Raw genomic sequence first — 72,089 nt, 5'->3', positions numbered from 1 at the left:
CTAAGACTAAAAGTAGGAAGAACTGAAATTCAATTTATACATCCTAGGATATACTCCTACATGTGCAAAAAACACCGTGGGTAATCTTTTTTAAAAACAGTTTTATTGGCACTTAATCCACATATCATGCAATTCAATAGTTCAATCGTAACAATGAGAATTATATAATCATTATCATAATCAATTTCAGGACATTTCTCCCTCTACCCCCCACCCCCACCCATGATTAAATCAACTTTAAATGAGTTGTGTGTCAGAGGAAACCAGCCTCCGGCAACCGAAGGGCCCAAAGGTGTAAATATACATCAATAATATATTAAGATTATAGTATAGTCATAGAGGATAAGCAAGATAGGAGAGCGAATGTAATAAAGGAGTCCGACACATTGCAGGGTAACATGCTCACCTCCGTTCCTCTTGATGGACCACGTGGAACTGAGCGGGTTGGGGAACTGGGAGAAGTGAGAGCGAGGCTTTATTGTCTTGGGATCTTTATAAGTAAGCCCAAGACATGCACATTCCATAGTTACATACATCACAAGGTGTGCGGCATCTACATTAATGGTCCCTGAGCTCACAGGTGAGGAAAAGTAACCCTACATTGGGGAAGGTACAAGGCGGTTTGGGTGGGAAGAGAGAGCCAAAGGATAAGGTCTGCTTCTGTCGGGAGATATAATCAACCAAGTGCTCACTGTAAGGCAGCATAACGGTTAAGGGGAGAGTCTGTGGGGATGATTTTTGAAGCAGGATAATGTTCCTGGGCTTTGCCGCTAACTTACCAAAGTGGAGGTTTCCCTACCGTGGAATACCAGCTTCCCAGATTCTCTCTGTAATAAGTTAGGGAACATAGTTCCCATCATATTTCCCTCAGTTTTAGTTACCCACAGCTGTGTAATTTAGTGCTCACCGCCCCCCACTTCATTGTTTACTACTGAAATCCCCTCACCCTCCTCATCACCCTCCACACCCTGCCCCACCTCTACATCCCCTACAAAGCCTTCCATCAGTTATGATCGCTGTGCATCCACTCCTTCTGTGCTTCACAAGCTTGTAAACCTAACAGAAACAATAAAAAGTCATAATAATAAAGAACAGAAAGATATCAAAGTGGTAATGACGAAACAATAGCAATATAAACACAAATTGCAAATAACGAGTAAGGAAAAAGGATCACCTACAATATTTACAAAGTCAGAAGAGAAACTTTTGTCACGGAATAATCAACAGATCCTTGCGCCGAGAACAAATTCAGGGCGGGTCTAGAGGGAGATCAACTGACCCAGTGTGAAGCTTGATCCAGCGTAATCCGGATTACAATGACCTATGTTTGACCTTTGCCCATGGCTAGAGGGGCTCTGCCATCGCTGTAATCTTTACAGAAGTAGAATGCCAGGACTTTCATCCATGTTCCTGCTAGGTGAGTTCTGACCCCAACCTTTAGGGTAGGCTTAGCCATCAAGGGCAAACCACGTAGAGTGTCTTTAGGAAGATACTAAAAATGTAGCTCTCATCCTGAAATTGGTCCTCAAGCATGAGGACTTGATGGTGGGATTTCTGGACTAGGAAGGTGACATTCTTCCACCTGCCGGGGGATTTCAGGGGGTTTGTTTTTCAGGGAGTATGCCCAAGGCAAACGTGATGATGAACCTCCCGCATTAACGGGGAGTCTCTGTGCCAGCTTCTAATCCTTTTAAATGAGGGTGGTGGAGGTGAACTTCTTCGGGTGAGTCCTGTCTGAGGTGTCTAAGGTGGGGCCTGCATGAGTCATCTTAGGAGCTTCTTAACGTCTTAACTTCTCTGTCTTACTCTCCACCTCCCAGGGGTACTGTGGTGGAGTCTAATGGGCTCCCTAATCTGTGTTCTGTTCAGACTTCCCACCATGTAGTTGCTTCCAACACATACCAGTTCATAGGACAGAATGAAACCTGCCCTTTGGGTTTCTGAGGCTTTGGATTGTTATGTAAGCAGACTGCCTCAACTTCCTCCCGTAGCGTGCTTGGGCAGGTTAGAACTGCTCACTCACCTTGCTTGTAGGCCACTATGCCACTCACTCACTGCCATCGAGTCAATTCTGATTTCTAGAGAGCTACAGGACAGAGTAGAACTCCCCCTTGGAGTTTCAGAGACTGTAACTCTTTAAGGGAGTAGAAAGCTTCATCTTCCTTCCTCGGAGCAGCTGGAGGGTTTGAACCGCTGATCTTGTAGTTAGCAGTGCAGTGTGTAGCCCACTAAGTCATCAGGCCTCTTTTTGTGCGTGTGTGGGAGGTGGGGTTAGTAGCTTAGTGCTTAACCATTTGTACTATCCAGGGTTGGTGGTTTCGAACTGCTGACCTTGTGAGTAATTGCTACAACACCAGGGCTCCCCCGTTAGTAATTAATAGTGACCTATTAACAATAGTGAAATAGAACTTGTGTGATACTTCTGCTTTGTATGACTAGAGTATTTTATTTAACTTTAATATTAGTTTTGAGATTAATGTCTTCTTTTCCTACTACTGCTGTTCCATTGTTACATTCCACAATGCTTATTGAGATGTGGTAAATTTGAAGAGCAAAAAAAATCATACTAAATCAATAAATGGATGGCTAAACAAAACAAAACAAACCCCCAAGGCCAAACTGACTATCATTCTTACTCATGGCTATCGAATAGGGCAAAGTGCGACTGGCCCTGTGGGTTTCTGAGCATGTAACTCTTTATGGGCGTAGTAAGCCTGTCTCCTGACGATCGGCTGGTGGTTTCAAACTGCTGAACTCATGTTCGTACTCCAGCTCATAGCCATGACGCCGTCACCAGGGCTCCTCTAATGGGCGGCCAGACAGCAGTTAAGCAGCAACAGGATGAGTTAGCAGCCTCAACAGGGAGAGAGATTATAGTACTGGTGACAACCAAAGCAAGATGCAGAATTCATGTACATTTTATAACACGCGAGACCAACTTCTACCCTTTTGTTATATATCGGCGTGGATATGCATACCTCAAAGCGAACCAGCTGTCATTCTGACTCCCGGCCCCAGGTGGGTCAGAGTAGAACTAGTCTCGGTTTTCAAGGCTGCAAGTAGGTGGCTAATTCTTTCTTCTGAGTTGCCCCTGTCAACCTTTTGGTTAATAATCCAACCAAAACCAAACCCACTGCCATTAAGTTGATTCTGATGCATATCAACCCTATACAATAGGACATGGTAGAACTGCCCCTTTGAGTTCCCCCGATTTTAACCCTTTATAGGAGCAGATCGCTTCATCTTTCTCCATGGAGCGTTCGAACTGCTGACCTTGTAGTTAGCATCTAAGTGCGTAGCCCACCATACCATCAAGAAGTCTCTCTCTCTCTCTCTCTCTCTCTCTCTCTCTCTCTCTCTCTCTCTCTCTCTCTCTTATTACTCTAGTAGTTTACCATTTGCACCACCCAGGGACCCCATAGCTATACATAAATTCAAACCAAACTCACTGCCATTGAGTTCATTCTGACTCATGGTGACTCTACAGGACAGAGTAGAACTGGCCCTTTGAGTTTCCAAGGCTGTCCATCTTTACAGGAGCATAACGCCTCATCTTTCTCTCTTGGAGAAGCTGGTGGTTTTGAACCGCCCACCTTGTGATTAGTAGCTGAATGCATAACCCACCACACCACCAGGACTCCTTATACTTATATGTACACATTATAAAATTATATTTAGAAGTGAGAAAGATGCAATCACTGTTGTATTAAGCCCCAGAAGGAATAAATTAATTTTGTTTGTGGGGAGGTGCCTCTTAAATCTTTTGTGAAATGAGGCAGAATAGAAATAAACAAGCAAGCAAATAATCAAAATTAATTGAGACTTCAGCCAAGACTACTGTTTGTCATCACTCCTCTGCGAAGAAGGTTGCCACAGTACATCCTCTCTGGTTGGTTCCTATTGGTCCACCTGAGCCTGTTTCTTCCTGGGGAAAGAACATTCAGCTGGGATCACCCTTTTCTCTACAATAGTCCCTACTGGGCAGTCCTCATTCCCATCTGCTGGATTTTGATGTACACTGAGAAAGGAAACCAATGGTTTCTCAACATAGTCACTGGCATCATTCCAAAAGGGGTAGGGGGGGGGTGAGATAAGATGGTAGAGATAAACTTCATTTGTACAGGTAGTGGAAATTTTGAAAAGATGTGCATTAAGATGATTCTTGTTCACTCTTCTTCACTGTCAACATCTTTTTCATGGATTAGATGAGTCGCATCCGAAATTACCAGCCTCGAGGCTGTTTCTGCTAACTGAAGCAGTTGATGGTACATTACCTACACGGTTAAATGCTTGAATGCTCATTGACCAGTTGGCAATGCAGGTCCATACGGAGAGAAAGAAAGGCCTGGAGATCTCTGGGCTGGCAATCTCCTTCTGAAAAACCTTACTCCTGAGGACTCAATGGAATATGGTTCTCTTCTGACATACATGAGGTCGCTGTGAGTCATAGTCGACTTGATGGGGTCAGCCTAACAAGGTAAGCAAAAACTCATGATTCCCAAATCATGAGGCCCTTTATTAAACAATATCAAAATCGGAAGCGGTTGTTTCTTGATATGTCCTCCATCTAGGTCTTTAGTATCTGAGACCCTGGGTCACCTCTGTAGCTCTTCCCACAAGAGTCCTGCCCCTTTCCATTTACACCATCTCAAAACAGAAGCCTTGCCTTCCTACAGGGGCTTGAAACATGAACTGTTCTTTGAGTTCGAAGAACAAAAAGAAGCCTGAATGGGGCAAGGGTGGGACTGTAGGGCAGAGGGAGTAAGGTTTACAAGAGAAATTCTTGCAAACTAGCCCTTCCTCTCCTCAAGAAGGTGCTCTTTGTGATGGAAGAAAAGAAAGAAAGAAAGAAAGAAAGAAAGTTCTAAGCATCCCTTTTCTGGATGTTCCCTCACCAAAGCAGCTCTCAGTCTTCTGGAAACTTCCCCGTAAGCCCTGTGTCCTTGGAGAAATCTATCAGAATGACCTCTTTGGAATGAAAAAGAAAACAAAACCCCAAACAGCCCCCCCAATCTGCTGAGCTGACCTCGCTGTTGCGAGTGCATTTGGTCCAGCAGATTCTTTGGGAAGCCACTGTGGGATTGAACTCGGTCCTATTTACGATGAGAAGACAGAGAACTGTAGAGTAAATCATTAATTGCATAGACATATTTAAACGTGTTTTGCTTGGCATACATCTGTGTGTGTGTGTGTGAACTGGAACCCCACTTCCAATACTGTTCGGCTTCGTCTTGTACAGGGGAGAACAACAGCTTGAGTTCCTTTGAGACCTACCCCAACACTCTTTGTCTCCCTCAAAAAGACAGTCACACTTCTGTCCTGACTGTGTACTTATTTCTGGGAGTAATGCGCCGGATCATTTGAAACGCTAATCTCAAGATTTCTGCCCCCCATCTTTTTTGTGTGTGAAAGTCATGTCCGATGTCCCCCTATCTTTTTTTTCATTGTTATTCTTTCATTCCTATATGTGTTCTCGGGGGGGAAACTCTTGCTTACAGCTCAGGTGTGTGGAAGAAAGTGGTTCATGACTAGTAGGTAAGAGGACCATATGTTAGAAAATGTGTTTTTCTTCTCCTTTACTTTGAGACTAAGCCAGAAACAAGTTTTCAGTTGGGAATAGCTTGGTAAAGAAAAGAGAGCATCATTGATTGTTATTTATCTTTTAAATCACTTGTGACTATTTGCATCCCTTCATAAGTACACTGTTAGTTCATAATCTTCATTCAAAGGCAACTTCCTTTTCCTAAGACTTATTTTTATAAAAATCATTTTATTAGGGGCCCAGACAACTCTTATCACAATCCATACAGACATCAGTTGTGTAAAGCACATTTGTACATTCATTGCCCTCTAAGACTTATTTTTGGTGGGCAAAAGAGGACGGCTCTCAAAGAGAGGGCCTGGCATGGAGGCTTCCACAATGGACTCAAACATCCACTACCATGAGGAGGATGCACACCTGGCCTTGTTCTGGTCCGTTCTTCACAGGGATTCACATGAGTTGGAACCAACTTGATGGCTTCTCACACAATAACTTAACTGTCATCACAATCCTAGTCATTTCTTGACACATATGGACTCCAGTGAACGCAACCCAAGACTCAAACAGTTCGCAAAGGAAGATGATGAGCAAACCACATCAGGTTCCTGTGAGCCCTCCTTGTTCCACATGAACTCCAGTGTGGTCGTTGGGTGATTTTTTAAAAATCTTTTTATTGGGGCTCATAAGGCTCTTATCACAATCTGTACATACATTAATTGAGCAAAGCACCCTTATACATTCGTTGTACTCGTCACTCTCATAATTCACCTTCCACTTGGGTTCCTGGAATCAGCTCGGTTTCCCTTTTTTCCCCCATCCCCCTCCCTCCCCGATCCCACCCCTGGTCCCTTGATAGTTTATAAATAATTATTATATCTTATCTTACACTCCCCGGCGTCTCGCCTCACCCGCCTCCCCATTGCCCATCTCCCAGAGAGGAGGTTACACATAGATCTCCGAGATCGGTTCTTATGTCAACCAGTCACTCTGTAGGAGAAAGACAAAGCTTTCTACTCCCATAAAGAGATACAGGCTCTGAAACTCAGAGGAACAACTCTATTCTGTCCTATAGGGTCACTATGAGTTGGCATGGACTTGAAGGCAGTGAGAGTCACTCATCGCTAGAGGTGGAGGCGAACCTGTCAAACAAATCAAGTAGTAGGTTGGTAACACGTCCTTGGGGGTGTGGCCTTTTGTTTGAGAGTGGGGTACTCTGGGAACTGCTTCTCTCCCTGTCTTTCCACCTTTCTGTATGCAGGAAACTCTGCTTGTCTCCCCTGGCCCACATGGGCCACCTAACCCTGGGAGCTTTGGCAATCTGCAGTGTTTCCAAGATCCACATGACTCTGTACCCACTGCCCTATGATCTTTCTGCTTGTCAGTTCCCCATTCTGCATCAGTGGCATGTGCCAACATGAGTCTCATGGACTAGCATCGGACTTAGGGACTTTGGTTGGACTGGGCTGGACTGCCTTCTTGTGTTTAATTACTTCTTGATGTAAAGCTCTTTCTTATGCATAGATGAGTATCATTAGATTTGTTTCTCTCGCCCACCGGGCCTCACACACACAGTGAGGCTGATTTACGTGGGGCAACTAGCATGGTTAGTCTGGAGCAATGTGCGAAGGAAGAACAGTTTGCCCTTTGTCTGCTTGCCATTCTCCTCACTCATTATTTTGGGGCTGTTGGTGTTGGTAAAAGTTTGTATAGCAAATTGGTTTTCCATTCAACAATTCATACACATTTTGTTTTGTGACATTGATTGCAATCCCCATAATGTGACAGCATTCGGCCCACACGCTCTGTGTTCCTTTTTCTATTCATCTGCTGTTCCTATCTTGCCTTCTGAGCCTTCTCTCTGGGCATGTGCTGACTTTGGTCTTATGTAGTCGGTGGTTCCTAAGACTAGGTACCACCTGGTGTTAATGGTCACCTTAACAGGCCTGTCTACTGTTTGGCTGACCTAAGGGTCATTGTCTCCATTCTCAGACTTTGATGGGGGTGGAGGCAGCCTTACATGTCTACCTGACTTCGTGTGTTTTGCCTTTTACAAAATCTCCTCCCAGGAAATATCTGGTCGCAGGGAACAGTGGTTCAGAGCTGTGAGGTGAGAGATTGCAGACTGCCTTTCTCTTAACTCCTATGCTTGACTGGGACTCATTCGCCTTCGATGGTGTCTCTGGGTGTCACACACAGTAAAAGGCTGGAGGCTTGGTCTCACCCTTGGGAACCTGGGAAGAAAGACCTGGTAATCAACTTCCAAAAGGCCCCCAAGCCAAAACCAAATTCACTGCCCTCAAGTTGATGCTGACACATAGCAACCTCTAGGACAGGGTAGAACTCCCTCTGTGGATTTCCAAGACTGGAACTCTTTATGGGAGTTGAAAGCCCCATCTTTCTCCCATGAGTGGCTGGTGGTTTGAACTGCTGACTTGGTAGTAGCAGCCCAATATGTAGCCACTATACCACCAGGACTCCTTCCAAAAGGTGTCAGCCATGGGAAACCCTATGTCCAGTTCTATCCTGCACCGCTTGGGGTTAGCATAAATTGGAATCAACTTAACGCCAACTGGTTGGTTGGTTGTCTGCCTCGGTTGCTAGTTCAGGCTGGAGATGTGTTTGTTTGGACTCAGTTCTGGTTCCTAGAGGAAAGCTGTTGCATGACTAGTCCAGGGAACATTAATTCAAATAATAATTAAGCAAATAAGGGCTAATGGTTCACTTGGTGCTCACTTAGCATATCTGTGCCGACTCTGGGTCTTAGAGCACAAGAGAGCAAAGTACATCAGGTCTGGATAAGGGCCAGGCATAATAATTGGCTCTCATACATACCTATTTATGGCCACACCTGGCCCTAAAAGACTCTGCTTTTCCAGTTGCTTTTTCTATAGTTCACAGCTGACAGCCACCGCTCTGAAACCTAGGAAGGGCACAAGGTTTTTCTGCTGAGTATGCCCTGTGAGCATTAATTGACCATGAACAGAGGCCATACAAGGGTCCCTAGTCTTCTTCTGAGCTCTTAGCACCCACCTCATTGTTTCTGGGCTACATCGCTGTCCTGTCTCACATTTATTCAACGATGCATCTCATCCTTCTCATGGCCTGGAGCCACATGCATCTATACGTTGTTCCATACAAGATGGTGTTTACATGGATACACACTATGCAAGCGTATACATATGCACACTCTCTCAAGACAACTACCCTATGAAACGCTCCACACCAAACTCACTGCCATGTGGTTGTTGCTGAGTCATCGCAACCATGTAGGACAGTGAGGAATGCTTCCCAGGGGTTTCTGAGGCTCTAACTGTTTACGGGAGTAGAAAGCCTCATTTTTCTCCCTAGTACCCCATAGCATCTGCAATCATTTCAGAGTTCAGAGCTGGAAGAAGTCCAGCAAGACAAATTGATGGGAACTAGGAAGGATGGATGGGCTGGGCAGGGAGCAGACTGGGTAAGAAAATAGACAGGAGGGAGAGCAGAAGTCCAGGCTGAGTTTGTTGAGGATGAGGGAGTAGCTTTGGGAGTGTTGGGGAGAGCTAAGGGGCATGTCCTGCTCTGATGGGAGGGATTGTGGGGAGACGGGAGGAGAAATATCATGAGTGTATTTTGTTTGGATTTCTGTAATGTGCTTCCAATATGGCTTGATTGTGTCCCCTCGAAATATGGGCTGACTTGGTGGGGCCATGATTCTCAATATTACGCAGTCACGCGCTGTTCTGTGATCTGGTATAAGTATCTCATGTGTCATGAGTCATAACCCGACGATGTTAACAAGGTATGCGTTGTAGTCAATTAATATGGACCTTTATATCCTCCATTCCTTATGTGACGTGCTTTAATTCTGGGCTCCCTACTGGGGCCCGGATTGTTTGGGAGGGGGTTCTCTATGAACTAAGGGGCAGGACTAGGGTGGCATTAGCTGACTTTAATAGATGGTATGAACCAAGTCACATCCTTGTGGGGCATCTTTAAGACTATTTCCCTAGAGGGTGTAACTTAAGACACTGTGTTAGTCCAGGTTGACTAGAGAAACAAATTCATAGACACTCATATGTGTATAAGAAAGAGCATATGTTTATATCAAAGAGCAATTGTATATTGAGAAAACACTCAGTCCAGATCCAGTCCATAAATGTATGATACCTGTCTATAAATTCCTCTTCAGAGTTATGTAACACATGCAGTGATGCCGAATGCATGAAGATCACAGGCCAGTGGGTGGGACGTCTTGCGGATCCATTGGTGGTGGAAGCCCCTCAGTGCTGGCATGGGTCTCCACATAGTTCCTCCAGCTCCAGGGCTTTGGCTCCATCAGTGTAGCTCCATGTGGCTTGTCGGCAGGAAGACAAAGCAGAAAGAGTGTGTCTGGCTTCAAGTGAGCTATTTAATTCCGTAGTGCCTCCAAATGAGGTCATAAAGCTGCGACGTCATTGATAGGCTAAACTCCACCCCTTTACTCTAAATAGTCTCAAGTTGACATCAGAGTATGGAACTACCACAGACACCATCCTTTGTTTCCCTTGGATGAGGTACACATGTGAGTGTCACCATAGAATATTAAATCTTCTGAAAGAAATGATTACCCCAGGCAGACTGGAGTCAGTTATGTGTGTGAGGCAGGATGCAACCTATAGGATGAGGTTGTAATTTGAATCTGTCCCTCTAAGATATAAAGAGATTACACAAGTGAGTAGGGACCAGTGGGGCCTACTACCACTAAGAAAGAAGAGGTGGGAGCTGAACATGTCCTATGGATCCAAGATCACTGTGCTGGGACTCTCCTACACCTTTTGAGGCCCCTGCACATATGTGAACCCACTGCTCCCTAGCCAATCAACAACCAATACAAATCTAACACCTTTTTGGGAATATGAAGAATTACCATTAGGTTAACAAGTTCTTCCTCATTTCTGTAGAAAATGAAACAACAGGTCTAGAGTCAAGTTCTCACTGCCATCGAGTCGATTCGTATGCCCAACAACCCTATAGGACAGGGTAGACCTTCATCCTGTGAAAGAGTAGAAAGCCTCTTCTTTCTCTCCTGGAGAGGCTGCGGCTTTTGAACTACTGACCTCACGGTTAGCAGCCCCAGGCTCACTAGAGTCAAGTTGTTGGGATTTACATTCCATTCAGGTTGATTTGTTGTCCATTTACTTGGAACAGCTCATTTTTCCAGAGTCCCTGGGTGGTACAAACAGGCCTTGCATTGCAGATAAAACAACTGTGTCCTTAACATTTCTCGTAAAGTCCCCAATAAAACCTTATAATTGCAAGTACTGACTATGAGTTCTTTGTGTCTACGGCAGTGGCTTCTCTAACCCAGCAGCGACGTGGGAGGCCCTCAGCTGCTCACTGGAAGATTGGTGGTTTGAGCCCTTCAGGAGGATGTGCCTTAGGAGAAAGGCCTGCTATCTACTTCCATAAAGTCTCGCTCAGTCACTGAGACTCCGATGGAAGACAGCTCTCCTACGAGTGGTATTATAGGGTGTTGTTATGAGTTGAAATGGACTCAATTGACTGGTCGGCTGGACTGTGTCCAGAGATGGAGGAGGCTCCCTTGTCTGTGTCCTAGAAGGCCACACCATATTGCTGTTTAGAGACAGGGACGAGACTGCTGAAGTGCCTTTTGTTACACCGTGGGGACAGAGAATGCAACTCCCTATCTGCCCAAGGCTGAGTTCTCTGAGGCTGACATCAGGCACTTGGTCACCCACCAACTCTCTTTATCAGTTCTGACACCACCATCCCTCCCACTTCGTTTCTGGGTTAGATAAACAACGGCAGTAGACACAAAGCACTCACAGTGAGTACTTGAAATTATGAGGTTTATTAGGGACTTCAGAGAAATTTTAAGGACGCACTTCTTTGGTCTGCAGTGCTTCACCTCTGTAACTCTTTGCAGGAGTAGAAGGACCTATCTTTTTCCCAGGGAGCAGCTGGTGGTTTTGAACTGCTGACCTTGATGTTAGTAGCCCAACTCACAACCACTATGCCCCCAGGACCCCAGAGGTGGTGTAACATGAGCTGAACTATCCAAAGCAGCCTCCTGCTAGGGCAATTAAAAAAAAAAAAAGGCCCAGGGCCGCCTCTGGAAAGTCCATGGGGGCAACTTGAAGGCCCAGGACATAACTCAACCAACCTTGAAAATGGGAGCCCCGGGATTCGAACTGAAGGAGCCACTGGTTCAGCCAGCACTCTGAGGTTTCAGCAGGAAATGCTCGTTTGTGAGGTGGCACCTAGTATCCCAGTTGGGGGGGGGTGATTGGGAAAGCGATGCTTCGGGACCGGGTGGGGTGGATTGGATGGAGTCCTTGTGCTGGAGTCCTGTCCCTGCCATCTGCTCTGACGTTGAGCTCTGGGGATAGTGTGGAAGTTTCTTGAGCTTTGGCTTCCTTCATTCTGGAACTGGGGGAAACTTGAAACCAAATTCAATGCCATTGAGTGAATACAATTCATAGCGACCCCGTAAGTAGAACTGAGAGAGTAGACTGAAGCTCTGCAGGAGTGGAAAGCCGCTTTCTTCTCTTGCAGACCATCTGGTGGCTTTGAACTGCTGGCCTAACCATGCTACCAGTGTTAGGCAGGGTTCTCTAGAGAAAAAACCCAGGACACTTATGAATATATATATTCATAAGTATATATATTCATAAGTATATATATTCATAAGTATATATATTTATAAGTATATATATATATATAGGTTTATACGGCAAGATGGAATATAACAACTAATTAGTTCACACAGCAATACAGAAGGTTCATTTCAACTCACTTCTGTGGAACACTTACTCTACTGGAAGTCCTTCAACTCACATGGGCTCCTGGCTCCAAGGTCGAGGGAGCAGACAATAGAGTCCTCCCTGGGGCAAGCCAAATAGAGTCTGCCCACAGGCAGCAAGCAGCAGGGTGGGTCAGCAACAGGCAGTAGCAGGGGAGCTTAGTGAAGCAGGCCCAGATGGGATATCGAATGCAAGTAATGCAAGGGGACAGGATCCACAAGCTTCAAGCTCAAGCGATGTATGCACCAGCAGCATGGCAAACCAGGTCTCGAAGGAGCCTCAAGTCCTAGCAACATGATCCTTGGGTTGGCTTGGTCTACAGGTAGTGTAGCCCACAGGTTGAGGCAGAGAACTATCTACAGCAGCAGCATGAACACTCCAGCATGCTCTGATTACCAGACAGCAAGAGAGAGGTGGCGGGGGGTTGGGGGAGCAGGCCTTGCAGAGCCATTTATCTCTTTGGCCTCCAATCCAACTGAGACCAGATTAATCCCACATGTTCCTATTGGCCAGGTTGGCACAATAAACCTAACCCCCACACCACCTATGACATTAGGACTCTTGGAACCACGGATCGTTTGGTCTATTCCACTGCTTTGTGGCATAGTGCCTACATGTTGGGCTGCGAACTTGCAAGGCCAGCAGTTTGAAGCCACCAGCTGCTCCACAGGAGAAAGATAGGTCTTTCTACTCCTGTGAACAGTTACAGTCTCAGCAACCCACAGGGGCAGCTCTACCCTGTCCTAGAGGGTCGCTGTGAGTTAGAATCCACTCAATTGCAAGGAGTTGGGGTTTTGTTCCGTTTTTTTTCCACTTTGTTCTAAAAAGGGTGATACTTTTCTTCCTCACTGCCATCAAATTGTTGTTGACCCATAGCAACCCTATAGGACAGGGCAGAACTGCCCATGTGGGTTTCTGACACTGTACTCCTTCACCACAGTCGAAAGCCTCCTCTTTCTTGGGGGCTGGTGGTTTTGAACTGCTGAGCTTGATGTCAGCAGCCGGCCCTACTGCTTAAGAGAAAACAAAGAACTCTCTCAAAGGGCTTTGGGCTGCGTTGATTCGGATTCACCGCCTCTGAAGGCGCCGCACGTGCTGCAGGACAATTGCTCCACGGGTTTTGATTGGCTGTTCTCTTGATGGATCTAGATCCCAGGTCTTACTTGTGCAGTGCAGGTGGGTAGGTTTGAACCACCAGCCGTTCAGCCAGGAGTGGAGCGCATACGGTTTTCACCTCCCCCACCTTCCAGACATCTCATTACCCGGGAACTGATGCCCTACGACAAGGACTTGAAATGGACAGAAGTCTCAGCTGGAGTGAATCAAGCAAAACAAACGTGAATGTGACCTTTCATACACAAAACGCTGTCTCAGCAGAGCGAACAAGCCCCTAAAAACCTTCTCTCAAGCGCCCCACGCTCTGCGCTGATTTGTCTATCGCTCAGCCACACCACGGGGTTTACGCAGCAGTCTGTACGCAGGCAGCACTTGGAGAAGACTCAGGAAAGGTGGTCCCTGAGGTGAGCGTTAGGCACCCCGGAAGCCTTATTCTCCAGGAGTAAAGACAGGGCAATGACAAGCTAGAGGCTGAGCGAAATGCAGGCTCCGAACTCTGTGCCCGGAAGTCACTCCCACCCCACTCCCAGCTTTAATCCTCCCGCCTCCTGATACCAAGGTTGATGAGCTCAAGAACTGCCCAAGGAGAGAGTGAGGAGGAGTTTAAACTCACTCCGTGGCTTCGTGGGAGAAAAGACTGGTGATCCGCTCCCATTGAGGTTAGTTAACCCTCACTACACACACACACACACACACACACTCCAGGCAGCCTTTGGACAGACCACGTTGCCATTAGCAGCTCAATGCCTAACCCACAGCGCCACCAGGGCCCATCGCCCCCCAAAGATGACAGCGTAGGCCTAGCTCTACTCCATTTTGCAGAGTTACTGTGAGTTGGCCTGGACACAATGGCATAGAACAATGACACACAACTGTTGTCAGGTGCCAACTCCTAGCCCACCTGTGTACAACAGAGGTTTTTCACATGTTCTGGACCTGTGCCGTCCTCCCCATACAGTTATGTTTCAGCCCATGGTTGCAGCCACTGTGTCCATCCATCCCTTCGAGGGCTTCCTCTTTTTCGCTGCCCCTCCACTTCACCAGCCATGATGTCCTCCTCCAGGGACACGTCAGAAGTCTCCCCCATCCCTGCCTCTAATGAGCATTCTGGCTATCCTTCTTCCAAGACAGATTTGTGTGTTCTTTTGGCAATAGGCCCTTACAAAACTTTTAATTTTAAAACAAAACAAGAATCTACTTTGGGGGTGATTCAAGAGTATGCGTGATAACCCATTTGCTGTGAAGTCAGTGGCACCCCAAGTGTGTCAGAGCTCACGTGGACTCCAGTGGGGTTTTCAGTGGCTGGGGTTTTCAGGCGTGGATCGCCAGGTACTTCTTCTGCGGTGTCTCTGGGTGGACCAGAGATCCCAGTCTTCCTGTTGGCTGATGGACACATGAACCCTTTGTGTCATTGAGGGTCCCTGACAATCAGAGCTGAAACTCACTGCCATCAAGTTGATGCAGAATCATAGCGACCCTATAGGACAGGGGAGAACTACCCCCGCGGGTTTCCAAGACTGTTACTCTTTATGAGAGCAGAAAGCCTAGCCTTGGTCCCAGGGAGCGTCTGGCGGTTTTGAACTGCTGACCTCATAGCCACTCCGTGGGAATAGCTGGTATTTGAACTTGAACTACCAGACTCAGGACTTGCAGCTGTCGCTTCCTGCCCTGGGCTGCCACCTGGTGGTGCCGGGTGGCAAGTGCGGCCATGGAGGCGTGCCCGGGCCAAGGAGGGAGGTCCCAGGAGGCAGGCGGCCAGCTGGTGCAGAAACTGGGAAGTCCGGTGCAAGGCCTTCCGGGAGTGCAGGGGCGCGGAGGCCGCCGCGAGCGCGCCACGCGTGGGCAGCTGTAGCGTGACGATCCTGGTGAGTCCACAGGGAAGTGACAAGAGAGTGAGGATCAAGGAGCATGTCGGGATCTTGTTAAACGGGGCTTGCACTCTGTCCCTAAGCTGATGGGAACCTAGGAGAGATTTGCTTTTCACTACTGACCCTAGTGGCTGTCAGGAAGATGGGCCTGGGCAGGAGGAGACCAAGTTAGGCGCTGAGCCAGCATTTAGGGGCGATTAGAAACAAGCTGAGGAGGAGCAGAGCGGGGTGGGTGGGGGGAGAGGGCCGGCTCCCTAGAAATCCCCAGAAGGGAAAGCTATCAGAGCTTGGGGAGTGATGGTAAGGGGATGCAGGGGAAAGAGTTCACGGTAGTTAGTGACCATGTTTGTATCTTGGTTGATTGGGGCTCAAAAAAGCCCTCCCTGCCAAGTTGATTCTGATTCACAGTGAACTTATAAGACAGGTTATAATTTTCCTGTTGTTTCTGAAACTGTGCCTCTTTATAAGAGTAGAAAGCCTCATCTTTCTCCCCTAAAGCAGCTGGTGGTTTCGAACAGCTGACCTTTAGGTTAGCAGAAAAGCAGCAAGAGCTGGGAGAAAGACAAGGAACCCTGGTGACATAGTGGCTCAAATGTGGGGCAGAAACAGAGTAGTACTGCCTTTGTGGATTTCTGGGACTGTCACTCTTTACGGGAGTAGAAAATTTCATCTTTCTCCCCACGAGGGGTTGGTAGTTTAGAACAGGTGACCTTGTGGTTAGCAGCCCAACGAATAACCCACTATGTCAAAGGCATCAAGGGTAGTGATGGGTCAATGGCAGAATTCTCACTTTCTGTGCTAGAGACCTGGGATCCATTCCCAGCCAACACGTCTCATGCGTAGCTGCCACCCATCTGACACTGGAGGCTTGGGTGCTGCTCTGGTGGTAAGCTGAGCAAATGATCAGAGCATCTACAAGGACATCATGCTTGGTGAAGTGGAGGTGGGGAAAAAAGAGGAAGGCTCTCGGGGAGATGGACTGACACAGTGGCTGCAACAAGGGGCTCACACATCAGAACAATTGTGAGCAAGGCCCAGGACCTGGTGGTGTTTCACTCTGTTGTCCACAGGGTTGCGGTGAGATGGAACCAACTCAATGGCACCTAACAACAACAACAACAACATGATGGTGTGCAGAACTTCCAGACAAAGAAGGACTTGGCAGAAAGTCAGCCAGTGATATCCCTATGGGTCACAAACAGGCAGCCACTAACGTAATTGGCCACTCTTTAAATATATCACATAGAGATCCCATAGGACAGAGTAGAACTGCCCATCATTATGGGTACAGACAGCCTTAGGTTTCTCCAGTTTTGGGTTGAAACTGCTGACCTTGTGATTAGCTACTCAACACTAAACCACTGCGCTACCCAAAACCCACTGCCGCCGAGTCAATTTTGACTCATAGCGATCCTTTATAGGGTTTCCGACACTGCAGATCTTTATGGGAGCAGACAGCCTCATATTTCTCCTTCGGATTGACTGGTGTGTTCAAACCACCAACCTTGTCGCTAGCAGTTTAAATCTTACCTAACAGTGCCATCAGGATGCCTTAAAAAAAAACCACACCAAAAAACAAAAACAATCTATATATATATATATATATATATATGTAGTTAAAGAGCATTATAGAGGTGTAAATATGGGCATGTACATATATAAATATATTTATATATGTTAATAGGGAAATAGATCTATGTGCATTTATTTATAGGTTTAGTATTAAGGTACCAGATGGGCATTGGGCCTCCACTCAAGTACTCCCTCAATGCAAGAACACTTTGTTCTATTAAACTGGCATTCCATGAAGCTCAACTTCCCGAAATGATCACTGAAGACAAAGCGGGTGCATAGCAAATAAGGTGAGGAAAGCTGATGGTGGCCAGCTATCAAAAGATATAGCATCTGGGGTCTTAAAATAAATAAGCAGCCAACTAGCTGAGAAGCAACAAAGCCCGCCAGCCTGTGTGATCATGAGGTGTCGATGGGATCAGGTATCAGGCATCAAAGAACAAAAAAGTCATATCATTGTGAATGAGGGGGAGTGTGGAGTGGAGACCCAAAGCCCATCTGTAGACAACTGAACATCTCCTTACAGAAGGGTCACAAGGAAGAGATGAGCCAGTCAGGGTGCAGTACAGCACCAATGAAACATGCAACTTTCCTCTAGTTCTTTAATGCTTCCTCCCTGCCACTATCATGATCCCAATTCTACCTTACAAATCCGGTTAGACCAGAGGATGTACATTGGTACAGATAGGAACTGGAAACACAAGGACTCCAGGACACATAAACCCCTCAGGACCAATAATGAGAGTAGCGATACCAGAAGGGTAAGGGGAAGGTAGGGTAAAAAGGGGGGAACTGATCACAAGGATCTACATATAACCCTCTCCCTGGGGGATGGACAACAGAAAAGTGGGTGAAGGGAGATGTCGGACAGTGTAAGACATGAAAAAATAATAATAATTTAGAAATTATCAAGGGCTCATAAGGGAGGGGATGTGGGGAGGGAGGGGAAAATGAGAAGCTGTTACCAAGGGCTCAAGTAGAAAGCAAATGTTTTGAGAATGAGGATGGCAACAAATGTACAAATGTGCTTGACACGGTGGATGGATGGATGGATTGTAATAAGAGTTGCACGAGCCCCCAATAAAATGATTTTTAAAAGAAAAAAATTATTAGTGAACAATATTAATTGTTCACTCCTGAGTGTTGGAAGGAAGGAGCCTGGTGGGGCCATGAGCACATTCTCGCTTGCTAGTGAAGACGTCTGGGGATGTCAGCAGGTGCTTTTGGTGGACTTGGGGAGGTGGGCGTGGTACTGGCTTCCACACCCTTCCGTGCACAGCACCCTTCCAGTGCCAAAGTCAAGCGTACATTGGAGTGAACTGGCCTTTCAATCCGCTTTATTTTCACATGAAGACCAGGCACGTGGGGTCCCTTTGTGACAACAGTCGCAACTACAGTAGCGAGAAATACTCATGCCAGTTCTGTCAGAACTGCCCTGCTCTACAAGCACGCTGGTGGTGTGGTGGGTTAGGCATTGGGTTCTAATCACAAGGCCAATGGTTTGAACCTACCAGCTCCTCTGAAGGAGAAGATGAGGTTGTCTGCTCCCATAAAGCCTTGGAAACCTAAAGGGGCAGTTCTACTCTGCCCTATAGGGTGGCTACAAGTCCGAATTCACACAATGGCTGTGAGCTTCATTTGTTCTTTATTACCCGGCTCTACAGAAACGTAGGCAAGGGTGTTGGAAAGCAGGGGTGCGGGGCGGGAGGGGGAGGGAGGACCTGATTAAATGTTGTCCATCTGATGGCAGGCTTGGCCATAAAACAAACTACACTCCTTTCATCATTGACAAAGAGAAGACAAATACCATACTAGGTCTACAAAGAGAGCACTTAATGCTTGAACTCTTCCTTCTCTTCAATTAGGACCCCTGGTGTGTTACACAATGGGCGGACAACTGCAAGGTCAGCTGTTCAAAACCACCAGCCACTCTGAGGGAGAAAGAAAAGGCTTTCTACTCCCATAAAAAGTTACAATCCTGAAAACACACAAGGGCAATTCTACTCTGTCCTATAGGGTTACTGTGAGTCGGGGTCAACTCATTGACAATGAGTTTGGTCTGGTCTTTCTTTTTGTTTATTGATCAAGTTTTACTTTCCCCTCCTTCCTCAAATAATGTTTCTTGTAGTGTGAAAACGCGTTCTTGCCTTTGTAGACCAGTCATCTCATTCTGTGCTGGTCCTTTGGTGTGGGACCCATTTCACCCAGCCCGATGCCCTGAAGTGAACCCTTCTTTTCACATAGCATACACACCAGCAGAGGATTTCCCACATGCAATTTGAAAATCCGGGATGCTTTATGTTCTGCATCTCACTTAGATTCTACTCCCGTAAAGATTTGCCATCTCGGAAACCCACAGGGGAAGTCCTTATCTGTCACTTAGGATCCCTGTGAGTTGGCATCAACTTCATGGCACGGGATGAAAGCGGTTTTCTAAGGACACAGCAGGTTGTGACTGCTGGCTCCAACTCAGGATTTCCGTGACCTTGGTGCTATGGGCCTTTTGAGATTGAGCTCCGGCCTTGGGACAGGGGCCAGCAGGCTGAAAGTGAGAAGACAGGAAGGTGAACCCCAAGCTGGAGTGACCCAGGGCTGGCGGGGGCCGGGCTGCTGCTGGCTGGAAGATGACTCAGCTGCTTTGTGCAGTGCCCCCGCCCATGGGCACTAGCCCCAGAAGAGAGCCTGCTACAGTTTGAACTGGGAGTTCTGGTATATACAGCATTCTCCGCCAAAACCTTTTGTCACATGTGATAACGTTTACAGGTTCTGGGGCGCAGAATGTGGCTATCTTTGGTGACCATGATGTACCTTACACTATCACCTTTCCCTTAAACATCAGTCAAACTGGATGACTCAGGGTCATGTTTAATCCAAAGTAAAATGTCATAAAATCTGAAGCTAGTTGCTAAATATAGGAGCAAAGCAACGACCTTAATGGTGAATGTTACTTGGTCAGAGCATATGCTTCTGTTAGAATCCTGCCCTAGAAAGGCAGCTTGTTAGGGAAGAAAACAGTGGTTTGTTTAATCCACACTGGTTTGGCTGGCAGCCTTCTATTAAAATCCATATTGTTATTTTGTGTAGTATGACCATTCACTGGCATGCTACCTGCGCTCAGATCCCCAGCCTTGCCTCACAGGGCAGTCCCTGGAGTGCCTTTACCTCAGGTATTTGCTTTCCCCGTATCGTCTAAGGGATCATGGATTCGTTGAGCTCTGGGCTTTGCCCAAGTTCTGTTTTGCCCATGTGAACCAAGGAACATGCTTCCTTCCCATGGTGGGGGAGTGTGACAGCATGTCTAGGGGAGAGACAACTTTGAAAGTTGTCTTCCGCAGTGATCTGAGACTTGGGAGAACCAGCTCAGACTAATTAGCTGGCTAACTTGAGGTTGGCCACTGTCTTCCTCAGTCTGGTTCCTCACTGCAATGCAAAGAAATTTTCTAGATAATCTGTAAGCTTTCTTCCTGCTGTTCTGTATTGGGATTCTTTGTTGTTTATGAATAGTTGGATTGGCCTCTAATTTATGTGCTCTATACTTCAGTGGGTTCAATAGATCAGAAAGAGTGTCCAATTCTCATCCCAATGAATCTTAGCCATGTCGAGATTCTTATAAGCTAAATCGACTCTTAAGTTTCCCGTCTATTTGCTGAAGGCCTTTGGAGATTCTTTTGGATCACGATTGAGACCCTCCCTAGGTACTTTTCTCTCTGAAATCTCCAGAGGAACAACACTAACAATAAAATTCAAAGTGTGGAGCAAGCAAGAAGGTAAATAAAGCAAAACAAACACAAGAAACAAGAGACTTGGAAAGATATAGGAAGTCATTTTAACTAGTTCCTGGTCAGTAGGGGACATATTGTTTGAGTGACATTGGGACTTTTCGGTGACATGGCTAAGCCTTCTAAATCACTTAGCCCTCCCAGTTGACCACAATTCCAAATATTTCCCATGAACCGATCACATGAATTGACATATGTGTGTATGGTGTGATTCAAGGATTGCTTTGTTCCTGAAGATCTAACTCAATCTATCTCCTTAAGGGGTGTTCTACTGCCTGCAGTCTCCCTTAGAGATCTGACCGTGTCAGGGATGTTACTGAGAGGGAGGAATTCTGATCTCACTCATCTTCCTTCTATTGGTTTTCTACTTGAATTCTTGCTGTTTTCATCTAAAGCACTTTAGCATCCTTTATGTTTCCTTGCCTTTGCTCATGGTGAGTTTATATAAAGTACACAAACTAGAAACTTTATGCATATGTACAAACACAGTTCTTTCTCTGAGACATATGTATTCTCTTCATATTAGCTAACCCATAATATTAATGGGGCAACTAATGAGGTAGTGGGATCTTGCCTATAGAAAGTAGCTCTTCATGTACACTGGTACAGATAAGAGGTTCCAACACAGGGAATCCAGGACAATAAACCCCTCAGGAACAAAAGTGAGAGGACCTATACCATGAAGATAGGGGGAAGGTGGGGGGAGAAATGAGGAACAGATCACAATGATCGACATATAACTGCCCCCTCCCCCCAAGAGGAGATTAGCAACAGAAATGTGGGTGAAGGGATACAGTGGTCAGTGTAAGACATGAAAATAATAATACTTTATAAATTATTAAGGGTTCATGAGGGGAGGGAGGATTGGGGAGAGAGGGAAAAAATGAGGAGCTGATACAAGGGGTTCAAGTAGAAAGAAAATGTTTTGAAAAGGATGATGGCAACATATGTACAAATGTGCTTGGCACAATGGATTGTTATAAGAGCTTTAAGAGCCCCCAATAAAATGATCTTTTAAAAAATAAAGGAGAAGAAAGTAGCTCTTGGACTGAAGTATGAAATAAATCTTTGAAAACCTGGCTTTTCTCTGAAGTCAATAGTGAAAAATGAATATAAAACATAATCATTATAATCATCATTTATAATAATTGAGTAGTTAAAGAATAATGAGATAATTTGTAATAATTGAATAGCTAGCCCTCTACACCAGATAACTACTTGTTACATCCTAGTCCTCTGTTGGTGCATGCCTGATCTTTAGAGTATGATGAAGGACTTCAACTTTCTTCATAATCTAACCTTTTTGTCCAGAGTGAAAGAAGCAGCCAGGAGGTTGGGGGCTAGATCAGAAGCCACAATCAGAGCTAACTGCAGAAGACCTGGGTTGGAGTCTAGTTCTCCACTAAATGGATAACTTGCCTTGAATGCGTCAGTCCATTGATCTACGCACTCGTGTCCTTGTCAGAAACACTAGTGGGTGTGCCAGATGACCATGGACGTTCCTTTTAAAATCTCATTGAACTCTAAGTACATGCTTTCCCTAGTAGCTTTTTGTACATTCAGGTTACCCTAGAAAGGTTATCTTTGAAAGCTGATAAGATAGATTTCACTGGAGACAAAAAATATATATATAGAGAAAGAAAAGATGAATCTGATATTCTCCATTTCTTCATCTTAAACATCAAAGTTCTGGCTTTTTCTATCACAAGTCTCAGCGGTCCCAAAAAGGGCATTGGGTCCTTTACCTAGCTTTCTCTCAAGTCCTCGATGTTGTTTTTCTTTTGCTGGAATTGTAGTAATCCTCTATGTGCTTAGCCTTTTTAATGTTTGGTAAAGGAAATTCTCACCTTCATCTGGGAGTCCCAGGTTTCATAGCTGGTCCATGCACCTCATGTACATCTATCCCTCATCTGTCAGCGGAGGGTGATGTTGCCAGTGTGATGCAGCATGATGCAGAAGAACTTTGAGCAAAGCTTCCCAACTAAGATGGACTGGAAAGAATGGCCTAGTGACCCACTGCGGAAAATCAGCCAATGGATCACGATGTTCCGATCTGCCTCCACATTGTGGGCTGGTGCAGAAATAGGCAGTGTTTCTTTCTGGTGTGTTTGTGGTCAACATGAGCTAGAAGTCAACTAGATAACCTTTAACAACAACAACATTAACAAGGCAATGTGGATGCTGATGACACCATTTTCTAAGAAATATTGATGTTAAAATTATTTCCCCAAAGCGTTGCTTTTTTGTCTGATCTGACAGAAAGTGGAGAGTAATGTGAACAGTAAAGATCTTTCTTGTAAGGAAATTCACGTGCTTTGTCTCACCTTTGCCTCCCTGCTTACTTGCTGACTGATGCACTCCCAACCCATTGGATTCGTGTTTCGACTGGTTCCTCTTTAACTTGCCACCTATCAAATGAGCCAATTGCAAACGAAGAAAGAAATAACACAAGGATGGCCCACTCTACACTCATGGCGACTGTCCTCAAGCTTTAGGTTGCTTGGCGATGGTTTGCCCTTTATAAAGGCCCCAATAGAAAGCAGGCAACCCAAAAACAAAACAAACACCTCACTGCTATCAAGTAGATTCTGACTCATGGCTACCCTATAGGACAGTATAGAATTGTTCCTGTGGATTTCAGAGACTAAAACTCTTCATGGGAGTAGAAAGGCTCATCTTTCTCCTTCAGGGTGGCTGGTGGTTTCATACAGCTGAATTTTTAGTTAGTGTAACCCATTACACCAGGTGGGCCTGGTGATATGATGGTTTCTGAATTACCTAATTTTCTTGATGAAATGGTAAAGGACATGTGGAAGAGTGAGTGGAGGAGTCAGAGAACAGAAGGGACCTGCGTGTCCAGAACCAGACGCACAGGAAAACTAAAGACCACAATCCAACAGTGACTTGGTTTACTCTGGACTCAACTTGCAGTGGTGGGTCTGGAAGGATAAAGATATGAAATATTTTTCATGGAGATGAGCTCAAGGGGAAAAGGACAGGCCCTGGGAAGGCTGGGAGATCAGGGTACGTATAAGGGCCTAGTGGCAAGAAACACCTGTGAACAGATCAATAGCTTACACTGGGCTTGTTGGAGTGCCTGCGTGGAGCAAATGGTTAAGTGCTTGAGTACCAACAGTAAGGTTGGTGGTTCAAAACCATTCAATGGTGCTTTGGAAGGCAGGGTTGGTGATCTACTTCCGAGTGATCACAACCTTGAAAACCCTACTGAGCATGTCTATTGTGTGTACACAGGGTTTCCACGAGTTGGAATCCACTCGATGGCTGCTAACAATAAGGGAGGCAATAGAGAAAGGCCTTGTTAAAGTGAAACCATTTCCTGGACAACAGGAGAAACAACCAGGTCGGCTAAGAACATAATAACCGGCTGCTTTGAGTGGGCTGAATGTTATATATGGATATATATATATATTATATATGGATATTTTATTTTCCTTCAATTTGCACTTTTTAAATTAAATATGTTTATTGGGGGGGTTACATCTCTTATCACAACCCATACATTCATCCAGTGTGTCAAGCACATTGGCACAAAGGCTGCCATCATCATTTTCAAAGCATTCTCTTCCCACTTGAGCCCCTGATATCACCTTCCCATTTCTTCCCCACCGCCCACCCTCCCTTATGAACTCTTGACAAGTTATAGATTATTATTTTCATATCTTACATCATCCTCCATCGTCCCTCACCCACTTTTCCACTGTTTGTCCCCCTGAGAGGGGCCTATAGGTTGATTCTTGTGATTGATTCCTCCTTTCTCCCCCTAATCCTCCTGGTATCTCTATTCTCATTGGTGACCCTGGGGGGGTTTATCTCTCCTGGATTCCCCATGTTGTGGGCTCTTATCTGTAGCAGTGTGCATATTCTGGTCTAATCTGATTGGTAAGGTAGAATTGCGGTCATGATAGTGGGGGAAAGGAAGTAGCAAAGAACTAGAGGAAAATTGTGTGTTGCCTGACTGGATCATTTCTTCCCTGTGACTCCTCTGTGAGGGGGTGCCCAATTGTCTACAGATGGGCACTGGATCTCCACTTCATGCTCCTCCCCATTTCCCATTCACCTTGGATATAATTTTGTTCTGGGTCTTAGATGCCTGGTACCTGATCCCATTGACACCTCATTATCACACAGGTTGGTGTGCTTCATCCATGTGGGCTTTGTTGTTTCTCTGCTAGATGGCTGCTTGTTTATCTTCAAGCCTTTAAGACCCCAGATGCTACATCTTTCAGTAGCCAGCCACCATCAGCTTTCTTCATCACATTTACTTATGCACCCATTTTGCTTTCACTGATTGTGTTGGAGTGAGCATCACAGAATACCAGATTGTTAGAACAAGGTGTTCTTGTGTTGAGGGAGTACTTGAGTTGAGGCCCAATGTCCATCTGGAACCTTAATTCTTAACATATAGATATGAGAACATCGTTCTATTCCCCTCTTGAGATATATATATATATATATATATATATACATATATATATATACATATTTACATAAGTACATGCTTGTATTCAGACCTATATAAATGTTCTTTGCTGCCTGGTTCTTTCCTCTGTTTCTTTTTACTTTCCTCTTGTCCCACCATCATGTCTTAAATTTGCACTTTATTGGTTTTATTTTTTTAATCTATTTTTCTTTTAGCATAGTTCTAGATTTTCAGAAAACCTGCAAAGAGTGTGCAAAGACTTACTGAGGATGCTTCCACCAGCACCTCAAATGTTAAGAAGCCAATAAAATCAAACTCACTGTCATGGTGTTGGAGCCAACACTTAGTGACCCTGTAGGACAGGGTAAGAACTGCCCCTGTGAGTTCCCAAGACTGGAACTCCTTATAGGAGTGGTACGCAAAGAGATTGGCATGGCCCCTTGCTATGAACAAACTCCAGGTTTTAGTTCGCATTCTCCACTTTTCCCACTCAGCCCCTCTCTCTCCCAGAACCTGGCCCAAGCAACCACAGGTCTGTGTGTCTTGTTGGTCTCCTGTGGTTTGTCGCACTCTCTCAGGGTTTCCTCTCTTCTGATGCCATTGTTTGATTTTACGAGAATGCTTAAAATATAAACATTTATTAAAGCGATGGCCTGTGTGTGACCTGTGTAGATGCTGGCCACTGAGCTGGTGTTGTCCAGAGGTAAATAGAGTGGCAGGTGCCTAGAAGTCAGCTGGCTTTTAGGGTGCTTGGGTAGAACTGGAAGGGACTGCCTTCACCCCAATTTAGAGGTGTGATGATACCATCAAAGAAGAGTGTGGATTTCTTCAAAGCCTGGGTGCAAGAATCCCCCCGTGCTTCTAGTGCAAGTAGTCAGCACACATCCTTCTGAGAAACCCTTGAGTTAAAAATGGTTAGCAAAGCCCCTAGCAGAGAGCTTTCTTGGCAGTGAGTTAATATTTGTAAATCCCTTAGCACACAGGTGAGCAAGCGCTCAAGTGAGTATTTGCTATAAACAGAAAAACATTTCCCTTCCTCCTATGCTTTCGATAGTGAGGACAGAGGAGTCTTGCCTGGGGTTTCAGAGAGAAGACATTCGACAGATTACCTGTATGGGGTTGTTAGTCACCCAAGGAGCTGGAGGCAATGGCCCACTTTGGTTCCACTGCAATGGCACTGGCCCAAAGAAGAGGATCAGGCCTCCGAGCTACCTGGAAGAGACCGTCACTGGGCTTGATGAGAGGTAACACTGAATTCCCCATTTAAAGAAATCCCCTGGCCCAACAGAAAGAGAAACTAAGTGGACACTGAGCCTAGTTCTGATTCTCGAGGCCTAACAAGATACCCGCGCAGCTTCTTAGTGTAATCACTAGCCACAGGGATGGCAGACCTTGAAGATTCTGGGCTCAAATCTGTGATGGCCCTGTGAGAAGATCCATCTTCATCTCCCAGGACCACTCCAATTCAACCCCTTCACCGGACCCTCGTCCCTTTTTCTCTTTTCCAAATCCATATGATGCCAGGGAAAGATGATCCCCAATTCCTAAGAAGAGGTGTGTTCTGACTCTGTGTCAGCCTTTCCCCTAACAGAGAGTCCATGGGGGAGACCCCAGAAAGTAAAATCCTCAACAAGCCAGTCATGGCCCCTTTCAATCACTCTTGGGGAAGAAAGAGGCTTGGTAGAATCGACAAGATCTTGGGTGGATCATCTCCTACTGGAACAGAAGAGGGGGTGATGAACAGCTGGATAGGAACATCTACCCTGCCGTGGAAGGCGATTGGACCTCATAACTAAGACCTGAAATCCCAGCAAGGATGTTAGACTCAACTGCTGTGGATAGGAAATAGTTGGTCATAATTAACCAATTGAACAAGGAAGACTGTAGAAGACTCGATGCATTTGAATTGCGGTGCTGGAGAAGAATATTGAGAGCCCCATGGACTGCTTAAAGGACAAACAGATCTGTCTTGAAAGAAGTATGGCCAGAGTGCTCCTTAGAGACTAGGATGTGACACTTTGTCTTACATACTTGGGACAGATTATTAGGAGAGACCCGTCCCTGGAGAAGGAGATCATGTTTGGTAAAGTTGAGGGACGTCAAACAACGCAGAAGGCCCTCAGGAGATGGATGACCACGGTGGCTACAACAGTGGATCAAGTTTAGAAACACTAGTGTGTCGGGGTCTCGTCCAGCGAGACCCTCACGCAGTGACCCAGAGTTGGCAACAAACCTGGATGGAAGAAAGACAAAACTCAGGGTATATATTTACAACAGAGAAGGAAGTGGGAGGCACATATTCCAATGAAGCACACTGTGTAACAACCGCACACTGTACAACAACCAATCAGCCACAAATAAGGTACAAAGGGTGCGCAACAGTACTCAAAGACGTCCGTGGTGACGTCCGCATGCAAATTAAGTATTACCAGGTGAACTTATCACTATGTTCCTAACATGATATATCTGCAGTTCAATGGGTGCTCAGTACTTTGACTAATGGCAACAAGGTCAGTTATCGCAACTGCCCATGCTACTGAGCACGTAGCTTGGAATGTGGGGGTGAAGTTGGGCAGGAAACAAAGCCTTGCTGTTAGAAAGTGGCCAAGTTTCTGCTATGTGTCTGAGGCCAAGGTCTTAATGGCTATCAGCTCCCAACACTAGTGAAGATGGTACAGAACTGGGCAGTGTTTTCTTTGGTTGTGCATAGGGTTAGTTCCTATGGGTTGGAACTGAATCAATGTCACCATATAATAGCAACAATTAGCCAATCACAAAGCCAGTTGACAAATCTTCAGCTGTGGGCTGGTTAGATGTGCCCACAACTAGTTTGGTACTTGTGTCTTCCTTTCTTCTTCCATCTTTCCATCCACCCTTCCTCTTCCTCCTTTCTTTAGTGTAAGCATGAGTCTCCTGAGGTTGGGTGCTATGCACTGAAGCCTGCAGATCTGATCTTTATTGTTCAGTCTTCCTGAGTTCTTGGTTTAGGCCTTCAGGCAGGAAAGTTGTTCTCATGGAATATGTGAACATGGGCTTCAGTTTTCATGGTCAGGAAACTTGTGCACATAGAAACGATTGACTCAAGTCAAGAAAGCACATATGCATGTGTCTTGGGATTGGGAAAAAAAAAATCTCTTTTTAACTCTTCCAATATCTTGCTTGGATTGGGTGAGTACCCTCTAAAATCATCTATGGCATTGAAATTTTACTGTGGATTCCAGCCCCTCCTTCTAAACCAAGTACACATTGCTAACTGGAAGCTGTGAATTGATAAAAATCAGATGATAAGAATAAAATGGGTTCACATTCTTCATATTTCTCAATAGCCCTGGCTTTTCGTTTGGGGAACTTTTCCCAAGTCAGACTGGTTGGCTTAGCTCCCAGCACCAGGAAACCACCGGCTCTCAGAGGTCTCATGGGAAAGTTCAAGATAAAGGAAAGAGTCTCAGTTAGACTGTCTAAACAGAGGGCCTGCAGTGGCTCATGATCAGTGGAGCATGTGAATCTGGGCGAGGAACAAGGAAGGCAGTGCTGAGACTGGGAAAAGACCATTCTGGCCCCGTGAAACCAGAAGCTGAAGGGCTCCTTCCTTTCCTGAACAGTGGAAGGCAATTTAGAACCCATTTTTGTGTTGCAGCCAGAAGGAGCCCTGGTGGCACAGTGGCTAAGTGTTTGGCTGTTAACTGAAAAGCTGACAGTTCAAACCCACCCGCTGTTCCAGGGGAGAAAGGCGTGACCATCCACTTCCATTAAGTTCAGAGCTTTGGAAACTATCTGAGACGGTTCTAATCTGTCTTATAGGATCACTAGGACTTGAAATAGATGCCTCTGCAATGGATTTGGTTTGAGTTACGGAAATGACCGGGGAAAGTGAGTACCCTTGGCATTGTGAGCTCAAGCAGAGCAATGAAGAGAAATAAATGCAGAATACTTTTATACCAAACCCAAAGATTTGTGGGAGTGTACCAAAGCAGAAGTTCTGATTTTTGAAGTTATGGATCCCTTCAAGTCTTCGATGAAAACTGGGGCCTGTCTCCCCACAATCATGCACCGACACACCTAGACTCGAAATCATAGCTGACAACTCTTGGCATTGGGTAAGCATCTCAAAGACCACTTTTTGAGTTCCAGAGATCAAATATAAAACGAGGTTTACATTTCAGCTTGGAAATATTATAACACACCAAAAAGTGTAATAGTTATAAAATGGAATTGCCAGGAAAGGCTGGTTATTGTTGTAGTCGGGTGCCATTGAGTAGGTTCTGATCCTGAGCATCCCTCGCACAACCGAATTACGCGCTTCCCAGTCCTGCACCATCCTCACACGGGTGCTGCCTGGAGCACAGTGTCGCAGCCACTGCGTCAACTGAACTCTTTGAGGGCCGCTGTCTCCCTTCGCCCACTTTTCTGTTGTCTGTCAACCTGGGAAGGGGTTATATGTTGATCATTGTAATTGTTTTCCCCCACCTTCCCCTTACTCTCCTGGTATCACTACTCTCTTTATTGGTACTGAGAGGTTTATCTATCCTAGATTCCCTGTGTTTCCAGCTCTTATCTGTACCTGTGTACATACTCTGGTCTAGCCAGATTTGTAAGGAAGAATTGGGGTCATGATAGTTGCGGGGGGTGGGGAGGAAGCATTAAAGAACTAGAGGAAGGTTGTATCTTTTATCAGTGCTATACTGGACGCTGACTGGCTCAACGCTGACTGGCTCATCTCTTCCTTGTGACCCTTCTGTAAGGAGATGTCCAGTTGCCTACAGATGGGCTTTGGGTCTCCACTCCACACTCCCCCTCATTCATAATGATATGATGTTTTGTTCTGGGTCTTTGATGCCTGATACCTGATCCCATCAACACCTCATGATCACACATGCTGGTGTGCTTCTTCAGGCTGGTGTGGGCTTTGTTGCTTCTCAGCTAGATGGCCACTTGTTTTTCTTCAAGCCTTTAAGACCCACAGATGCTATATCTTTTGATAGCTGCGCACCATCAGCTTTCTTCACCAGATTTGATTATGCACCCCTTTGCCTTCATTGATTGTGTCATGAAGGTGAGCATCACAGAATGCCGGGTTATTAGAACAAAGTATTCTTGCATTGAGGGAGTACTTGAGTAGTGGCCCAATGTCCATCTACTACCTTAATAATCAACATATAAATATATGTACATACATCTATATCTCTATTGTTATATATAAATATATTTATGTAAGTGCATGCCTGTATTTAGACTTCTATAAATGTCCTTTGCCTCCTAATTCTTTCCTCTATGTCCTTTTACTTTCCCTTTATCCTACTACCATGCTCAGCCTTCATTTGTGCTCCAGTAATTCCTCTCGGCTACATTGCCCTTGATCAAGCCCTACCAGGCATCTTATGCCCTCCTCACCATTGCTTTTAGATCACTTGTTGCTCCCTTGTCCCTGGGTTTGTTGACACTCCTCTTCCTTTTCCCCACCTCCCCCTCTCCCGTGTCCCTCCAGGAACCAGAGGTCTGTTGTTATCTCCTCTGGATTGTTTATCCGCCTGTCTTATCTAGATAGACATGCAGAGACAAAAACAAGAGAGAGCAAAACAAAACCACTAAAGAAAAGAAAACAAACAAACAAAACCCCCAAACAACAATAACAGACACACAAACCCAACAACAAAAAAAGAAAAGCCTATAAATAGTTTGTTGACCTTCAGGAGTGTTTTTCAGGCAAGTCTGAAGGGGTGCCATGTCCTGACCCCAAAGTCTGTTTTTGGTATTCCTCGGGCACGTCATTGCTTTGCTCCCCTTGCTGCTCTGTTGCACACCCTTAAGTGTTTGGCCCCGTGGTCTGTCCTTTTAGCAGTTCATGATACTTTCAATATTTTTCTCCAGCACAATTCAAATACATCAGTTCTTCTTTGGTCTTCCTGATTCAATATTCAACTTTCACATGTATATGAAGCAAATGGAAATACTCTGACTTGGGTCAGGTGCACCTCAGTCCTCATAGTATCAGCCTTGCTTTTTAGCAGCAGCAACAACAACAACACACACTAGCGAATGCAACTCATCTTTTGATCTCTTGACAGCTGATTCCATTAGCATTGATTGTGTATCCCAGCAAGACAAGATCCTCGACACCTTCAACCTCTTCTTCTGAAGTTACCGATTGGTTCCAATGTGAGGATTTGAGTCTTCTTTCCACTGAGTTGGAATCCAAAAGCTCAATGGAAGAGGAAACCAGCCCTAAGATACCACAGGTTATAAGGGCAGGAGCAGAAGCAAATCCATAAGGGCGGGAGTTAAACACAACAATCGAAGAAGCTTGGGTGTTAGAATCAAGTAGATCAGGACCCAAATGCCAGTTCTACTGCAGTCAGGCCATGTGACCTTGAGCTTAGTGTCACCCTTGGCATACAGGATTCACGGATAGTTCCGAGATGCTTTGTATGGCTCATAAAGCCGAGCAGGTGTTGGAGAAACAAGCAGTGTGATCTATTGATGGAGAATCCGCTGGATTCAAATCCCAGTCCTGTCACGTATTAGTTAGATGACCTTGGGCATATTTCTTATTTTTTCAGTCTCATTTATCTGTAGTGCCTCAAGAATGGTGAGTATATAAATAGTTGGTCTCGTAGAGTACACTCTACAAGTTGATATCGTCAGAGGCTGTGAATTGCTTCTGACTCTTGGGGACTCTTATGTACAACAGAACGAAACACTTCAGGTCCGATGGCACCCTCCCCCTGGCTCTTGTATCTGAGCTCACATGCAGCCATTGTGTCAACGCATCCTGCTCAGAGCCAGGGCCTCCCTCCTTTTCCCTGCCTCGTTACTTCCCCAAGCATGATGTCCTTCTTGGGAACGGATCTCTCCTGACAACATGTGCAAAGTACGTGAGACAAAGTCCAGCCATCCTTGCCTTTCAGGAGCACCGACTGTGGATGCCAATGGGAGCAAGGATGGCTGCCAGTCCCCAGAAATCAGGAAAGAGGCCTGCAGGGTGTGGAAAATAGACGTAGGTCCTGATTTGAATCCCTGTTGTTGTAGTTAGGTACTATTGAGTCAGTTGTGACGCACAGTGGCCCTATGTACAACGGAAGGAACGCCCAGTCCTGCGCCCTGCTCACAATTGTTACGCGTGTGTCCAATTTGTGCAGCCACCGTGCCAGCCCATCTTTTTGAGGGCCTTCCTCTTCCCTACTTGACCAGGCATGAGGGCCTCTTCCAGGGACGGGTCTCTGTGATTCCATCGTCTAGCCCCAAGAAATGTGAGACAGGGAGGGACTTTCTGGTCTTTAAAACCACCTGCCTTGTGACCTTGCCAAGGAAGACACCCTCGACCTGGCTCGGTCTGGCTGTCTTCTTCTCTGTTTTGCATTTCCTTTCCAAAGCCATGGCCTCCCTCTGTCCTCAACGCCGAAGTCCTCATCTTCAGTCACACCAACCTTCCCTCCTTCGTGAGGGTCACATGCTCCCTGGGGCCTCGGTTCCTAGAAGACACGCCTGAGTCTCTGCTTGGATTTCTCCATGAGCATCCCTCTCCGGCCTTGGCGGAGGGCCAGCTGGTTTCTGTGTGATCATACGGAGGGTGGCTAGTCACTTCTGGGAACAGGGTTCTATTCAAGTTCTAAAGCTTTGACTGAATCGCTGCTGACAGATTACTCTCTACCCTACAGCCAAGTCTCTTCCTGACACACAGAAAACAGTAAATAGGTCAGGAGAGAGACCGAAACAGAAAGATCAGCAACTGTTAAAACTGCAGGAGGCCAGCCAAGGCGGAAGCTGGTGCAATCTTTGCAGGCCTGCTGGCGGAATGGCACAGGTGAAGGAAAATTCTGTAGGAAGGAGTCACGCATGCTGTGGGTGGATGGCATAGACGTTTTGCAATGCCGCCATGGGAGTGGTTGAGTGGAGAAATTTTTCTTCCTGGCTTTTTTTTTTGGTCCTCCCCCCAAGGACTTTCACACCAAAAAGATCTCCGCGTGCTAGAAGGTGCTCTTATCACACCTGGGGAATTCCACCATCATTTGTATCAATGTCGAATGAGATGGTTTTATTTACTTACTTTTTGGGTTGCTTCCCCTTTATCTTGTTCCCATTGCTGGTAGGTGTTTTGCCTCCTTAGGGAAGGGATTCTTAATGCGTGGCTATTCCTCAGATCAACATTGAGATCTTACAAGGGGAAAATGCCACGTAACTCCATTCCTATGTCTCTCTTTTTTGGGTAAAAATGTCACATGTTAGATTTCTTGCCACCTCACTTTTTCGATGTTTGCATTATTTACAACAGACAGGAGTCGTTCACAATGCCTTTGTTTCTTGAGAACAGCGTCCATTGTGAGTGAGGTAATGTAACAAACAGCATCCTGACGCCGACTCTTGGTTACCCCATGCATGTCAGAGTAGAACTCGGCTTGGCAAGGTTTTCCAGGGCTATATGTTCAGAAATAGATCGCCAGACCTTTCTTCTGAGGTACCTCTGGGCAGACTCCTGCCTCCACCCTTGCTGTGAGCAACCCCTTGCAGTGCACGACCCAGAGGCTCCCCCTTACAAGTTCCTGGGAACATAAAGTACAAAACACAGAACTAAAAGCTTTTTTCCCCCTTTCTCTTTGTTTTCCATCTCATTCTTTCTGGTCCTCGACCCCCTTTTTTCCCCATCCCTGGACTCCTGAGTTCAAATCTCATTTTTGTCACATAGTGTCTATGACTATGGATAAACTGCTTCATGTCTCTATGCTTCAGTTTCCTCATCTGTTAAATGGGATTAATAATCGTTATGAAAATATGATGTCTACATACACACATAAGAGGGGCTCAAACAGTTCATGGAAAAATAGAATGAAAACATAATATATTTTTCCATTTGTTTTTGAAGCTACTTTGTATTGATAGTGTATAATGATAATAAGCCAAAACTCAGCACCCATGTAGGACAGGGTAGAATTGCCCCGTGTGGGTTTCTGAGACGGTAACTCTTAATGGGAATAGAAAGTTCTGTCTTTCTCTCTCAGAGCAGCTGGTGGGTTTGAACTGCTGACCATGCACTTTGCCACCCAATACATAACTGCTGTGCCACCAGAGCTCTGTAATCACGATAGAGCCTACAGTCTAGTGTAATGGTAATGGTGAATAAAGGGGTCCTGATGGCAGTGTGGGCTACCTACTGAACTGCTAACCTCAAGGTCAGTGGTCCCAACCCACAGTTGCTCTGAGTGAGGAAGATGAGGCCGGCTGTTCCTATAAAATGTACACGCTCAGAAATCTAAAGGGGAAATTCTATTCTCTCCTATAAGGTGGCTATGAGTTGGAATCAACTCATGGGCAGTGGGCCCGTTGGTTGGTAGTAATTGAACAGTATATGCATTGCACAACTGGTTTTAAATGTATTTAAACCATTGGATTGTATGGTACATGAATTATATATCAACAAAAGAGCTAAATTAAAAATCAATAGGTACATAAAGAACTTCTACATTGTCTTTCTATCCATTAGTGACTCTCCTGTAAGTGCCTGCTGTCCTCATTCATTTTTCATTGCCTTCGATTATGTCTTTCTAACTTTACTGTCAGCTCCTCAGCCACCAGGCCTTGCGTGTCTTGGTCTTGGATGTCTTTGCTTAGTGCTGGGAAAATAATATCAGTCAGAACACCTTGTGTTAGATTCGTCCTTTACCTCTGACAATGTTCCTTCCCTCAGATTCTTTCACCGACCTTTGCAAACTTGGGGGCTTGGTCAGAGGCTCGTGGCTGCTGTGTGACCCAGCTGAGAGCAGAACCTAGTCTTCTTGCCTTCAGACCCAGTGAGGCTGTTCAACAACAGCGGGTCTGTCTTTATGTGTTTCCCTAACGTGATTCTTCTCCATATTTTATACAGTAGTTAAGCCATGGCTATCGTTCAATGCTGGCTTCCTATTTCGATCTGTTTTGCATGGCTACAAATCCTGAAACAGGATGCTCCTCAGTCTTTAACTAATGTGTTTTGCTCCTATGAAGGATAGCATGCTTCTGCTTCAGTCTTCTCTTTCTCCTGTTTGCTCTCTGCCTCCTCCTCTTCACTATTTTCAATGAAAGCTTTTACTAGATTTTGCTTTCCACACCGTTCTCTGCACTCTTGTTCTTATTCTCTTGCTGGAGTGATGTACGGTGACACTCAACAGGGGGCTAGTGAGTCGGGGGGTTGTGCCTGAATGATTGTTTAGTTGTCCTCACTTTAAAACAAAAGCTTTCTGATTCGTAATGACTAAATCAAGGAGTCCGTGTGAAAGAATCAGTGGCCTTCTTTTTTTTAATTTGGGACAGAGAATGGAAGCAAACATGTATGTGTTCATCAGCAAGCAGAGGAGTCCACACATTCTCTAGAGTATGGTAAGCAAATTTTGCTTTGGATCATCCTTGTTGTTTATAGTACGTGAGCACAGAAGAGAAGATGACACGGAAATAGATGCTCCCCATGTATATAGTATGCAATTTGCCTCAGTTCTTCTTGAACTCATTGGTGTGAATGCCCCTTCCACCCCCACCAGCATCCACCCCCCTGCCATCCCCTAGACAATTATCAACCAGGTATTGTCTTTTATGGAGCTATTTATCCTGGATTTCAAACACAGAAGAGCATATAAAACACAACCAGGAAACAAACAACAACAAAACCCAACACCAATGACGAGACAAACACAGGGAAACTTCAATATAATAGAAAGCAGATAATATTAAAAACGGAAACAATTTAAAACTGCGTCAAGAGTGAGATCAAATGGTAAGATATTGCATTTTAAACCAAGGACATCTGCCACAATCGACTTTACAATGCGCTCTCTCTGACAGCAAGCCTATTCACACCCCTGCACTGTGGCCAGAGGGGGCTCACTGGCATTCACACAGGTAGGGACACTGAAATGGATTGGGGCTTCCACTTTGTATAACCTTCTGCCAATTGGGTGTTCACAATTTAAACTCTGATACCACTCCCTCCTTTGGATTTTATTAAGTTTAATCCTTATGTTTAATGCTTCTTCCCTGTGGACTTCGTGGATGTCTCACTTAGATGGCCACTCGTTTTAAGACAAGCCGTTCAGACCCCGGGTGCTCTGTGTCGTTAGTAGTGAGCTCTGCATGGGGGCGAGCAAGTGATAGCTCCTCTTGTTATTCTAATAATCTTTTAAAACATTATCACCACTCCCTATTGATCTATGGAGGCAGTTTTAGGGTGGAGATGTCTCCAGTGACTTTTGTGATGAGTCGAATTCATTGTTGGAATCATATTGAACTTTTCTGAATTCTTTATACCCCAAAGAGCCTGCTCACTTTCACATTGGATAAAAGTTGCCATATACACTCCACTTGTTCCTGGAAGGTGTTTTTTCCCCTCCACCCAACCTGGAAACCCCGGTCTACAGGACACAGAGGCATTTAGAAGGTTCCCACCATTTTCACTTGTGAGTCTTGTGAGGGAAAGCAGGGACCCCCAGAAAGGCAGAGCATTTCAGAAGATGCTCAAATTCTATCATCACACGGAGTGCGTCCTATTTGTCAGGCTTCATAGGGGTCTGGCTTGTTCTGGCGAGCCTTCGCTGATTTTTACTCCAGTAGAGTGGTGTGCTGTCACTTACCCAGGCCCCTTTACACATGGCGGATCTTCCATTGGAAGTGAGGTCTATAGGGCAGAAACTAGTCAATTAGTCCATATCTGTGCCATTGGATCAACTATTCTTTCTTCTTCCTTCTCCGCCCAGTACCTGTAGCAGTCAGAATATCATTTGAACTAAGGAGAGATGCATGCCATTTCCCTAAAGCCAGGAGGAGCTATGGAGCGATAGAACCCTGACAGACTGGTGGCTCTTGGTCTGAGCTTGAGGGCACAAGGGAACATTCCGGTGACTTGCAGGACTCGACTGTTGGTTCATGCTCAATGGGCACTGGAATGCTCTGGAGAAACGCACCATATATAGTAATATATGTAGTCAGAGGTGACACAGTTTCTTAAGATTTACCCAACTTGCACCTCGAGAAGAAAGGATGACTGAGGTGGTGTGTGGTGCAACAGGAAATCATCAAGTCAGAAAGGCTGCTCCCATGAGGTCAGGTGGGCAGAAGAAAGTGTATATCAATGGCCTGGTTTAACTGGTTTGCTAGAAGCTGGTTAAAATTGTAAGGCTATAATACTGCAAGGTTTCATGAAAAATTTTATTTAGTGGAGATGAAGCTGCTAATTACTAAGATCTAGAAAAAGAGTTATATTATCAATGAATATGGTATTACTCCTCAAAGAAAATCCAGAGAGCAACTAGTAGTACACAGCAGGTCCCAGAGAACACGGTGACGTGCCTAGTCACTCAACAAATTGGTGGTTTGGCAAATTAGTCACTTTTCCAGCTCTCATTTCACATGGTAATGATTATTTCTAAAATTGTCTTGTGGACATGCTTCTATTGCTCAATAAAACAAGTTTACAACTAATTCTGAAAACATGGACTAGTGCATGTTAGCTTTTTTCCACTTATTTTCTTTCAACAATCCCAATACAAGATATATCCTTGATGTTCTCCTGGCTTAGCTATGTCTCTCCTAAGGCCTATCAAGACAATTCTGAGGGAAGTGAAAATTGTGAAGATTCACTGCAATGGTTTCATAGGAAGCCTGGGAGTTGGCATTGCAAGAAATAAAGCCTTTCATTCTATTCAGGTTATTTCAGGTAATTATTACTATTAGAAAATGTTAGACATACAAAATCTTCAAAATCATAAGTTTAAGTTCATTTTACTATATAGCTGAGGTAGAAACTGGTGTTATTTCTACATGTGTTTTTGGAAATAGGTTGGTTCTAAAGAGTTATTTAATTATGAAAAGACTACATGCTTTTAAGAAATTTTATATAAGTGTTAAAAATTATTGTGTGGAGAGGACATTCATGGTTCTATTTTGTTGAATTTCTTTCTGGTCACTTTCTTTTTTTAACCATGGTGACTATACATATATGAATTTCTTATAATGGGTTAATATGCCAATTACAGTTTTGTGTCCTAAGATCTCATGACAGGTAAGGAGCCCTGGTGGTGCTGTGGATTAGGCATCAGGCTGATCACAGCAGAATCAACAGTTCAAACCCACCAGCCACTCCTTGGGAGAAAGATGAGGCTGTCTGCCCCTGGAACGTCTGTCAGCTTTGCAGAGTTTCCATGAGACAGGGTGGCAGTGCCTTTGGTTTTTCTTTTGGGATTTTCCCATATAGATATCTTATAAGACTTTTAGTTCCTACTCTTCCAAATATTTGAGTATTTTTATTTACATTCCTCTTCTATGTAATTTTCAAAGAGCACATATGTATGTAATTTACAAGCGAGCACATTCCTGATTATAGTGTTAACAGAATCAGATGGCCTTAAATAAATGCTTGGAGAGCTTTCACTGGGACGCTGCTGGAAAAAGGACAGCCGACCCCTTCTCCAAAGAAGGATGTAAACTTTCCTCATTGGAGACTTTCATCAACACCCATGAGAACTTGAAACACATCAGCATGCTGACTTTTGGGGCGAGTGTAAGTCCCAGGGACTGGAGAGGACTTCGTAGCTGCCATAGTCTGAGAATCCAAAGCTTTGGTCTCAATCTGCCCACACAGAGCAGCCTTCCTTTGCAAATTTCTTTCCATACAATCCAAGCGTTATTATAGCTGGCTTCTTTGTGCCAACTCTGGTGGCATTTGGGGGAATTTTCTAATTTATGGTAGGGAGCTATCAAGATGTCATCATATTTAAATAACCCTTGTTCTACTATTTAAATACTCGCAACTCCCAGAGACTCCTTTGGAAAGTACGGGAGTGATGGGGAAAGCTCTTCTTTATTTCTTTGGTCCCTTCTTCCGGTTCTTCGATTTCCCTGGCATAATATTTTCTTTATTGCTCAGGGTGTGGCATGCATAATTCATAGAACATGTTCTCATAGTGCCAAGGGGGAAAACAAGTCTCGGCAGTGAGTGAGGGAGAGTCTGGGAGAGAAGTAGTTTAGGGCCTCAGTCACATTTGTGTTTCAAAGAAGACAAAGTAGTTTTATACCAAGCTCTACGTCAATACCTCTGTTTCTGGATCTGGTAAAAGGCACAGAGAAATGGGTCCATCGAACCAGAGATTTCTGGAAGATAGCTTTGACACCAGAAAATGACACATATTAAATCCATACATACTTCTTGACCCCCAAATTCCATTTTGTGAACTTGTCTTTTTTTAAAATTTCAGAATATATATATATATACAATATTGGACATAACTAAATATATATACACACACAAATATATACACAATATTTAACATAACTAAATATATATACACAATATTTAACATAACTAAAAATTTAGAAATAACTTAGGGTTTTAGATAAACTCTGAATCACTGTTTTTCCAGTTGCACTTCCGTTGGATCTGTGCCAACCCTCATGGAAACAGTGATCAGGAAATCAGATCACATGTTGTGTTGTGAACATCTGCTGCACAGACCTCTTTAAAGGGTTAAAGTGAAAAGAAGTCACTCTGAGGACTAATGTGCCTGTGGTAGTCCGGGTTGACTAGAGAAACAAATCCAAGGACAGTTATGTATATGGAAGAGAGTTTTATGTCAAAGAGCAGTCGTATATTGAGAAAACATCGCAGCCCAGTCCAGATCAAGTCCCAAAGGCAGCTATTAGCCCGTATGTCTGCTCCTAGTTTGCACATTCCTCTTCCGACTCATGCAGCACATGCAATGATACTGAATGCGGGAAGGTCGCAGGCCAGTGGGTGGAAAGTCCAGTGGCAGTGGAAGCATCCCGGTGTTAGTGCAGGTGTCCATGTGGCTCCTCCACCTCTCTGGGTCTGTCAACAGCAGGAGAGAGAAGCAGAGAGAAAGCGTGTGGCCCACCTTCAGGGAGAAAGAGGGGACGTTCCCAGAATCCTCATGAGAAGGCCACACTCACGAGGAGGCATCATCAGCCTGTGACTTGATTGACAGGCTTGACTCTAGCCCGGTACTTCTTTATCAAGTTGACATGACATTATGTAACCACCACAGTTCCCTGCCCCAAGCCTTGGCATTTTCAATCACTTCATATGCATCTGAAAGTTGGGCAGTGGGTGAGGAAGAGCAAACAAGGACCTGACACATTAGAATCACGGTATCGATGAAGAAAGCGGAAAGGGACAAACAAATCCGTCTTGGTAGAAGTTCAGCCAGAATGCTCCAGCATCGAGAATGCTAAGACTTTGTTTCACATATTGTGTACCTGTTATCCGGAGAGAACAGTCCCTGGAAAAGGACATCCTGCTTGATAAAGTTGAGGGACAGCGAAGAAAAGGACGACCCTGGATGAGGCAGATGGACGCTGCGGCTGCAACAATAGGCTCAAACATCCGAACAATTGTGGGGCTGGCACCGGACCAAGAAGCCTTTCCTTCTGGTGGGCATGTGTGCAGTGAGTCGGGACCAACTCAACAGCACCGGACAACAACAACAACAACAACACCATAACTGAGCAATGGAAAGTGGGTAGCTACTTAAAAAGACACAGTGATAGATATAGATATGAATATGGATATGGATATAGATATATGGCATGTCTTTAAATAAAAGGTCTAGGCTATACAATAGTTTATGCAGTATGATCTACTTTAACTTACATGTGCAAATAGAAATAAGTCTGGAAGGTGCTGCAAAAACCTTCTGAACACTCTCTCTAGATAATGAATTCATGATTAATCTTTGGTTTCTTCTTTGGACTTATTGTTAATTCTTATTCTTTCAACCAAGTATGTGTGATGGAGATTTTTATAAAAGAAAAAAGATACTTTTTTCCCCTTTCTTTCTATATTTTCGCTATGTGCTTTACACAATCGATGTATGTATGGATTGTCATAAGAGTTGTGTGAGCCCCCAATAAAATGATTAAATAAAAAGAAGAAAGGAAAATACCATGGTGTGAACCAGGCACCCCTTAAAGAAGAAGAAGAGGAAGAGGAGGAAGAAGAAGAAGAAAAAGGAGAGGGAGAAATTAGTGGGATAATGGAATTCAAAGATTTTTTTTTGTTGTTTTAAAGTTTTGATTGTGAATTGAGTGAGGGTTTACAGAGCAGATAAGTACTACACTCAGTAATTCTTAAATGTTTTCTTTCGTGTCTTTGGCTGATATCCCCTCAAGGTAGCCTCACTCACCTCACGTCCTTCCTATGTTTCCGGTTTCCATTCCTCCTCACCCTTCTAAACTTGGTCCTGGGGTCAACGTGGCTGCCCTTCTGATCTTGCGTGGTTGACAATCCAGGGGGTGCATACTTCACTCATGTTTTTGTTTCTCTTATTGACCTTTTTAGTGCTTGATGGAAAATTAGACCACAGGACTGAGATCATTTCCAGACCTGAGACTAAGGGTCATTTTCTTGGGGATCCCACCTGTCTCTATCTGACCTGTAAGCCTGGCCTTTCTCATGATTTTGCGCTTTGCTTTGAGGCTTTCTCTAACCCTTGTAATGTGATACCTTTCAGAACACTCAGTCATCGTAGCTGGGCACCAGCTTGTTCTTCAGGTATCAGAGTTGTGGAGGCTGAAGTTAAGTGACGCATTAGTCGATTGGACTGATTGTTTCTAGGTGCCTTAACAATGTTCACCACTTCCTTTTCCCCCAGACAGGTAGAGACCAATAGCTGTGCCTTAGGTGGCTGCTCACATGCTTTTAAGAGCCCCCTCCCCAGTCGATGCACATGAAAGTAGGATGTGGAACATTGTCTTTGTGACCCCTACTATTCCAACTGACTTTGGTGTCCCTCAAGAAGATAATGAGGGGTTTTTCCTTCCATAAAACATTGGAAACACTCTTCTATTTAGCAAGATAAAAATCTTCCTGTCACGAAAAGACTAGCCATTCAGCTATTTAATATCTGTTGTAAGATAGCAGTGAATTAATTTTGACTCACAATGACCCTAGGTGACGGAGTAGAATTTCCCCATGGGGTTTTCTAGGCTGTGGTTTTCACAGGAGCAGATTGGGGATCACCAACTTTTCATTAGAGGTTGAATTCTTTTAAAAAACAAAACTAAACATATATATGTATATATATGTACCTATACTTCACACATCATACAGGTTAATCCTTCTATCATATTAATAGGATTTGTGCAATCATCACCTCGCTCAATGTAAGGACAGTTTCCTCAAACTCATTTTTGTTAGAAACCCATTTCCCCCCATTGTCCCCTGCCATCTCTCCCCTATCCAGTTACTCTCTCTATAGCTCTATCTGCCTATCCTGGATTTTGCATACCAAAAATATCATACAAACCAATACATAATCATACAAAATCACACAGAGCAAGCAATCAATCAAACAAACAAACAAATAAAAAGCCAACAGCAAGGACTAGATAAAACATGGAGAAACTTCAATCAAAGAGAAAACTGAAAATATTAAAAACTGGAACAGCTTTAAAATGGGTCAAAAGGAAGATCAAATGATAGGGTATGACTTTTTAACGTGGCTACACCTGCCACAATCAACTTTACAGTGCTCGCTCTCTAATAAGAAGGCTATTCATATTCTTCAACTGGGGTAGAGAGGGAATTCTCTGGCGACGAAATCCATGAGGGGACTTTGCAAATGGATTTTGGGCTTTCACTGTCATCCATAGCCCTTTGTGAACCAGGTGTTCACAGTTTAAATGCTGCTACTATTCCCTCCTTGACTTTGGATATTATTATGTACAATCCTTGGATCACACAAGCTGTAGTGCTTCTTCCCTGTGTACTGAGTTGATGCCTCTCTTAGATGGTTGCTTGTTTTAAGACAAGGCCTTTAAGACCCCAGACACTATTCTTTCTTCACCACACTTTAGAAGCTGAACTCTTAACCACTGGGTATTCAGGGGTCCTTAATTATTCATGAAAATTATAGAGGTCAAGGGGAGTTGGGGATGCGAGGAGCAGATCTACCTTAACTCTAGGGTCCACAAACATGTTACCCTCTTGTCATAATTCCCCTTACCTAGAAGCAAGTGTTCTTAATACAGCATGACATCCTTTCCTCAGGGCTCTGCACTGAGCTTCAGAATCCTCAGCACAACATTCTTGTGAGAGATGGACACCTATTTACCACTTTAGGACATTGTCAGGTGAGTGGAGTCAGCCACCACTCAAAGCGACCTTATGCACAACCAGAAAAATCTTGCTGGGTACTGCTCCATCCTCACAGTTGTTCTTATGCTTGAACCCATTGTCGCAGCCACTGTGTCCGTCCATCTTGTCCAGGGCCTTCCTTTATTCCCGCAGACATTACCACCTGACAATCAGTCATAAGCTTCTTCATTAGTACATGTTGCACTGCTCCCTAATTGTTAAGCCTCCTGGAAACTACAAGTTGTGTTAAGATGGGTGGGGGGTGGGGTGGCGGAAGTATAGGCTAATGAGCTATAAAATGCATTCATTTGATAATTAGGTAATAAACACTTGGGGAGGAAATGAGGACTAGTTTAATGACCTAGGGAGGGGCCTCAATGGAGTTCCACCTCCTGGTCTGGTGAAGTGAAAAATCCCTTTAGTCTCATGGTTCTCTTCTTTAACACAAAGATATAAAATTGAGATAACTTAATCTTTAAAATTAAGAGGTTTAACCTGGTTGTCTCCAAGATTCGTTAGCTTAAAAAATCTATAATCTGACACTATTAAAAACTTGTGATATTTGATGATATATAAACACCACACATAATTTATGTATAATATAAAATGCATTATATCATATATGTATGCTGTATATAATACATGTAAATGCATTAACCTTGTACTATAAACCTGTCCACAAAAGAGGCTGAGGAGTTAGTGGGAGAGGTGATACTGAAAAATAACCATGGCATTAGGAAAGAGTTATTCTATTTAATATATTTATTGAGCTAGTAGAAAAAATACTTTTGAGAAGAATTGCTATACAAAATGTGTTAGTCTGGCTTGACAAGAGAAGCAAATTCATAGAAAATCATATGTGTATAAGAAAAAGCTTTATATAAAAGAGCAATTGTATATTAAAAAAATCCCAGCCCAGTTGAGATCAAGTCCATAAATCAGATATTAGCCCATATTTCCGATACTAGTCCATAAATTCTTCTTCTGATTCACGCAGCACATGCATTGATGTTGAATGCAGGAAGATCACAGGCCAGTGGGTAGAAGGTCTTATGGATATGGATCCAGTGCCAGTGGAAGCATCTCAGTGCTGGTGCAGTTCTCTACGCGTCTCCTCCAGCTCTCAGGGCTCTGGCTCCACCACTGGGTCTCCATGTGTCTTGTCAAAAGGAAGGTTTTGCAGGGAGAGTGTGTGTCATGCCTCCAGGGTGGAAGACAGGAGTTCCCAGAATCCTCAGGAGAAAGCCACACCCACACAGAGGTCTCATTGGCTATGGCCTGAGTGACAGGCTAGATTCCACCTCTTCACTCAAGTTGACAGGAGATTATGTAACTGTCACACAATATTTGCGTCAAATTTCATCTCAGAGATTTAAAAACAACCATTACATACCTATGGCATGTTTTCAGAGCTTAATAACAGCTGAGTATTTAAAATTTAAAGTTGAGTTTAGAGAGGCATTAATGATGTTAACATCCATTACTGCTTTACAGTTAAAATCTATGTTAAAATTATTCAAAGGCAAGTGCAAAAGATAACATGAAACATTGAAAGAATAAGTAAGTGCATTGTTGTGATAGAAAAAGAAATTTTCAGGGCATCTTTCCTGGTCTTTTTCAAACAATATTGTTTTCAATTTCCTTAAGAATTCTTCACAATAAGCTACCATGATCATCTTGTTTGATCTTTGTTCTTGTTGGGAGACATCAAGTTGGTCCCCACTCATTTCAACCCTGTGTACACAGAATGAGTCATTGCCAGTCGTGGGCCTTTCTCAAAGTCATTCCCTATTTGGAACCCATTGTTGCAGTTCGTATTCTCCTTTTTGCTGACCCCCTCTACTTTATCAAGATTTTCCCCTTGTGGGTCCCAAAACACAGCCACCATTGCCTTCACCAAAAACTTGAGTTTATCTTTGCAATTTTCCCACTTTTCCTTAAAACACTTGCTCCATCTAAAACCTGCTGTTTTATGTGGGCAAGCATTCCTCTAAACTTATTGCAAAGCTTCAATGATTTGAGGAGATGTCCACTTGGATTTCATTTAAAACTCTATATTAACCCTTGTGTTTGTCTCGATAGACTAGAGAAACAAATCCATGGACACACATATGTGTATAATAAATAGGTTTATATATTAGAGCAGTTGAATATTGAGAAAACACTTCAGCCAAGCCCAGATCAAGTCCCTAAGCCCAGTGTTAGCCCATATGTCTGATACCAATCTATAAATTCCTCTTCAGACTCACAAAGCACATGCAATGACATGGAATGCAGGAAGATCACAGGCCAGTGGGTGCAAAATAAGTGGTGTTAGAAGCATCTCCGTGCAGGCAGGGGTCTCCATGTGGCTCCTCCATTTCCCAGGGCTGCATCAGGGTAGGTCCATGCGGGTTCTCCTCAGGGATGTCACGCAGGAAGTGAGCAGAGAGTCTCTCCCAATTCCAAGGAGGAAATACACGAATTCCCAGAATCCCCAGGGGAAGGCCATGCCTACACAGAGGGCTATAACCCAATTGACAGACTAGACACTGCCCCTTCACTCTTAATCCTCTCAGGTCCCAAATTGACACCAGATTGTGTAACTACCACAGTCCGTATCTAAAAATCATTTTTTAAATCCCCCATGACACAAAGCACCCTTATTTTTGAAGGCACCTTAATGAGCCTAAGTAAGACAAGTATGGAAGTGAAAAGACTTGTTTGCAGCTGTCCATCGGTCATTAAGCCCCGCTAATACTCAATTTGTTTGGAATAAATAAAGCCAGGCGTGCAAGAGCTGGAATCCTAGGAGAAATTGCTTTAAATTTACTCTTTGTATATGTATTATATGAGGAGACGTCAAAAAGTTCCTGGAATAATTTCACTGTCTTTTAATCGCATTTTCCTACAAACTCCGGAAGCCCTCTTGTATTTGTTGTTATTGAGTTATTGGTAATATCTGGCTTTATTGAGTTGATTCCACCTCACAGGGTCACCATGGATGACAAAATAAAGCCCTGTCAGCCCCATGCCTCTCACTCTTCTTGGATGAACTTGGAAATAAGTCTTTTGCTATGAATGATATTTCTGATACAAAACCCTGTACAATCTCTTCTATATTTCAAAGATACTAACTTTAACAGTCTCCATATCCTAATACAACCTGGATGCCTGAGTTATATTTATCTAGTATATGAATCTACTGGCTTGTTTGCCCCTGAATCACCATATCAAACTGTGAGCCACTTCTCATGAATGACTTGAAAATCATTTGGTTATATTTGCCCGGGATGTAGGAACCTAACTCACTCCCTTCTCACATTTAACCCGTGGGGGCTGATACTCCATCTGAATACAAACTAGAAACCCAGCTACTTACTGGTGCGGTCAGTCATAGATTGTGCTTCCTGGCATTTTCACGGCAGTGACGTTTTGGAAATAGATCTCCGGGATTTTCTTCTGAGGTGCCTCGGGGCAGGGGGGGGGGGAGTTAGTAGCTGAGGGCTTGCCTATTGATGCCACCCAGTGATCCTTCATCTCCAGGGCCACCTGGCAAAGTTATCTCTTTCCTGTAGAAATCAGTGCTCCTGAGCAATTAAAACCATTTTTTTCTATCACCCCTAATCCAAGATAAAGTGTGGGTATCTGCTTTGGCAGTTGCCCATTCTTTCAGTGTCTCCTCAGGGAGCAGTACTGCCTACATTGGGGAACACTGCTTTTAACCTTTCTTTTTTTACGAATTGCGAGCATCTCCTCTTTGCTGTGGCACACCTGGTTTCTGTCATATTGTGATCGTTAACCACCTTGATCCACGTAGATAGGCTTATGTCCGTACATACATGCTTGTGCCCATGCACAGAGTGACGAGTGTGCCAAGATCTGTGAATCAGCAGTGTCAACAGCCCTGCCAGTGAATTCTGAAGGCACGTAATCAGGAGCACTGCTAAGGAAGGCTTGGCAGCATAGTCAGGGGTTCCCCTGTAGGGAGTTACGAGTTTTCAGCCGTTTGTTTCCACCAGTTGTGTCACTGGAAAAAGATGAGGCTTTCGGCTTCCATCAAGATGTACAGCCTTGGAAACCCAAGGGGCAGTTCTAGTCTGTCCTGTAGACGGTCTCACTATGAGCCCTAATCCATTTGATGGCAGCAGGCGTCGCTTTTGGATTTGCCATGGGCTAAGGACAGACAAATACACAAAGAGTACTTTTTGTATAAATAAATCATGAGATATAGCAAGTTCATTATGATTCAATTCTGAGCATGAGAAGCCCCGGATTATTTGAAGAAATTGATCAAAGAAACATTACAAACCCACCCACTGGCATCGAGTCCATCTTGAGGATGAATTGGATATAGGACATAACTCTTTTTATCGGGACAGTGTAGAGCTGCCCCTGTGAGCTTCTGGCAGTAAATCTTTACCAGAGCAGAAAGCCTCATCTGTCTCCCAAGGAATGGCTGGTGGTTTCAATCTGCTGACCTTCTGGTTAGCAGTCCAACACTTAACTCATGATACCACCACGACTCCTTACAGGCAAAGTTCTCATTAAATAAGCATTTTGTGATATCTCAAATTGACAACCAGTTAATGCCACAGATGAAATAAAATGTAGTATCTCTATGCAAGGGAATGCTACGCCACCTTTACAAAAATCACTTTCCGGGCCAGAGGACGGCAACTATTTAGCTCAGCCATTGTGGAGTGGATGTGTTCATAGATTCAACAAACGAGGGTAGTGATGTTCCAATAGAGTGTTATTTACAAAGACAAGCAGGGGGCTGACTGCATGGGCACTCCGGCTAGCCATAGTTTTAGACCCCGGAGCTAAAAGACTATTAAATACATGCAGACATTCTCACCATATATTCTTTTTTGCTTGTTTGTTTTTTCTCGCCATTTATTCTTAAAGGAAGCTTCAAAACAAATCCGAGCCCAAGATGCACAGGCTTTTCTGTTGGGTTTCTTTTCCTTTAAGAAACGGTATCCTTTGACAAATGTTTGGCTAGAATGGCAACAAAAAGGCTCATTATGATTCTCTTTGGGCAATAGTTCCTGATGGGGAGATTTAAGGGGAGACCTGTTATTTATTTTCTGGTTGTCACATTGGTTTTCATGGCTGGGCAGGAGATGGTATTGTTATCTAATGCCAAAAATCCTCACCCGCCACCAACAAAACCCAAATTCACTGTGCTCAAGTCAATTCCAACTCATAGCAACCATATAGGACAAGGTCGTCCTGCCCTGTGGGTTTCTGATACTAACTCTTTATGCTAGTAGTAGAAAGCCTTGCGTTTCCCTTGATAAGTGGCTGGTGGTTTTGAACTGCTAACCTTGTGGTTGGCGGCCCAATGTATACTTGCTATGCCGTCAGGACTCTGTACTCCTAGAAAAGAATGACCTCACTCCAAATGGCAAGAGTGCCTAGCGTGGACCCTGGGTTCTTGTTCTTCTTCTTAGTCACCATCCAACTGATTCCATCTCATGACAACATCCTGTGGCCAGAATAGAACTGCCCTGTACAGGTTTTAGGGCTGTGACCTGTCAGAAGCAGATCACCAGGTTTGTCTTCTGAGATGCCTCTGGGTGGGTTCGAACTGTGAACCTTTCAGTTCATAGCCTAGCCTTCTTAACTATTGAACCCACTCTGAGTAATGGAATGATGGATCCCCCCCACCCCTTCCTCTTCTTTTTTCAGTGTGAGTTCGAACTCTTCAGTGATCTGGATATATATAGAAATAGGAATGATTTCACTCCTGAAGGCTGGACCTTAATAAGCATGAGAGGACTTCTGTGGCAATGGATGAAGAAATGTTGATGAAGCAACACATTCGGCAAACAGGATGCATTTTTCAAACCCAGAAACCAACTATCAATGAGCGTCATCACTGTAGTACAGATAAAGAAAGAGAAATGTGTACGGACAATTTCATGAGCTAACATGTTTTGACATTGCTTAGTCATTTACTTCTTGTGAATATCGAGCATGATGTATATAACATTCTGGCTACCTATGCTCCAAAGTAGGGAGGGAGACATTGCAGAAATTACTAGAATGTTATTTCTGAAGGATATCATTGGAAACCCAAGTTAGTTGTTTAAAAATTATTGAAAGGAAATACTATTGTGTAGAATTATGAGTGGAGTCCTGGTGGCTTCATGGGGAAAGTATGGGGACGTTGACTGAAAGGCCACTGGTTTAGATCCACAAGCAGCTACAAGGGAGAAAGAAGAGGCCGTCTGTTTCCATCAATACATACAGCCTGGGAAACCTATGGAGCAGATCTACTGTGTCCTACAGGATTGTATCAGTCAGAACCCACTGATTTCTGAGCAAGATAGACATCAGGGGATTATGGCTAAAGGATCAACGTAAGAAGTGAGTTATGCTGAAAACCACCTATGTGCATCATGGTCCTTGTTTTTGAAAGATCATGCATCTGAGACTTCCTTTAAATTCCTATTCAAAGGCACATAGCCAGGGATGGAGTTAAGATCACAATCCAATGGAGTTCATCATCATTTTTCCTTTCTATTAGACTTGTAGGTAACTATCAGCATTATTTTTTCAATGGAGAGAGAGAAAGATAGATAAGAGATTTTAAATCGGTAGTTTCTTGGTGTGTAGGGAGGTGGCTAGGAATGTTTGAGCATGACATGTCAAAGGGAATTTCCTCCTGAAGTCCAAGCTCAAATGTCACAGCTTCTCCCACACGGAGCCAGAGAGGAGCCTCTTCCTTGGGGCTAGCTCCACTATTCCTTTATCGACACCCTGGCATTTTCCAAGTTGTGCAGCCAGCTGCTGACTAAATTGCCTGCTCTTTTGGAGTGATCTAACCTCGTAGGAATCGAAGAGTCTTCTTCCTTATTTTCACAGCGCCTTCCAGGTAAAACGGGGCGACACCTTGTAGGTGCTCCGTAAATGCTGTCTTGAGAGGACCTTCCACCCTCTCCTAAAATGTTCTCCCAAAGGAAGTACAGTTCCATGGACACTCCCTTTCATCGGCTCGGATATGTTTTATGTTCATCTGTCACGGGAGTGGAAGCAGAGTCAGCAATTTGATGGATCCTTTGATTTTTTTCATAGTTTTGCCTTGAATCACATCTTTAAACACTTAACAGATGGGCATCTATTCCTGGCTGTTTTGTCTTTGTTCATCTGTCACCCTCAAAATGAGAATTCAAACCCTTCTGCTATTTTTAAAGTATGGCTAGACATTTACCACCAGCCAGGCTGCTTAAACTTCCTCCTACTTTTGTCCAGGTCTTCACAGGGCTTAGCATTCAGTAAGGGCAGGGAACAAGGATGAAGACCTTTTACGAGATGGATCCACATGGCTGCAACAGTGGGCTCAAACACAGGAACAACGGTGAGGGTGTGCACGCCTTCCTTGGCAGTGTTTCCGTCTGCTGTGCATAGAGGATCGCTGGGTGTCATGGTGGACTCGATGACATCTCAAAATCACACCAAGGGCAGCCTACAGGGATTTCACAATCATCCTACTCCATGATTTTTCCGACCTGCATTTTATTGGTGTCTTTCTCACGGAGCTAACTGAGCATCAGGTATTTCCACGAAATGTTGAAACACTCATTCTCAGACCCAGCTTCATGCTTCCTGCCTTCCCAAGATGGTATGAATTATACGGGTTATGCGTTGGGCTGCAAACTCCAAGGTCAGCCGTTTGAAACCACCGCCCATGCCTTGAGAAAGATGAGGCTTCATTTTGCTGTCAGGAGTTATGCAATCTCTGAAAGCCACAGGGGCGATTTTACATGTTTTGGGTCTTTAGGAGCCAGAATTGACACGATGGTAGAGATTATTCGGTTTAGTAAGGAGCCTAGATAGGCATTGGACAGCTAACTCTAAGATTGGCAGTTCAAATCCACCTAGTCTATCGCAAGAGGAAGTTGAGGCCATCTGCTCCCGTAAAGATTACAACTTTGGGGATCCAATATGGTGTTACTGAGTCAGACTTGGTTTTATGACACTGGGTTTTTGGGTTACTGCTCTCTTGATCTCTTTGGTCATGAAATGTCCCGTCTGTCATCATGCTAGCATCAGACATGTCCTGACTCCCAGCTGTGGTGGTATCTTGACCCATCTCTGCTCCTCAGATTCCCTGTACCCTTCTCCGTTAAAATATTTCTTCTAATATGAGTATTTGATTGCTTCATCTTGCCTTGTTTTATAGTTATTTGTGGATATTTTAACTCTGTTATTGAAATTCCCTTTGAATCCAGACAGCATGGTCCAGCTACCTGTATCTGTATGTACCTTCCACATAGGAAGATTTTTTTCCAAACTTTTTGGAAAAAAAAGGGCAGGGGGGAAGACATTGAGATACTACTACATGCAGGAATTAGGACTCACTAGGAATTTAATAAATTGTTTTATTAGGTGCTCATACAACTCTTATCACAAATCCATACATACATCAATTGTGTAAAGCACATTTGTACATTCATTGCCCTCATCATTCTCAAAACATCCGCTCTCCACCCAAGCCCCTAGCATCAGGTCCTCTTTTTTTCCCCTCCCTCCCCATTCCCCCCTTCCTCATGAACCCTTGATAATTTACAAATTATTATTTTGTCATATCTTGCACTGTCTGAAATCTCTCTTCACCCACTTATCTGTTGCCCGTCCCCTAGGGAGGAGGTTATATGTAGATCCTTGTAATTGGTTCCCCCTTTCTACCCCACCCTTCCTCCACCCTCCCAGTATCACCACTCACACCACTGGTCCTGAAGAGATCATGCACCCTGGATTCCCTGTATTTCCAGTTCCTATCTCTACCAGTGTACATCCTCTGGTCTAGCCATATTTGTAAGGTAGAATTGGGATCATGATAGTGGGATGGGCGGGGGGGGGGTGAGAGGAGGAAGCATTTAGGAACTAGAGGAAAGTTGTATGTTTCATCGTTGCTACATTGCACCCTGACTGGCTGTCTCCTCCTCGAGACCCTTCTGTAAGGGGATGTCTAGTGGCCTACAAATGGGCTTTGGGTCTTCACTCTGCACTCTCCGCCTCCCCCATTATTCACAATGATATGCTTTTTTGTTCTGATGATGCCTGATACCTGATACCTTCGACACCTTGTGATCACACAGGCTGGTGTGCTTCTTCCACGTGAGCTTTGTTGCTTCTGAGTTTGATGGCCGCTTGTTTGCCTTCAAGTCTTTAAGACCCCAGATGCTATATCTTTTGATAGTTGGGCACCATAAGCTTTCTTCGCCACAATTGCTTATGTACCCATTTGTCTTCAGCCATCGTATCAGGGAGGTGAACACACAATGATATGATTTTTTTGTTCTTTGATGCCTGATAACTGATCCCTTGGGCACCTCGTGATCATGCAGGCTGGTGTGCTTCTTCCATGTGGGCTTTGTTGCTTCTCTGCTAGATGGCTGCTTGTTTATCTTCAAGCCTTTAAGACCCCAGATGCTATATCTTTTGATAACCATCAGCTTTCTTCACCACATTTGCTTATGCACATGCTTTGTCTTCAGCAGTTGTGTCAGGAGGGTGAGCATCATGGAATGCCAATGTAATAGAAGAAAGTATTCTTGCATTGAGGGAATACTTGAGTGGAGGCCCAATGTCCTTCTGCTACCTTAATACTAAACCTATAAATATATGAACATAGATCTATTTCCCCATCCTCATATATATATTTACATATGTACATGCCTTTATTTAGACCTCTATAAAGGCCCTTTGCCTCCTAGCCCTTTCCTCTATTTCCCTTGACTTTCCTCTTGTCCCACTGTCATGCTCAGTCTTCATTTGGGTTTCAGTAATTCACTAGGAATGTTTTAAAGAGCTCTTCAATAGTTAAATGGTGGACTGCCAGCCCAAAGGTTAATGGTTAACTCACCAACTGCTCTGTGGACTTAAACACCTATGAATCTACCACCATAAAGATTACAGGCTAGGATCCCCCATGGATTTCCTGTTCAAATCTTAATAGCTTTAGCTCTATCCTCTTCTATAGAGTCACCGAACTGAAGCAAACTCAATGGCATGCAAGAACAACAGGACTTGGAAATATTTGGAAATACTGCCTAGAAAAAAGTAAATCCCAGCGCATTAAAAGTTGTTCTTGTTAGGAGCCATCCGGTCGGTTCTGACCCTGTGTACCACCGGGCAAAACATCCTCCCAATTGTTCTTATGTGCAAGGCCATTGTTGCAGACTTATTGTTGGGAGCCTTCTAGGAGATTAAGCTTGAAATAATGTGCATCTATTAACTCGTTCATTAGCACATTTGTTGATTGACACCCCATCCCAATCAATGGAGACGTACATTAAAATATAAGTGACAAATATGAAACAATCCACCTATTAGAGAAGCACACACAAAATAAAATTTCCATCAATATAAAAATGTACCAAAGTATTAGCTCTCTTCCTTGACTCTTAGAGGATGCTGAAGGGAAAGATGTGAGTCAGAGGGGAGAGGGGGGAAGAGGGATTTCAAGGGAGCCAGAAATGCCACAGCAAACAGGAATGTAAGAAGGGAAATGCCCGTGGGCTTCAAGGTGGCTTGGGGTTGGCACGGAAAGATAGGATCTGCGCTCGGGGTGTTTTACAAAGTAGGTGGGTAGAGAATGATTTGCTATTACCAGCTTGATTGAGATATAATTCACTCATTTAAAGTGTGCAATGGACAGGCTTGTGCAATCACCACCATCACCTATTTTTATAACGTTTTGGCCCCCTTGGAAAAAACCACATACTCATTAGGAGTCACTTCCTGTTGCTCATCCACCTCTTCTCTTGGTACCCCCAGCCAGCCTTACACCAGATGCCGTTGAATGTCTTAGGATGACACGAATGAGACACCGTATGCAGGGGTGCATGACCCAGTGGTGAAACCCAGGTGAAATTGATCATTATAGAGTAGTAAGTAAGCCTACCTTACCTTGCTCACTGAGTGTGCCATCCTGGCATGAGAATTTCAACTTGAGAAGAGATTTTGATTCTATAGGAAAGTGCTTGGAGTTGGGAGAGAGGCAGATGCCCGCCATCTTTAGGAGCAGACTCTTTGATGTGGTGAAAGCCATGAAATTGTTCACTGCAGATTACGCAGCGAGCACAAAGGAGTCCTGTGCTTCCTTTGCTCGTGGGCAATCAGCTTCTGCAAATACCATGCCACTCACTTATGTGGCCTGTGTGCTTGTTATACGTTTGTTGAGAGTTTTCATTTCTTCTTGGGCCGGATTTGGTAGTGTGTGTGTTTCTAACTCTGCCCATTTCCTCTACGCCATCTAACTTGTTGGCATGCATTTGAGCAGGGTACTCTTCTACAGCCCTTTCTCGTTCTGAAAGTCAGTAGGGATTCCTCCACCTTCATTTCTAAACTTTAAAAATCAGAGTCTCTTTCTCTTAGCTGAAGTTGGCCATTTTTGCTGATCTTTACAAAGAACTAGCTTATTGTTTCAATGATTCCCTCTATTGCTTTCTAGTCTTTATTTCATTCACCTCCCCTCCACTCATCAGTTCCTTCTTCCTGTCCCATCTGCATCTGCTTTTCTCTTCCTTTTATACTTTCTTAAGTTGGAATTGTAAGCTATTGAGCTGTGATCATTTTTTTTTGCTTTTGTGTGTTTCATATTAAAGCAAGGTCAATGCCATAGATCCACAGGTGCAAGCTGGGTGGACAATGGAGCTTCCAGGAGTGGAGAGAAGGGCGCTCTCTCAGTCTGAGTTGACAGTGGGTCTGGAGAGGCTCCCACGTCGGGTCTGGCTGTCAACACCTGGCTGAGGTGTGGGGGCTGAGCGCTGTCAAGCCTTGCTCTCCTCTACTTTCACTGCCCGAGGCTTGATGGCGCCAGTGCGCTTCATCTGGGAGGCGGCTGACGGGGTGATAGTCTTTTTGAATGTAGGTGTGTACAGCAATCCCCCTCTGTTACATCTCATGCTTGTTGTTGTTGTTGTTGTTGTTATTTTCATTCATCTCAAAGTACTTCTAATTTCCCTTGTGATTTCTATATTGACCTATTGGTTGGGTATTTAGGAATATGATACTACCCACCTACTTGTGAATTCTCCAAGTTTCTGTTTGTTTTTGATTTCTAAGTTAATATTATGGTTCTTGTAGAGCATACTAGTATGATAATAATTGTTTTTTAATTTTATTTATGGCCCAGGGTCAGGGGGCTTCAAAAAGTTGATGGAAAAATTTCATTGTCTTTTAAGTCCATTTCCCACACACTTTTTGAAGCCCTCTCGTACCTAGTCTATCCTTGAATGTGTTACATTTTAATTCAAGAGGGATGTCTAAAACTGGGTGCATAAGCAAATGCGGTGAAGAAAGCTGATGATGCCCGGCTATCAAAAGAGATAGTGTCTGGGGTCTTAAAGGCTGGAAGGTAAACAAGCAGCCATCTCTCTCAGAAGCAACAAAGCCCATATGGTAGAAGCACGCCAGCCTGTGTGATCATGAGGTGTTGAAGGGATCAGGTATCAAAAGATCCAGAACAAATAATCATATTGATATAAATGAGGGGGGATTAGACTGGAGACCCAAAGTCCATCTGTAGACAATTGGACATCCCCTCACTGAAGGTTCACAAGGAAGAGATGAGCCAGACAGGGTGCAGTATAGCAACTATGAAACACACAACTTTTCTCTAATTCTTTAGTGCTTCCTTCCCCCAACTATCAATATCCCAATTCTATCTTACAAATCAGATTAGACCAGAACAGATATACTGCTACAGATAAGAGCTCACAACACAGGGAATCCAGGATAGATAAACCCCTCAGGGCCAATAATGAGAATAGAGATACCAGGAGGATTAGGGGAAGGTGGGGGGAAAAAAGGGGAATCGATCACAAGGATCAACATATAACCCTCTCTCAGGGGGATGAACAACAGAAAAGTGGTAAAGATCGACGGAGGACAATGTAAGATATGAAAATAATCTATAACTTATCAAGGGTTCATGAGGGAGGATGCGGGAGGGAGGGGGGAAATGAGGAGCTGATATCAGGGGCTCAAATAGAAAGAAAATGCTTTGAAAATGATGATGGCAGCATATGTACAAATGTGCTTGACACATGGATGAATGTATGCATTGTGATAAGAGATGTGAGAACCCCCAATAAAAGTATGTAATTAAAAAAAGTAGAAGGATGTCTATTCTATTGTTGGGTGAATTGCTTTAGAGGGCTCTGATGGGTCTAGTTGGCTAATAGTGTTCAACTCCTCTGTCTTCTTGTAGGTCTTCTGTCTATCAGTTATTGAAATATCCAGCTTTTTGGGAGATTTTAGTCTCTTTTTTCCTTCTTTCAAATGTATTGGTTTGGGGCTTCCTTCATACCTTTTGGAGGTACCGTAGTGATATGTATGCGATAATACAGTTTATATTTTTCTGATGGTGTGGCCCTCTTATCATTATAAAAGTCCTTTTTTGTCTCTAGGGACTTTGTTTTCTGTTTTCGTTTTAAAGTATGCTGTGTCTGATATTAGTCTAACAATCCATTCTCCTTCCATTTTGGTCTTCTTTGGTTTTCCTGCCCCCCTTGCAATGTCTCTTCTCCTCACCTCATTCCCAGTCATACCTTTCCCTTCTCTACTCTTTACAACCAGGAAAGAGAGCTGATATTTCGGTACCTTTCAAAACATTGTTCTCTTCTGCTTCCTGTTTGAGTGGTAAATATTTTCCTACCCTTTATGTCCAACCTATTGGTACCTCGTGGGTTATCTTTATTAGAGCACACGAAGTGTGGGACTAATATTGGACTCCTCCACCAATAGTTTTCTTGAGGTATAATTTGCATATCATACACTTGTTAAACATACAGTTCAGTTGTTTTTAAAAGGAGTTGTCTATACATCACTACAATCAGTTCTAGTGCATTCCCCCTGCTCCTGTATTCATTGTTTGCAGCCCATCTTCCTCCAGCTCCCCCTGCCCCTCCTGTATCCTCAACAAGCTGTTATACCACTCACCCTGTGCTCCATGTACTCGAAACACGAAAAAGCACGAACACAGCATATATATTAAAAAGAAAGAAAAGACCAATACCAATGTTAAAATAAACCAGAGGGGAAAAATATAAAATATTTAAAACTAGAACAAATCCAAAATGTGTCAAGAGGGAGATCAAACGAGGGAGACCACCCTTAAGCTCATTCGTCTGCCTTAATCAAGTGCACAATTGTCTCTGTCGGGTCGGCAGCTTCCTTTCTGAGGCCCTGTGTTGAACTGCGTAACCACACCAGCATGCAGAATAAAAGGCAGGTGGGCATTATTCCCTGGTCTGCCATAGTGACGAGAGTCATGCCACTTCAGAAGACTCTGTGGACAATTGACAACAAGTTACATGATGCCGGGCTGGAGGCTTACCTAAGGGTTGGTGTTTGCCATCCTAACCGGGGACATTGTCCGACGTCCCTGTGTTACCTGCTCTGAATGCTGGCGTAGGCATTCAGGGTCCTTGAAGACAAAGGGCATCCCCCATGCTACTGGCAATGCGTGTGGGAGGATGCCTGTCGCTCCATCTCCTTCTCTCTTAGCTGCGTTCTGGAACGCCAAGAGGGTATAGCACTAGGCATGCCGGAATGTTCCTGTGTGGGGCTGACCTTTGTCACTACTAATCCTGGTCCTCCCAGGCAAAAGAGATTATGTTAAAACAGGGCAGAAGTAGTATTGTTTTTCTGGGCTACTCAGCTCTTTTCTTTTCTTTTTTTTCTTTTTTCCTATTTAGCAACCAAAGGATTTAAAAGGCTTGTTCTGTCCTGTCCCGCCACCCCCACCCCCACCCCCACCCCCAGTCCGGAGCACAAACACTTCTTGCCCCCTCTAACCTTCACACCTTCCCAACCAGAGGGAAAGGCAGGAAATTTTCCCTTGGGCGTTTTTCTTTGTGACGACACAGTGTGGCAGGTTGATCAATGGGGAAAGCCCCGTGTCAGAGCACGCCCCGCCCCGTGTGTACATTCCCAATATTCGCTATAAGTAGGGCCATCGTAGCTGCTGCCGGAACAAAGAGCACTCCCAGCTCTGGGTACCAGCACACGGAGTCTGTCTTTGGGCTAAACATGATGTTCCGCAGACAGAATGTGCTCCTGGTGGTGCTGCTGATAGCGCCAGCCCTCCTGAGCAGCACGTCGAAAGGTAAGAACAGGTGGCTCCTTCTGCCCCAGAGAAGAATCGCCTGAATCTTCTTCAGAGGCTTGAGATCACCTGGAGGGACGGCGGTGGGTGCAAGCATTTAGGACAGGGTGGAGGAGAGGGAAGTGATCCTCCTGTCGTGGCTGGGGGTCAGCCTTCCAGCAGACTCTGGGGATGGATGGGCTCTGGGACAGAGGGCCATTCCTGGGAGTGACAGCGAGAGTGTAAACTCTCCAGGACGTGGGTTAATTCTGACATGGAGAAAGAACATGACGCTTTCCCAGTTTCCTCACCACCTCCCCCTCAACTCAATAGCTTTCAGGCCATTCCAGAACTCATCACTGTGGGCCATGTTAGGGCCCTGGACCTGACCATGCACTGCGAAACCTTGGGGAGGGGAGGTTGCTTGCCAACACTTTCTTTCTCTGAGTGCGGCAAGGTCTTGGGGCAGCACCATTGCTGGGCAACCTGTATCTCTTCCTTGACACTTGGTGGAAATTTACCAGGGCAGAGTGTCCCTAGATTGCTTTTTTACTTCTGTGCGAATGTGTCTCTTTTAGCAATAACCTTGACCTTGAAAATGTCCATGTTAAACTTTCATGGGACACCCCACTGCCCCCACCAGAAAAAAATCCCTGTTAGCTAACAGTATAATTTCAAAATGCTGCAACGTATATTTTCCTTCATAGCTTCTTGTCTTTCTCCAGCTCCCCATCTTCAGAGGCAGGAGATTCTAATGAATTTGCTTTTTAATTGGGAAGGTTATCTAAGAGGGCTTCTTAAAGTGTGTGCATGGGGGCTGTGGGCACATGCACTCTGGACTGGTGAGAGTAAATGGAAGTGACACTGGTGGTTTGTGTTCCTGACTCATGGGCGTCTGCTTCTGTGGAGCCACGGGCTCTTGAACCAAATGATCCTGGTACACACACACATTCACACACACACACACACACACACACACACACACACACACACACACGACGTCTTCCTTGGAAACACTCTTTAAAAAAAGAGATTTCTTGAAAAACATTCGTTTCCACGAAAATGGCAACTCTCCCCATTGCCATTGTGTTCTAAATAAAATCCCTAGGATTTCCCCCCCCATCCCTGCCCCCCCAACTTCCGGTAGCTCCTTAGTAGCTATCACCCACCCTACTGGCGGTGGAGTGGATTCTGTCATGTTTTGACCCTAGCACCCCAAACCAAAGAAACCAGAACCCCGTGCAGCACAGGCGATGCAGCCTCAACGCGACACTCTGACGGGATAGGTTTGTTCCCTGGGACTCAACTCTTCTTCTTTCTCTTACAGCAGCAAGCAACTTTGACTGTTGCCTGAGATACTACGAATCCTTCAAAATCCACCCCAGTCACTTTGTGGGCTTCACCATACAGCGGGCCGACGAAGTGTGTGACATCAACGCTGTCATGTAAGTTACAGAATCCATTTCATTTCTGGGTGGGTGTGGGGGCCGGAGCTATGAGGACAGCATCCTCTGGTGCAGTTCCCTCCAGAAAGAACAGAAGTAAAGGGGGGGGTGACCCTTGTTTGAGTAGCACACACGTACTTCAGAGATGACTTTAGTGAGAACCGGAATTAGGACAACAACCTAGCGAAAAAGGTAACACAGTGTGGGCAGGATGACTTTCTAACACAAAATTATGTATATGCTATTGTGGTGGCACACACACACACACACACACACACACACACACACACACACACACTCCCATCAAGTCTACGCCAAGGTACAGCCGTCCTACAGGACAGCATAGAACTGCCTCTGCAGGTGTCTGAGGTTGCAAATCTTTAATGGAGCAGCAAGCCTCTTCTTTCTGCTGTGGAGGGACCGCTGGGTTCAAACTGTGGACCTTGTGCTTAGCAGGCCACCGATGTGTAAATGACTATTACCACCAGGATTCTTCAGAGAAAAATATGGAGGCAAAATTATTTTGAGATGAGCATTTTCTTTCATCATTTTTTGAGGGGGCTAGGAAATGGTGAAGGCTGTAAATAAAACCTCAGGTGGATGCAGACAGCGCCCCCCCAATATTCTTGATTGCTGTATGGTGTTATCTTTTGGAATGGTATACGTGGCTGCTATGCTGTAAATAGTGCACGTAGCCAAAGAGCCAACACTAGTGGCTGTTTGAGCAGCACCCAAAGGAAGCCCAGGCACGCCCTGAAACCATTGTGGATGCTTTGGGGCCCTTTGTTAAAGTGGCCGGAAAATGGGGAGGGGGCATGGCTCATTCCACGCACCAAGCTTTTTCAGAGAGCAGCTTTGGGTGTTCGTATGCTCCCTCACCTGGTCAGTGGAAACCTTGAACGTGGACTGAGGCATTAATGGGATGGGACAGTTTCCACTGCACCTTCTGGGAGGGCAAGGAGGGGTCGAATAGAAGAGCCCGTTCCGCTTACAACAAATGTCCTGGCTTTCTCCAGCTTTCACTTCAAGAGTGGAGGTGATATCTGCGTCAACCCAAAGCAGCCATGGGTGAAAGCGGCTGTGAAGATTGTGAGGTAAGCCACGTCCACCCATGGGCTTCTCTTCAGATACTACGGCAAAGAGGCGCGTGCAACATTGCTGTGGAGTCTAAGGGCTGTGGCATCTCTTTTAAAAGGGGACATCTGGCTTGGACCCTGAAAAGGAAGACTGTGTTCTTCCCTCCCCATTCTCAACTTCTACATGATTTTCATTCCTCCCTTTAAGGCAGTCATTTTTCACATGCTGTCTGCAATCTCCCCGTATATCAGATGTCTCCTTTGGGGGTGGTGCCCACTGTCAATCGCTTGACTGCTCAGGGGCAAGGTTGGTGGTTTGAGCCCATGCCACGGGCCCTGAAAGAAAAGCCTGGCACCTAGTTTCCCAAAGGAGCAGTTCTGCTCCACAGCACACGGGGGCGCCACGAGTCGGAGCTGATGTCCCAGTGGCTGTTGGAGCCAGTTTTATTTGGGCTGTGCAGTTGACAGGCCCTAGCAGCAGGCCTGGTGTTGTCCTTGTGCTGCTAACCAAGAGGCCAGCAGTTTGAAACCACCAGCCGCTCCGTGGGAGAAAGACGAGGCTTTCTATTCCCGTAAAGAGCCCCACTCTCAGGCACGCACAGACTGTTCTACCCTGTCCTCTAAGGTCACTGTGCGTCGGCATCAACTCAGTGGCAGGGAGCTTTTAGAGGAACTGGTTGAGTACCCTTGCCAAGCCGCTTTTTGCTGCTACGGCTTGCCGACAGACATTTGGCTGTGTTAAAAAGGGGAAAGCGGGCGCTGCTAGGAAAGAGGGGGGTGCTTCTGAATTCCACGGCAGGCCGTAGGGTGTCCACAGCATTTCACCATCAAGGAGAAGCCACTGAAGACCAGTGTGCGTGAGAGGCGGCGTTTAGAGCCTCTCCAGAGGACTGTGTGTGTCCCAGGGGGCTCTCGTTCACTAGCCGGTGTCTGTTGGGTCTAGGCCATGCTCTCGGAACCTGGATTTGGCCATCTGGACACACTCAGAAATGCTTGGCCTCTGGAGATGAGCCTGAGGGGAAAGATAGTACCTTTAGGTACGCTAGGCAGCATGTCCCTGGGAGTTTTTGTTTATTTTCCTTTACCCTTTCCTTCACAGCAAACGCGTCAGGAACCTATAAGAATGGCTGTTCTTCGGGATTGGAATTGGACCCAGTCGGAGAAGAAGAAGAACCGGAGCAGGGCTGGCGTTTCCATCCGCACCTTGCTGTGGGGCTCTCATTGTGTGCCTGGCGTGTGTCTCTCTGGAAGTGTCCGATGAATGAAGTTGATTCATATTGCATCATAGGTTCTGTACCTCTTAGATTTGCTTTGTTAAAGCATCACTTTACCGTCCAACTCTATTGTACGTTATTTATAGATGTAGGTTTTCTGTGTTGAACTATTTAATGTTAACCTTTTATTTTCCTATAAGCTATTTGGTTTAGCACAAGGTATCACATGATGTTTGGGAGGCGGCAGGGAGGGACTGACATGACAGCAACTCTCTTGTCAGCAGCAAGCTCTCTAACCACAGTAATAGGGAGAACGATTGAAAAAGACTTTTGTTTTGAAAAACAGTTTGGTCTCTTCAATTGTTGCAATTACCTTGTGGAAAATCATAATGTACAAAAAGGAATAAATATTAAAAAATCAAAAAAAAACTCCTGCTGGTCGAGATATGTGGCATTTGTTACAATGTGTATTAAAGAGCATTTAACAACCTGTGGGAATTAAATGCTCTCTGAAGAATCATATCCCCCATTGACATTTGTCTGGCTGCCCCTTTATTTCGTCTTCCCCACGTAGGCATTATTATGGAAAAGCTTTTTGATTCAGAGTCATCTAATCCAACAATAAGAGAGATCAAGTGTCTGGGATCCACAATCTAGTTTCATTGATATGAAACATTTTTCCCCAAACGGCACAAACAGACCCATAGACTGTGTGAGTTCAGAGAGACCTCAATTCGTTAGAAGATACCCGGAGAAACTTAGTTCCATATTACCAACGGGGAGACTTCAAATACTGGAAACGCACCCAGCAAGAACCCATGAGGCGTCTTCACACAGTAATCATTGCATCTCAAATTCCAGAGCACAAGAAGGATCCCTAAAATCAGGCCCCCGTGATGTAACATAAAAACCTGGGCACGCAAACCCATCCAGGTGGGTGGTGGTGGAGCTAAGAAGCAGTGCCTTTGCCATCTGGCCCTGCAAGCACCTCTGTGGCCAGGTATGATAACAATGAGTCATCAGGGAAAGTATGCTCCACATCCTGTTTGTTTATTCATCAAACACCGGTGCAGTTGCAGTACCAATTAGGTGCAAGGCACCTTGCCAAGTATTAGAGAGATAAAACTGTTTTAGACTTGGTCCTTGAGCCCTGATAATTACAGCTGAGCACTGTTGTGAGAGCGAGGCATCCGTAAACAAGCCAGGTCTTACGATCCGGTGGGAAGGACGTTGGAAGAGTCTTCGTGTGCCATCGGGCCTCGTTAGTGAGGGGCTTCCCAAAGGAAAGTGGTGGAAGCATATGAAATAGCCAGTGTTCAATGCTGTGGACCCATGGACAGGATGACTTCATGTGGCTCAATCTGACCCTTGCTGTGAAAGACAGTGCGAGCCCAGGAGGCAGGAAAGGGGCAGCAGGGATACTTGGAAACACCAGGGCTTTTTGGAGTCGCCATCATGTCTGAGGGTGCAGTTCTATCGGCTTTCGGTGGGCAGGGACCAGAGGTGCTATTCCTCCTGGCACGCACAGGATAGTCCTGGGCAATGAAGGCTTGTTCCACCCAAATGTCAATGGTGTCACCATTGAACATGACAGGGTGAATTGGAATGTATGGTAGCCCTGGAGGTGGGTGGGTGGGTGGAGCAGCTGCCAGCGAAGTGAAACTGTTACCTCCCTGAGGGATACTGAATAGTGGTTTGCAGCTGATCGTGGAGGTTCTGGGGAACCACTGAAGAAGCCAGTGTACGTGTGGTCTCTGCGTGTCCCGGGAAAGCACGGCTGGGCACATGGGAAGCAGAGGGACTCCTTGGGAGAAGATTGAAATGACAAAGTTGAGAAATACTGATACCTCAGCTCAAATAGGGGCCCTGGGAGAGGACAGAGCGGTTGGTTTGAGAATCTGAGAACTGCTAGATGAATCTCCTCTCTCCAGTCATAGGCTCTTGGAGGAACATTGTCAAGGACGGTGGACTTGGCAGCTGCTCAGAGGGTTTACAGAGAATCCTTGTAGAGTCAGAAGTCAGATGAATGCAATACCTTATCAGATGGTTTCCCTTTGGACCCATGTTAGAGTTGTTTCAGTTTTTACTATTTTATCTTTTAAATGAGGGTTTTCTAGGTTTTGTCTCATCTTTGTTGAGTTTTTCATTTGCCTGTCTGATTACTTGTTTGCTCCCTGTCTGTGTCTTGTGGGATTTTCTATATATGAAACCCAGGATAGGTAGATCTGTAGAGACAGAAGCTGGATTCATGGTTGTCTAGGGGTGTGGCAGGGGAGGATAGGGGGAACAGGGAATTAACAACAGTGAAAACAAGAAGAAAATATTCTGAAATGGATTGTAGCCGTGATTGAACAAATCTCAGTTCAATCGAGTGATCCGGTGGTGTGACATGCGAAGTATAGCCCCCCAAATGTACTAAAAAATATTTTCCCCAAAAAAGTTATGCACTTTTCAAAATTCCTTTTATAATCCTTGCGCATAGCCCATCCTTGGATTTGCCTTTCTGTTATTTCAGGACAGTCTCTGAGTCCTGGGGCACCCCAAGAAGACTTGCCTTCCCTGTGTACTGCCCTTCAGAAGTCAGATAAGGATGAGGGAGCGTCTTTCTGAAGCTGGTATTCTGTACACATCCCAATAGGTCATTCGTATGTGTATGCCACTGGTGATGTCAGGAGAATGATTTCTGACATAAAACCCATTTTCTCTGCCCCCTTGCGTTCTGACTCAGTGTGACCCTACAGGACCAAGTCCATCTGCGCCACAGGGTTTCCAGGGCTGTACATTTTACTGTACATTTCACAAAAACATCTTCCTCCAGCAGAGCTGCCCATGGGTTTGAACCACTGACCTTCTGGCTAACAGCCAAGCACTTGGGCACTGTGCCGCCAAGGGCACAAGGTAACAGGGGGAAATATATTCATGATAGTGGGTAGAAGAGTCCGTAGTTTAAGGAAAAAAATGGAGTTGGCGAGTATTGATAGTTCTTGTTTTATTTTTTTCAGATAACCTGGCACTGAATCTAAGGGGAAATGAAGATGATAGCTAGAACAGAGCTTTTATTTTATTTATTTAAAAAATTTTTTGACAGGGAGATAAGTGTTGGTTCTCCTCCCTTTAAGACACAGAAATAGTTTCTAAAACCCAAGGTATATTAGTTTTCTATTGCTATTGTACCAAATGGTCGCTGCTGCTGTTGGGAGCAGCCATTGAGTCAGCGCTGATTCACAGCCAATCCACGGACAAGAGAAGAGCTGTGCCGTGTCCACAGGATCAGGGCAGACTACTCGGTGAGCAAGGCCAGCCCCATCCTCCCTTTTAGAGGGCATTTTGCCTGTACTTCTTCCGAGACGCATTTGTACTTGGTGGTGTAACAAACAACCACAACTTTAGTGACTTAAAGCAACATAACTCTGTTACCGCTCAATTCTGGAGACCATCATCCTACATCAGGTGTAGAAGTCTTGGTGGCATACTTTTTTTTATGGGCCGCTAACTACAAGGTCAGTAGTTTGAAACCACCAGCCGCTCCTTGGGAGAAAGGCAGAGGCTTTCCCCTTCCACAAACAGTGACACTCTCAGAAACTCACAGGGGCGGTTCTCCCTGTCCTTCGGGGTTGCTATGAGCCAGCACTGACTTGATGGCAGTGAGTTTGGTTTTGAGTGTGGAGGTGGAAACACTGTCTCATCAGGGCTGAGTTCCTTCTGGAGACTGGGGAGAATCCATTTCCTAGCCCTTTCCAACGTTTCCAGGGTCCCAGGTCATTCAATGGGCTATGCTACGGATACAGTCAGCTGTTCGAACCCACCAGGCTCTCTGAGGGGGAAAGATGAGGCTGCCTGATCCCATAAAGATTTAGAGTCCCAGAAACCCAAATGGTCAGTTTTACTGACTTGATGGCAATGGATAAAAAGAATCAATCGGTTCAGGCTTCCACTCTGCACCCAGACAGAGCACAAGGCCCAGGGGGGCGAGATGGTGCAGGAGAGAAGAAGGGGAGACTGGAGTGCTGAACAGGGGAGTCTGGGCTGGAGAGGGGATCTGGGCTCAATCTGAAAGATGGAGAGGAAATAGAGTGGCCCTGAGATACAAGGCTTCAATGTGACTAAAAAGCAGGAGCATGTTTGGGCTGGAGGCTCTCCAGAAGTCAAGGTCCAAGGGAGTGACTGAGGGTGGGTGCCCAAGTGGAGAGTGGCCTGGAAGACTGCCCGGCTAGATGAGTCATTTTCTCCAACTTTAAAAAATGTGTGTTGGTGTGTGTGTGTGGGGGGGGGGGGTTGTATACAAAAGCAGAGAGCCACAGAGGGAGCCCCTGTGTACCCATCACTCACTACTGACTAATGGCCAATGTGGTGTTATAGCAACCACTGGACTCACTCGGAATGACCGACATTCACTCAGTAGAACGGTCCTGGAACCTTCTTAATGAAGGAGTACTCTCCCTCTTTCACCTAGTTCATCTGGTAGAAATGGATGCACATTCTCAAGGCCAAAGCTGAAAACATAAAGGGTGTCCTTGGGTCTCCCCATGAGCATCTGAAGAACAGAAGAAGGCCTAGGAGCCTCATTTCTTTGTTTTAGGGTACTTCGGTAGACTACTCTGGGCATTTGTTTACTGAATATAGTCTCAAACTCACTACCATCGAGTCAATCCTGACTCATAGTGACCCCCTGTGTGTTCCCAAGACTGTAACTGTTTATAGGAGTAGAAAGCCCAGTCTTTCTCCCAAGGGGTGATTGATAAATTCCAACTGCCAGCCATAGGCTTGAAGTCCAACATGTAACCAGTGTGCCCCCAGGGCTCCAGACTATAGGGTAGATGTCCCCACAGAGAAAAGTCATCATGCGGTATCTGTCAACTGGGATAAGATCAGGTAGGTCACTGTTTCTGGCTGCGCAGATTCTGATGATTGGGTGCGGTCCCTTCCGGCCTAGAGGTTACATTGCATTTGTGGAAGGATGGCATTTTCCCTATTCCACCCCCGGAGTCCTTGCCCAGGGCTTGCTTCAGCTCCTCTCTCTTCCTGCTCTGCTCAGCAATACCATTGCCTGGACATAGCGGGAACCACCCCTTCTCCCTCCCCCACCTGTTCCACCTGTTGACATCATGAGCGCTGCCTGCCCATGAGTCAGCTAAGGTGGAGGTGTCAGCTGGAACAGAGAAATGTTTCCCGTCTCACAACTGAGAGTCCCTCAAGCAAACCCACTGCCCCAGGGTCCACGCTGACTCGTGGCCTCCTCGTGGGTTGTAGCACGGAGCTGCCCTGTGGAGATTTCTTCGCTGTAATCTTTATAGAAGCAGACCGTCAGGCCAGGCTCCCGCAAGTTGGGCACGAACTCACAACATTAGGTTTATTCTGTAGCTAAGTAGCCAAGTACAAAGGGGTTGTATCACCTAGGAACTATTTACCACCCACAGAGGGGAACATCTTGCCTCTTCCCTCTCCCCTGCCCCACAAGGTCCTGAAACAACAACAAAACCTCTAGATTTCCCATTCTACTACAATTGAGAAGAAGGAAGAAGTTTGCCTTTTTTTTTTTTTTCTAAGCCCAGGGAACATTGTATGCAATGGAAGTGCAATGGAAGCCAAGGGCAGCGCCAGCCCCGAGGCCAGGAGCCAGGAGCCCAGGGTGCACCTCTGTTGGTCAGGCGGGGGCAAGGACACGGTGCTGACATACGAGCGTGCGTGGGTGGGCACGGATGTCACAGAAATGGCTGGAGAGGCGGGTGGAAGAGGCGGTTGTCACATGAAGGAAGTGACCACAAGAAGCACTGCTGCACCCGGTTCAGCGGCTTGCAAGAGTGGAAATTGTAAACCAATGGAGCCAATATGAAGTTTTTCTTGGAAGGATTGTCAGCGGAGAGGAGACAGGGCTTCACCATCATGCTCCCGAGGACAAAGCACAGTCAAAGCTGTGGCTACGGAGGGGTGGAAGCAGTCCAGTCAAAGCGAAAGTGGATTGGCCAAGGGCAAAGGTAGCGGCAGCAGTTAGTGGAGATGCTTGGGATCTTTTGCTTGTGGCGGTGTTTTGAGAAAGTTCTTGGAAGCTTTAGCAGAAAACTCCAGAGGATCTTTTTCCACATGACAACGCTCCTGTTCATGGCTCTCCCCAAACAAGGGCAATTCTGGAAGAATCATGCTGGGGAATCATTAGGGATCTTGATAGTTGACTCCTTCTGATTTATTTTTGTGTCTTAATCTTAAAACAGTCTTTACACGACACTCGTTTTCTTCAGGAAATTGTGTGTAAAAGGCTGCATCGACATGATCAAATTCCCAGGACCGCCAGTTCCTTAGGGATGGACTAAATGGATGCTTTCGTTGTTTACGGGGAGAAAGATGGGGCTTTCTAATCCCATAGACACTTACAGGCTCGGGAAGCCTCAGGGGATTGCTATGAATCAGCATTGACCCAATGACAGTGAATCTGGTTTTTGGTTTTCATTATTTACAAAATTGTCTTGACCTTGAAGAACTTCTATTGAGAAATGAAATATGTGTGTGTTTATATATAATTTAATTCCATTTCCCATATATGCTTTGAAGTCTTCTTGTATGTTCCTATACACAGAGGGAATACTCCACAAGGAAAAGCAAACGGAACAAGAAAACAACCAACCAACCCAGAAGGGACGTCTTGAGCCTGCCCAGGCCGTTGGAAGGATGGGACCAGCTTCACTGGACCGCTTGTGTGGGAACCGGAGAGTAAGAAGGTAAGTCGCAGTACGAAGAAACACATCATTGAAAGAAGCAGGACAAAACGCAAATGGTACTTACAGCACGATCTTACATACTGTAGGAAAACAGATATGTTGATGCCTAGAAAAGTAAACATGGAAAGAGAAACACCAGCCAGATAAGTTTTCTAGGCTTTGGTGGTGCTGTTGGGTTGACATTGCCCTGCTAGCTGAAAGGCTGGTGGTTCAAGCCCACAAGGTGCTCCCCTGGGAGAAAGATGAGGCTATCTGTCTTGGAAAACCGGATGTAGGTTTGATATGATTGACTTGATGGTGGCGCACTGATTTCTTGTGTGTGAGTTGGAACGATATCTACGTTGGTGTTTCCTTCTTAACAATTTTCTTTTCTTTTAACAAACATTTCCCACAATAATGTGAAACCAAGCTTTAAAATCATAAAAAAAAACAAAACCCAAACACCTGAGCCTATGACCCTTAGACACCTCTTCAGCCTCATACAGGGCTTGCGCCATGGTGCGACTCTCAGTTAAATAATAAAGGGGACATTGACACAAGAAAGGCAGCCACCCTGCAGAACAACTCACCATAGAGATCAAAAGGAGAGCATTTGCCCAGGAAGAAAGTTTAGGAGCCAGCAGCAGCAAAGGCTGAAGGCTGAATGGAGGTAGGAAACGCAGGGAGGGAGTGGAGAAAGCATGGTTCATGGCGGAGATGGCAGTCAATGCCACAGAACTGAGTGGGCATTGTGGGAAACCCAATGTGCTCTCCAGACTCATCCAAATCACAAGGAAACATGAAAAATACTCTATCTATACATATGATCATTCCATAATCACACACACAATACACACTCATTATACAATGTCTTGCTGGGATATGAAGACTTCTTAGTAAACACGTAGGCTTTCAAGCACCTCTGGAAAATCTCTGTGGATCTAAGAGGACAGGAATGTTTCTGCTTCCCAGGAAGCTCAGGTACTACTCCAGCTCTAACAAGGCACCGCATGCCAACCTTTCCTATGTATCCTTTACTTCCAAATGTTTTATTTTTAGGCTAAACCCTGAACAAAGTTAAATGACTAGCTCTTTTCCATTAGCACATTGGGAGAAAAATTTCTCCCGTGGTTAGCGAGCCACCTGGTTTCATCTCTTAATTAGGATTTGTCTAGGCAGGAGTGATCCTGAAATAGTGCTTCTCCACATTATTTATTCAGAATAAAATGACCTGGAGTTTCAGCTTTATAAATATTATGTCTAGAGTGGGGTGGAGAATTCTGTATTTCAACAAGGAGCCAGGTGATTATCTTGGTTAGGTAAGTTGAGTTTCTGGCCAAGTGCAGGGGAGCATAGAAAACAGGTACCTGCACTTCTGTGGAGATCAGGACCACAAGTCCTAGCCTGATGGGGCTCTTAGGCTGGGAAGTTGATGCAAACAGAATCTGTAAGTACATTTTTGTTCCCTGCCCTCTGCCTCATCTGAGGGCTGGGGATGATGTTTCTGTCTCTCTGTAGTGGGGACAACCTTCTGTTCCAAAATGGTCTGAGTACGTGCCACTGTGGGGACTAGGAGAAGGACAGGCTTCTCAGGTGGGACAGGAACCCAGGATGACACATTCAGCAAGAAGTGGCTTTGGGATCAAGCCAATGCCATTTTGGACCTTGCCTTTCTCAGCACTCAAAAAAGACCATTGGCAGTGCTCCAGGGCCAAGGAACACATCTAGAATAGAAACGTCATAAAAAACAAAGACATGAGGTTTAATCCATGTGGGGAAATTTCACACGGACTTTGGGCTTCCTCTGCTATCTATTGTCTTCTGCAACCTGGGTGTTCACTATGTAAGCTCTGATGCCATTCCCTGTTCCAGATTTGGATACTGTTATTTACCATCCTCAGGTCACACAGGCTGGTGTGCTTCTTATATGAGGACATAGATGGTTGCTTTGTTGAAGACAAACGTTTCCTCTCTGACCACAGTTCAGGGATGTGAACAGCCTGGTCTCAGACAGAGAGCATTGTAAAGCAGAGAATGGCAGCTGCAATTAGGTTAAACTGTAACATCTGATCTCTGGTCTCCCTTGGGCCCATTTCATAGTTGTTTCACTTTTTAAGATTTTCTGCTTTCTTTTTGACTGAGGTTTTTCTGTCTTTTGCCTAGTCACCGTTGTTGGTTTTTGTTTGGTTGTTGGCTTCTTGTTTCTGTTTTGTAATTGTCTGTCTACAAAATCTAGGATAGGTAGATCTACAGAGATAGTAACTGTTTGTTGGTCCTTTACTTTCAACAGTTTTCACCAACACCATCGTTCAAATGTATTGACTTTTTCTTGGGTCTTGCTTATTCAATGTCCAACTTTCATGTGCATAGGAAGTGGTGGAAAATAGCATGACTTTGAATCCTCAAAGTCACATCCTTGCTAGTGAATACTATTTTAAAGAGGTCCCGTGCCACAGATTTACATCATGCAATGCGTCATTTGATCTCTCGGCTGCCGCTTCCATGAGCTCTGATTGTGGATCCAAGCATTTTCTTCTTGGAATAGGTCACTTATTCTGGACTTAAAAGACAAAAAATTAGAGTGTGTTGGCCAGGAGGAGAGATGTACACACCTTGAGCACATGTCCAGCTCGTCCGCTCTGTGGAGACCTCACTGTAATTCACAGCAGAGTCTTCCTCCCTCAGCCAAGATGTCAGTGACTCCTCAAGCACAGCAGTTCTCAACCTGTGGGTCGCGACCCCTTTGCGGATCGAATGGCCCTTTCGCAGGGGTCGCCTGATTCAGCACGGTAGCAAAATGACAGTGATGAAGTAGCAAGAAAATAATGGTATGGTTGCGGGGGGCGGTGGGGGCGTCACCACAACATGAGGAACTGTACCAAAGGGTCATAGTTTTAGGGAGGTCGAGAACTGCTACTCTGGCAGCCGATGCCTCCTGGTTCTTCCTTGTCATGTACCTCAAATGCAACTTTTGGAGAGACCACTTAACGAAGAAAGACGTGTCTATGGATGCATATTGTTTTGCCCTCAGCGTTTCAGGGAATTCTTCCAAGGGAAAATCATTTCTCTGATACGCGTGGATTTGACCAGAGCTGGGTATACAGATCTCTTTCAGATGCACAGAATCTAAAAGAGGAAATATTACAGAACGATATGAGTTTACCCAACTTATCACAGAGATCTTTACCAAAAAGTATTTCCTAAAAAAAGTTATAGAGCAATAACACATACCTTCCTAAGATATGGCAAGATAATAATAATTTGTGGATTATCAGGGACCCACGGGGGAGGAGAGAGTGTGGAGGGAGGGAAAGGGTGGGGAGCTGATACCAAGGGCTCGGGTGGGAAGCAGATGTTTTGGGAAT

The 72,089-nt window shown here is 45.0% G+C and overlaps 1 protein-coding gene across 1 annotated transcript; it reads left to right on the top strand.

Annotated features, from left to right (window-relative positions):
• Positions 1 to 15,151: 15,151 nt before the first annotated feature.
• CCL20 (C-C motif chemokine ligand 20) lies at positions 15,152 to 62,452 on the top strand. The gene is made up of 5 exons (XM_075530201.1): positions 15,152 to 15,281; positions 35,385 to 35,450; positions 59,625 to 59,742; positions 60,759 to 60,836; positions 61,918 to 62,452. The coding sequence occupies exons 1-5, from the start codon at positions 15,152 to 15,154 to the stop codon at positions 61,937 to 61,939; spliced, it is 414 nt and encodes a 137-aa protein (XP_075386316.1). The 3' UTR covers positions 61,940 to 62,452.
• Positions 62,453 to 72,089: the final 9,637 nt, after the last annotated feature.

The sequence above is a fragment of the Tenrec ecaudatus genome, chromosome 13 (genome assembly GCF_050624435.1).
Source record: "Tenrec ecaudatus isolate mTenEca1 chromosome 13, mTenEca1.hap1, whole genome shotgun sequence".
Taxonomy (NCBI): Eukaryota; Metazoa; Chordata; class Mammalia; order Afrosoricida; family Tenrecidae; genus Tenrec; species Tenrec ecaudatus.
This window is presented reverse-complemented; position numbering and strand designations above follow the sequence as displayed.

Coding starts and splice junctions, on each gene's coding strand:
- CCL20 (XM_075530201.1), top strand. CDS start 15,152: ATGGAGGCGTGCCCGGGCCAAGGAGGGAGGTCCCAGGAGGCAGGCGGC. Junction 35,451..59,624: donor CACACATTCTCTAGAGTATG/GTAAGCAAATTT, acceptor TTTCTCTTACAG/CAGCAAGCAACTTTGACTGT. Junction 59,743..60,758: donor TGTGACATCAACGCTGTCAT/GTAAGTTACAGA, acceptor GGCTTTCTCCAG/CTTTCACTTCAAGAGTGGAG.